Below are 72,089 nucleotides of genomic sequence, written 5' to 3'. Positions count from 1 at the left end.
TTCACTAACTGTGAGCGCCAGATCTGCAATGGTGGTGCTTCTTTCGCTCTCCAAAATTGTAATATGGATGTTATCCCAAAATATATTGCTATCTTTGCGAATGTCCTGAAGCCTTCTGGGGGGTCTGAAGTATAACTAAAGATATTAAATAAAATTTTGGGTTCCCAAACAAGAGTACAGTGCCACATTTGTGCTATCCCCCCTATAACTTGTCTCCAGAACCGACCAATATAGGGGCATCTCCAAAACATATGGCCAAGAGAGGCCGCACTCTGATTACATTTAGGGCATGCCCCTGTTGTGTCGAACCCCGCTTTTTGCGCCCGGTGAGGAGAGATATGTGTTCTAAGTAACCACCGATATAGCCGCTCCCTTTGTGGAATAGAGAGCCGCTGCCTATAGATAGATTTCAAATATGATCTATATGTTTCCTCAGTTATTGTACACCCCAAGTCCTTTGACCATTCTTGCGCTAGTCGTCTAAAGTCTATCTCTTCTGTGGTATCTTTGAGTTGTTGGTGGTGGAATTTTAGTGGTACCTTGAGCTGTGCTCCCAGGGTAAACTCTTCTGAAAGGACTTCCACCACGTCTTCCGTGAGGTCTGTCCACTCTAGTGAAGTTACATAGTGATGCAACTGGTAATATGCAAATTGGTGTGTGGAAGGAATTCCATATCGGGACTGGAGCTCCCGGTATGTGAGTATGTGCCCCTCTTCCGTAACAACATGCGCCAGATATATGATCCCCTGTCTTGCCCATTTGTTAAATATACTGGTCTCCTGACCTGGGGGAAACGCTGGGTTATCACATATTGACATCCAGGGGGTTGCTCGGGGGGAGAAACGGTGACGCCTACACACCCACCTCCAAGTTTCCCTAAGGGATTTCAGTAATGGGTGCCTCTGAAATGCTGCAGTAGGCAACGGAGTTCCAGAGTGGAGTAAATGACTAAAGTGAGTTCCTTTAAACATTGAGATCTCCACTGGGGTGACGGAGAAATCCGATGTACCCCGATACCAATCATTTATGTGTCTCATTGAACTCGCCACTGCCAAAAATTTTATATTTAAAAGTCCCATACCGCCCCCCTCTCTCGGGGTTGCTATTTGGTTATATGGTATTCTAGGTTTCTTCCCTTGCCACAAATATGTTTGTATTAAACGCTGCAATTGTTTTTCATCTCTATGTTTCAGGAAAAGAGGTAATTGCTGAAAAATATAAAGCCATCTGGGAGCTATCATCATATTGAACAATGCAATTCTACCCCAAACAGAGAGTGGCAGTTCTCTCCAAATCAACAGCTTACTCTTAGTCATCTCCATCAATGGGGCAATGTTCTCTCTATACAATGAGGTTCCTGTATTGGTAATATATACCCCCAATACTTCATTTTCTTTACCTCCCATCTAAGAGGAGTTTCCCCCTCCCATTGCAGATCGGCTTCAGTGCCCATAGACATCGCACAGGACTTAGAGAGATTGAGGCTAAACCCAGACAACATCCCATATTCCTTTATCAGTGTCAGGGCTGCTTGGAGGGACTCCAGTGGTTTAGTCAGCACAAGGAGGACGTCATCTGCATAAGCCAGAGCACGGATCTCCTGCTCTCCCAATTGCACTCCACTGATTCTGGGGTCATAATTTAAAAGACGTAACAATGGTTCTAGGGTGATATCGAACAGGAGTGGTGATAAGGGACAGCCCTGTCTTGTTCCCCTACCTATCTGGAATCTTGACGAGAGCCCCCCGTTAGCTGTAATATGTGCTTCCATACCTGTGTATAAAGCCCCTATTGCCTGCGTTACTCCAGTAGGGATCCCAATCCACTCTAACATTTGAAATAGAAAGTCCCACCCTACCCTATCGAAAGCCTTGGTAGCATCTAGACTTATCAATACTCCGGGGGTCTTCTCTGTTCGACATTTTGCCATTGCAAGCAAGACTCTCCGGATATGTAACACAGAGTGTCTATTGGGAAGAAATCCCACCTGCGCTGGCCCAATCACATTGGGTATGCACTTATTGAGTCGTGTGGCCAGTATCTTCGCTAGGAGCTTGATATCGACGTTAATTAATGATATAGGCCTGTAAGACTCTGGCTCTTCAGCAGCCTTTCCGGGTTTTAACAATAGTGATATGCAAGCAGTATTTTCATGCAATGGGAATCTCCCTTCTTGGATTACCGCTTGGTGATATTCAAAAAGTGGCCGTATCAATTGGGGTTGTAGTATTTTATAAAATTCCCCGGAATACCCATCCATCCCTGGTGCCGAATATGATTTTAACCCTTTTATGGCTACAGAGAGCTCTTTGGGCTGGATGGGGGCCTCTAAGCATGCTATATCGGAATCTCCAAGTTTTGGCATTTGGGCCTTTCTAAGAAAGTCTTTTATATGGGCTTCCCTTATTGACTGTTCAGCGGTGTATAGTTGTGCAAAATGCTTCTGAAATATTTGAAGGATCTTATCTGGGCTATTAGTGAGGTTACCTCTCTTGTCTTTCAGAACCGATATAGTTCTTCCTCCCCCCCTTTTCCGGACCACCCGAGCCAGCATGCTCCCCACTCTATTTCCAAATCTGTGGAACCTGTATTTTAGGAAAGTCCTATTTTTTTCCGCTCTTTCATGTAACAGTGAATTCACAGTTGTCTGAATGGACTGATATGCCTCCCTGTTTACTGTGTTTTGCCTCTCCATGTATCGACGTCTAGCCTTCTGTAGTTGCCTATTCAGGTGAAGGAGTCTTATTGCATTCTTTTTCCGTTTATTCGCTACATAAGCAATTAGATCCCCTCGGAGCACCGCCTTACCAGTACACCAGAACAATTGTGGGTTGGATTTATGTTCACTATTAAATAATTCATATTCTTCCCACTTTTTAACCAGGTATTTTTGGAAAGATTTATCTTTTATTAAATGATTGGGGAATCTCCATGTCTTGTGCAATTGAAAATTCTGTGGTGCCCCTAATTCCAGCCAGACAGGGCTATGGTCAGAGATCAATATCTCTTCTATCTTTGCATCTCGGACACACTGAAATAAAGCCGGTGAAATAAACATATAATCTAATCGGCCCCATGTCCCGTGTGCTCTAGACTGATGTGTATATTCTCTTGAATCAGGGTGCAAATTTCGCCATGCATCTATCACAGAGAGAGAGTTACTGAATTCCTTCAACATTCGTGTCCCTTTCCTGCACTCCACGCCCCTGTGTCCCTCCCCCGAGTGATCAATTGTAGGATCCATTAGCATATTCATATCACCTGCAACTATCAAGTGCTTATTTTCATATGGTAGCAGTCGCCTTGACAGTTCAGGGAAGAAGGCACTCTCAGGGGGAGTGGGCGCATATACATTTAACAAATATAATTCTCTCCCCTGTATCCACATTTTAACCAAAATAAATCTGCCATTGGGATCTTGTAAAACTGTCTCTACCGTGCAGGCGAGCCGCCGGTGAATGCAGATTGCCACTCCTCCCTTCCGCCCGTCTGGTGACGCATAGATTACCTGACCTACCCATCCCTGCTTGAGTTTTTCATGTTCTACATCTGTTAGTTTCGTTTCTTGCAAGCATGCAATGTCTACATTGAGACGCTTTAAATGTGCTAAGATCTTTTTCCTCTTAATAGGAGATGATATGCCCCCTACATTCCAGGTGACTAATTTACAATGTGTTATCTCTTAAGTATGCTAACTCTACAACAGCATACCAGAAAATTTCAGCCCCTGGGTCCCAGCCCCTGCCCAGTAGCTGTATATATTGTATCTTCTTTTTTGTATCATTATTTTGACTTAGACATCTTGCCCGTACTTTTTCCATTTGTGTGGCCTGTGAGAGAGTTCTGTTCTTTGTAATTCCCCAACCTTCCCTCCCTATGTATTGTATCCCATTAATATCCCAATTCCTCCCACCCATTATCCTTCTCATATTGAGAATCCCTTCCCTCTATCTTGAGTTCTCTGCTTCCTACGTTGTGAACCCGCTATGTCTCTCGTCCCCTCCAACCCTTCTACCCCTCCCATCTCAGCTAGGATTCCCCCCCCCCCTTGACGATGTAGTAGTATCTATCTTGTTGTTTCAACTGCGGAACCTCCTAAACAGCCAACAATACAATTGTAACTTTTAACATAACAACTCTTGTTCTACAACTTTTTTGTTAAAGATAACTTATCTTGCATGATTGCATCTTCGTCATAATGAGGAAGCTGCAAGCAAAGCACCGTCTTCTGCTCCATTCTACGTTCTTATGATTATTGGATCATGGTGGTGCTTCAATTGGTGCAGAGAGTTCGGAATCTACAAACTGCTGAGCCTCTGTGACAGAGTGAAATGAACGCCATCGATTTCCATGCTGGATCTTCAAAACAGCCGGATAGATCAGCATGAACCTTGCTTTTCTGCTGACCAATGATGTGCAGAGCGGGTGAAACCGGCGTCTTTGCTCTTGTACCCCAGCAGAAAAGTCTTGGAAAATTTTTATCGGGGCGTCTTCGTATCTCAAAGTTTCTCTTTTCAGTCTAAAGCCCCTCATGATTTCCTCCTTGTGTAGATAGTTGTGAATTTTAATTATCACCAGTCTGGGTCTTTGTTGCCCTTGTTGCCATCGACCGAGCCTGTGGGCCCGTTCTATACATAGTTCTCCATAGCTGTCTGACAGGGCTAACTCTTTTTTAAGCCAGTTTTCCAACAGGTGCCCAAGTGATTTTTCAGGGATTGTTTCAGGCAGTCCAACAATTCGCAGGTTGCACCTCCTTGCTCTGTTCTCCATGTCCTCAATCTTGTCTTGTTGTGCCTTGAGTTGTTCCATCAGGTGTGTGATATCTTGAACATTCTGCACTCTCATGTCTTCCACCGTCGAAATTCTATTTTCCGCCTCTCCCACTCTCTTCACCGTGTCGGCCATGGTGGCTTCAAGGCTGCTCATTTGGCGCTCCAACAAGTCAAACCTTGGATTCAGTGCTGCGCTGACCGCCATAGTAATCTGCGCCAGTTGTTTTTCGGAAAAATCCCCCAACTTTTCAAGTTTTCCTTCAGTCATCTTGGCCCCTGTGGATGGTGGGGAATTTTTCCCTTTATCGTATTTAATCCCGCTCCTAGTTGTTCCTGTTGGCTTGGGTTTCAGATATTGCTCCATGCAGAATATGCTTTAATCTATCACTGATCTCTGTTTGCTTGATTTCGTGGAGTTAACTGTTTTATCCAGTGGTGTTATAGTTGTATGCGCAGTCAGGCTTTAATACTCTTATGGAAATGATCATTTAAGATATAATAGATCGTTAAATCAGCTCCTCATGTAGCTCCTGTCCTCAAAACCAGCTCCATCTGGATATCTCCTTTAATTATTTGCTCAAGTTGTGTCCGTTATTTGATTTATCTTCAGTTCTCCTTGTTAATGTATAATAATTGTGTCAACTCTGGTTAGTGGCTGCCCTAAACCGGTTACACTTGGTCATGTTGAATTTCTGCTGTTATTTAGTGCCGGTATGTTGATTCTCTATGGGTCAGCGCCGCCACTTCCTAACAATCACGGATTGTAGAACAAACTTTATATTGAATGTCCGCGCTGCTGCAAGCATACTCTGAAGTAAGGATTAATGTTCTTGTCCTTTTATATTGTATTATTTTCGTATGGTCTCTCGGTGTTTCAATTGCCCGGTTCCGCGTCTATTCGCCAGAGGGGGAGTGGGGGCAGGGGAGATAAAAGCGGTAGCAAGTTCTCCCGTTTCCTTTTCGCTGATGTTCCTAATCTCCCCAATACCTTGCTTCCTCGTTCTTACACTGCTCGCTGATCTTCCATGCAGCTGTTTCTAAACTTTCTTTCAATCAGTACTCCGGTCGCCATTTTGTTTCGGACCGCGTGCCCCGCTTCCGGCGATTCCCTCGCTTTATGTAGTGCGTTGGGAGATCTGCGGTGTTGTCCTCCAGTTCTGGGGAGTTTCGGACATCGCCAGGATGCGGTTTGGAGAGACCAAAGAGTGGGGGAACAATGAGCCCGATAGCGGGTATTGCGGAGCTCCTCTAGACTGCGGCCATCTTGCCGCACGGCTCCGCCGGAAGTCCCCCCTGAACCTGCTTAAAACTAGCATCATTAGATACTCTCCCAATTGCTTTACAAATTGTGTCACAGTCTCACATCTGAAAATTTTCCTTTTGCTTAGAAATCAACAATAGTACATTCAATTTTAAAGAAATCAACCCTTGACCCAGCCAATTATTTGCCATTTCTTTCAAAACTTACCGAAAATATTTTATAACTAACTGTTTCTCATTCGGAATCCACTCATGCTCTCCACCCCTGGAAGTCAGGTTTCTGAAGTGGGCATCACTGAAACTATTTTAACCTCAATGCTACGTGAGATTCACAAACGTTTAGAAAGAGATCTTATTGCTTTTTTAATATTGCTAGATCTCTTAGTGCAAAAGGCTCCTTCTCAGGCACGCCTGTCCTGCTGAAGGTGTCTTCAGTTCACTACCAATTATTCAGTTTTTACTTTGGTTTTTACTGTCAGGCCTGCCTTGTCAGTTGTAAAGTCTCAATATTTTGAAATATAATAGGCACTTTACTTAGTCTGGTGATCAGACGCATTGCCCAGGGCACAGAGACTCCGCAACCCTGGGAGCTGTGTCTATGTTGGGGGTAGACACCAGAGGGGGGGCAGCAGCCTCAGGTTGCCGCTACTGCTTTCCTCTGAGCCCCTCGGAGCCTACCGTATCAGTTTTTTCCCCCTTACTAAGTTTGTGTGACATGAACCCCAATAGGAAGAGCCTGGTGTCCACCCTCAAACTTTCTCTAAATAATTTAAATATTTCCCTTTCCACATCCTGTGAGTATGAGCAACTTGAAAAGCTAAAGGTGGACAAAGCCATGGGACCGGATGGGATCCACCCCAGGATACTGAGGGAGCTCAGAGAGGTTCTGGCGGGTCCTCTTAAAGATTTGTTTAATAAATCCCTGCAGACGGGAGTGGTTCCGAGGGATTGGAGAACGGCGGATGTGGTCCCTCTTCACAAAAGTGGGTGATAGGGAAGAAGCTGGAAACTACAGGCCAGTAACCCTCACTTTGGTTATTGGAAAAGTAATGGAAGCGATGCTGAAGGAAAGGATAGTGAATTTCCTGGGAGCCAATAAGTTGCAATATCTGAGACAACATGGTTTTACCAAAGGGAAATCGTACCAAATGGATCTCATTGAATTCTTTGATTGGGTGACCGGAGAATTGAATCAGGGACGAGCTATAGACGTAATCTACTTAGATTTCAGCAAAGCTTTTGACACGGTTCCCCACAGGAGGCTCTTAAATAAACTGGACGGGCTGAAGATAGGACCCGAAGTGGTGAACTGGATTAGGAACTGGTTGACGGACAGACGCCAGAAGGTGGTGGTAAATGGAATTCGCTCGGAGGAGGGAAAGGTGAGTAGTGGAGTGCCTCGGGGATCGGTGCTGGGGCCGATTCTGTTCAATATATTTGTGAGTGACATTGCCGAAGGGTTAGAAGGTAAAGTTTGCCTGTTTGCGGGTGATACTAAGATCTGTAACAGAGTGGACACCCAGGAGGAAGTGAAAACATGAAAATGGATCTGAGGAAGCTAGAAGAATGGTCTAAGGTTTGGCAATTAAAATTCAATACGAAGAAATGCAAAGTGATGCACTTAGGGAGTAGAAATCCACGGGAGACGTATGTGTTAGGCGGTGAGAGTCAGATAGGTACAGACGGGGAGAGGGACCTTGGGGTGATAGTATCTGAGGATCTGAAGGCGACAAAACAGTGTGACAAGGCGGTGGCCATAGCTAGAAGGTTGCTAGGCTGTATAGAGAGAGGTGTGACCAGCAGAAGAAAAGGGGTGTTGATGCCCTTGTATAAGTCATTAGTGAGGCCCCATCTGGAGTATTGTGTTCAGTTTTGGAGGCCGTATCTTGCTAAGGATGTAAAAAAACTTGAAGCGGTGCAAAGAAAAGCTACGAGAATGTTATGGGATTTGCGTTACAAGACATATGAGGAGAGACTTGCTGACCTGAACATGTATACCCTGGAGGAAAGGAGACGTTCAAATATTTGAAAGGTATTAATCCGCAAACGAACCTTTTCTGGAGGTGGGAAGGCGGTAGAACTAGAGGACACGAAATAAGATTGAAGGGGGGCAGACTCAAGAAAAATGTCAGGAAGTATTTTTTCACGGAGAGAGTGGTGGATGCTTGGAATGCCCATCCGCGGGAGGTGATGGAGATGAAAACGGTAACGTAATTCGAACATGTATGGGATAAACATAAAGGAATCCTGTTCAGAAGGAATGGATCCTCAGGAGCTTAGCCAAGATTGGGTGGCAGAGCCGGAGGTGGGAGGCAGGGCTGGTGGTTGGGAGGTGGGGCTAGTGCTGGGCAGACTTCTACGGTCTGTGCCCTGAAAAAGACAGATACAAATCAAGGTAAGGTATACACAAAAAGTAGCACATGTGAGTTTATCTTGTTGAGCAGACTGGATGGACCGTACAGGTCTTTTTCTGCCGTCATCTACTATGTTACTATGTAAGTCCACCAACTTCCCATAGGTCCACTATCAGACTTATTTTCGAAAGAGAAGGGCGCCCATCTTTCGACACAAATCGGGAGATTGACATCCTTCTCCCAGGGTCGCCCAAATCAGCATAATCGAAAGCCGATTTTGGGTGTCCTCAATTGCTTCCCGTTGCAGGGACGACCAAAGTTTATGGGGTTGTGTCGGAAGCATAGCGAAGGCAGGACTGGGGCGTGCTTAACACATGGTTGTCCTCGGCCGATAATGGAATAAGGAAGGGCGTCCCTGACGAACGCTTGGCCGACATTACTTGATCTTTTTTTTTTAACAACCAAGCCACAAAAATGTGCCCTAAATGACCAGATGACCACCGGAGGGAATTGGGGATGACCTCCCCTTAGTCCCCCTGTGGTCACCAACCCCCTCCCACCCTAAAACGTTTTTTAAAATATTTTTTCCAGCCTCTATGCCAGACTCAAATATCATGCCCAGCTCCGTGACAGCAGTATGCAGGTCCCTGGAGCAGTTTTAGTGCGTACTGCAGTGCACTTCAGGCAGGCGGACCCAGGCCCTTACCCCCACTACTTGTTATACTTGTGATGGTAAATGTGAGCCCTCCAAAACCCACCAGAAACCCACTGTACCCACACCTAGGTGCCCCCCTTCATCCCTAAGGGCTATGGTAGTGGTGTACAGTTGTGGGGAGTGAGTTTTGGGGGTCTCAGCACACAAGGTAAGGGAGCTATGCACCTGGGAGCTTTTTCTGAAGTCCACTGCAGTGCCCCCTAGGGTGTCAAGTTGGTTTTCCTGGCATGTCAGGGGGACCAGTGCACTACGAATGCTGGTTCATCCCATGACCAAATGGCTTTGATTTAGTTGTTTCTGAGATGAGCGTTTTCGGTTTCCATTATCACTGAAAATCAGGGACGACCATCTCTAAGGTCAACGTAAATGTTGAGATTTGGACGTCCCCGACCGTATTATTGAAACAAAAGATGGCCGCCCATCTTGTTTCGATAATACGGGTTTCCCCACCCCTTCGCGGGGACGCCCTGCAAGGACGTCCTCAGGAAAACTTGGGCACCCCGTTCGATTATGCCCCTCTATATGTGTCAAAGGTTCCCTCTTGGCCACTCTGCCTCTAACAGGAGTTTAAAGCATTTGGAAATATCATTTTACTCTCATGGACGTGATGTACCATCTGTACAGGACTTTGTATGCATTCTCCTTTATTGCTGAACTAACAGACCATTGCCTGGCTGTAATAAAAATCCTTTTCCAACCCCCCCCCCCCCCCCTCAAAAAAAAAAATTTTTTTGATGCTCAGCTCACATTGCAGAAACAAATTGTGAATGTGATTCAATCATCCTTTCAGCATATGCATTTGTTGTATCAATTGAAGTCTATGTGGAGTTCAGTTGATTTTAGGAGTGTTGTCAAAAATGGATTATTGTAATTCTATCTGGGAGTGTCTAGCTGTGGGTTAAAGCCCTACAAATTGTGCAGAATGCTGCCACCTTCTAAATTTGCTCATATCACCCCTCTATTGAAACAGCTTCAGTGACTGACTGTAAAATGTAGGATACAATATAAAATCTTGTTTATTAATCATCAATCTGTTAAGATCTTTTCTGCTGGTAGGGCAGTGGTTCCCAAACCTGGTCCTAGAGGCACACCAGCCAGTCAGGTTTTCAGGATATCCTTAAGGAATATTCATGACAGGGGCATAGGCAGACAACAGATTTTGGGTGAGCCTAGGGAAGAAGTGGGTGGACACCAATTGTTCTCCCCCCCCCCCCCCCCCCTCCCCAACCACCACCCAAAAAATATCTCAGCTGCTGGGAAAACGCTTCTTTTCACCTTGGCAGTCTGCAGCAGGCATGTGCTGAAAACTGAACATACGCAGGTGCTGGTATCATGGAGAATAGCGTTTTTGTTACCATCTGGAGGAAGTCTTCAGCTGGCCAAGCTTGGGATCCCACAGCTACGACTAAACGTGTGCTACTGTTGGGTGGGCCTGAGCTCTAAGTGAGTGAGCCCCGGCCCACCCAAGCCCACCTGTGGCTACGCCACTGATTCATGAGAGGGATTTGCATATACTGCCTCAGGGGCATGTAAATCTCTCATAAATATTCATTGTGAATATCCTGAAAACCTGACTGGCTGGGTTACCTTCCAGGACCAGGTTTGAGAACCACTGTGGTAGGATTTACAATACAGTTAGCTCTGGATTTTGTAACAACTGCACATTATGCAAGGACAAGGGCTTCAGTATTTTCAATAGTCGGGCCCTTAATGTGGAATACCTTACCAGGCCAGTTACGTTTATGTTCAAATGTACTGAAGTTTAAGAAATTGTTAAAGACACAGCTTTTTGTTCAGGCAAACAGAAAATTAATGAAAGATGATTGTAGCAGCACATTTGTATTGTTTTTAATCTTGTTTGTAAATTTTATTATGTATATTTCTATGGTAGACACGTAGGTTCTAAGCTTGTTATAAGCTTTTAAAATAAATATTTCATCACCCAGGTCTGTTTGCCAAGCTGTCATAGATTCATATTTTTTAAATCTCTACCTTGAAAAAAGTCTTATTATAGGGTGGTTGCTCCTTTCATTTGGTGCATTGATTTCCAGAACCATTCAAACTTTTGTCTGTTCCTCCACTCCAATCTCTTTGACTTGCATATAATTTTGAACCTGATATACTGTGAAAAGGTTCCCTACTCCTGAACCTCTTGGAAAGACTTTAACCCATCTTTCTCTATTAGATGAATGAACATTGGTAACCCCTACAGCATCCATCTGTCAAAGTGTCCCCTAATATGTCTCCTCATTAAATCTTCATCTTTCCTGATTATGGCTAACTTGAACCCCATTTTCTTAATTCCTTTAATTTTAAAGAACGCTCACCACACTTTTAGTGTTGAATGTAGGGATTTTCCACTTCTTGCACCCATTTTCTCCCTCCTCACCAAAGTCCATGGGAAAATTTGGCCACTCCACCATTTCTAACTGAACCTCCAGTTTCCCTGCCCCAAAGACCAGTCTAAAATGTGTTTTAATTGAGCCACCAAATAGTAGTACCTAATGTTGGGTAGGGCCAAGCCTCCATATTTCTTCCTCCAAAATATTTCCTTTGCCACTCTTGGTTGTTTGTGCTCCCATATAAAAAAAAAAAAATCTTTCTATAATTTGAGCAGCACTCCTTCGGGAATTTCAATCAGTTGGGCCTCAGATACAGGAGACGTGGGATCACTTTCATTTTGATGGCACCAGTTCTTCGCCACCAAGATGGAGTCATAGCACACCAGTTACCTAAGTTCTTCTCCATCTCACCCAGTATTTTACCATAAATTATCGTATAGCCTTCCCCTATCCACCCCAATCTAAGTCCAACTCCTTTGCCCTTTTAAAGGGAAGTGTGGTCAGATATACACATTTCTCTATCAATGAAATGCTAGTACCTCTGTTTTATCTAAATTTATTTTGCAGCTTGCCACACCCTCAGTCGTGCAATTCGGACAGTATCACAGGTAGGGTCCATGAGGTATTCCTGGTTTGCTATGCGGATCCCTTCAACATTTGGATTCCCTCTTAGTCTTATCACCAAGGGTTCTAGTGAAATGAGAAAAGTAATTGGGACCATGGATACCTTTGCCAAGTCCCCTGCTCCAAGCACATGGTGTCTTGAGTATCCCCCCAAATGCACCTTTATCCATGCCTCTGATCTACCATGTAATTGCTGGACTCCCCTAGCTAAATTTCCCCTACAACTAATCTCTGCCATGACCTTCCACAGAAAGTCCCAATGAGCAATGCCTTTTCCTTCCTTTGATGCACTGCCCAGATATGCTGAAATGTCCTTTTGACATTATCCGCCTGACTCTCTAGGATAAATCTGGATTGGTCAACGTGTTAAAGATAGGATCTCTTTTGCCAACCATGTGACCAAAATCATTGCATAAAGCTTCACATTCAAGAGCCATATCAAGTATGAACCTTTCTCAAATAGTACATCACCTGATCTCAGTTACAATGTGGTGTGTGGAGGAGGGGCCTAGTGGTTAGCGCACTGGTCTTGACACCAAGAGGTGCCTGGTTCAACTCACACTGCTACTGCTTGTGATCTTAGGCAAGTCACTTAACCCTCCATTGCCTCTGGTACAAACTTAGATTGTGAACCCTCCTGGGACAGGGAAATAGCCAGTGTACCTGAATGTAACTCACCTTGAGCTACTACTGAAAAAGGTGTGACCAAAATTCAAATAAGAACTGCATAATTAAGGGTCAGTAGAACCATGCATTTTCTCTCCATGCCATCTGGCTGTCTACGTGACTGTCTCTCTTTAATTATCTGTCCCCCTTAGATACACGCTTCCACAGAGATCCAAATCTTTCTTGCTGCTGAGAGGGTTTCTCTGTCCCAGCCACTAAAAGTGGCCCTTCTATTCCTTACACTTCTTGAATCTTCTGTATTTCCAGAACCTTTGTCGCTCTTAGTGTGCCCTCCTACTGCAATCACTATCTCAAAGGATAATAACCACCTATATTGAGGAGGTGACATCACTCACCTGATGGTAGCATACAGAAGAATCTCCCGAACCCCAAGATTCAACGCTATGGATAATTAGCGAACCTATCTCATTTGTGGCCAAAAGGAGGAAAGCGCAGGCAATAACACAATGAGCTTGATGGAAATTAAAAAGTGGGCAAGTGGCCGTAAAACCTTCGTATACAGTGGCTTCAACTGCAGTGCCTACATGAGGCACTACGGCCAACGATGGCAAAGAATGGCAAAGAACGGGTGTCACCCGAATCAGAGGTGCTTCTGCTTGAAACAGGAGCAAGAGGGGATACATTTGGACCTCCTAGGTGACAGGAAATGAAACAGTGGCTAGATGAACTGAGACTACAATCCTCGGCATTAACGTGGACCTACACACAGACATGGAAGGTCTGAATTTAAAAGATTGAGGACATGGGTCAGAAACCCAACAAGTTAGAAGAGCGGGTCATAGATAAGAACTCTGAGGTATTAGACCTGCAAAAGAAAGTTAGAATTTGGGACTAAACATGGCCCTTAAATTGGAGGACTTTGAGAACTGGCCTTGCAGGAACAACTTGCAGGTCCAAGGATTTCCAGAAGCTTCACTGAAGCAAAGCAGAACTATCCTTATGCAGAAGATTTGCCATCAATTTTTGCTAACCTCCGTTTTGAAGCAGGAACTTCCTCAAATTGAGTTTGAAAGGGTACATCATGTGTTGGAGCAGATAAAGGTAACACACAAGGACAATATTCATTCAACTGGGCTCCACATTATATAAGATACTTAGGGATAAATATCGCTGCACACTGGGAACACTTAAATAAAGTTATTTATCCACCCCTGATTCTGCAACTTTGAGAAGATTTAGAGAGACGAGAAGTCTTAACAGTGTCATGGTGGGGAGAGGATAAACGTAATAAAAATGATAATTCTGCCTAACATGCTTATATTTATTTACTGCTCTACCAATCCCCCTAATGAAAAAATTCTTTAGAATTTTATATCTGGGAGGGCGGTGGGTTGGAAGGGAGCATGAGATAGGAGGTTGCATGGAGAATGTATGTTGTGCTAAAGTGTATAACGAATGGAGGGATGTTAGAGTGTATTTGGAAGGTGGGGATAAAAGTAAAACTCGACACGTAAGGCACCTCAGTTATGCAGTTAGTTATTGATAATTGGGTCAAAATTTGTATTAACAGTTGTAAGTTGTGATTGTTGCTGCAATATGCTTTATGCAAAAGCATTGGGTCACAGTTGGTACAAGTATTTGTAAGTTGTGATCATTGTTGTCATACCTTTTTGTAAATGCATTGTGTATTGAGAATATTAAAAAAAAAAAAAGAATTTTAAATCATAGAATGTTTAAATATGCTTGGCATCGTAGGCACCCCAGGGTAAGTAGGGAGGTGCTTTGTCTACTTCATGTTCAGGGAGGGATGGGGATTCCTGATTTCCAGCAATACTGTAAAGCCACACAGCTACGTCCCCTAGTGCTCTGGGTGCAGGTCTAAAGATGGCCACCTACAGCCTTGTGGGCTGTGCCCTAGCTAACTGTTCTGGAACTCCACAAGTTCTCTGTGGGAGACAACCCTTTAATCCAAGAGATGCTGGAGCTATGGAGGTGCACTAGATACAAATTACTTAGAGGTTTTTTGGTTTTTGTTTAAATCTACCCCTATAAGGTTTGCAAGTGGTTTCCAACTAGGAAAAGATAACCCAGTATTCAGGAGGTCAGAATCTGGAGACCTCTGTTCTCTAGGCCAGATGCTGGATGAAGGACAAGTAATGGAATTATGTAGAGTTAACAGAGGAATATGGATTATTGCAGCATGAGGACTTTATTTATCATAGGGCCCAATGGGAATTACAGTTAGAGGAAACTCAAATAGTAATTGCCCCAAGAGGGGGAGTGTGAAATAGGAGGCATCTCTTGCTTATATAAAGTTGTAATCTTCCAGGGTGTGCCGATCATGATATATGTACATAGCAATAATATGGGAGTATGATATAAAGCAAAGATATTAACAGAAAACCCGGAGTACATTTTTTTAGATATCTTCTAAGAGTTTCAATAGCAAGTAACATGGTAAAAATAGATATAAGATTCTGTAGAAGTGGTACTACACCCTGGTGCGCTTGGTATGTATGTATGGGATTGGAATGATCTGTGTTGGTGCAACAGTGGCCTTTTGTTATATTTGGTGGTCTTGTCCTCAGGCACAACTCTTTTGGACCCAAAGTTTTTCATTGATAACAAACAACAGGGGTAACACTGTAACAAAAGATAGACCATTGCTTGTTGAATGTAGGACCTCCAAGTCTGAGAGTTAAAACTTGTAAACTGATTGCCTATACAGTAAAGGCCAGTCACATGATTTTGACTGCACCTTGGAAATAGCCCATAGTGCCACGCTTACCTCAAGTGATACATAATCTTCAATAGGCATCTTCAAAGTCTAAATTGACGGCTCTAAGCCAAAAATCGAATGGGCGCCTTCGCTAACGTTTGAGAACTGTTCTGCTTTTGGAATGTAGTGATTGAATATCCAATGTTCATTTAGAAGCTTAAAACACCACTTGATCCAATGTATATAGCTTTTCTTGTTAGGGGGGGGAAGGGGGAATTGTATGCTAAGAGGTATTATAGCTGATATGCTAGCAAGATACTGAAAACTCACAGTACATCATATATGATGTTCCTTTTATTTTGCTGTGTCTGGTTAAAATAAGAAAAAAAAGAAAGGAGCTTCTAAAAGACAGTATCTCCTGATATTCCTATGCCTCTAAGCATTAATCAAGATCTTCAAGATCGCAAAAGTCAGTGTGTTCAATATACATACCACTTTAGTTGTACCACAGAAAGCAGGTATATCAAGATTCTAACAAACAAACAAACCAGGTATGGGAGAAGGCTTCACGACAGCCACCCACAAATGCCTCTGGCTTTTCAAACTGAGGTATTGGATCTGAGCTAACCAAGTTCATGATTCGCAAGCTGATTTCAAGGATGCCATTACAGATCTGAACTCTACCCTGAAGGACGAGATCAATCTGATGCTAAGATGACTGGGGAGCAGATCTGTAGTTTATAACAAAAAAAATTAAAATCTTCACACATGAGGGACTAGTGGAAATGTGGAAAAAGACTCGAACAGCACCCCAGAATCTATTGAGAGTGCATTGCTTGAAATAATTGAGAACTTTCCAAATACATCAGGCAGAGACAACTGCAAGCTGCAAGAACCGGGAAACCTACTTCTAGAGCTGTACCCCCCCCCCCCCCCCCCCCCAGGGTCCTACTGTTTGAGCATTTCTCCCATTCCAAAAAAGCTGCCATACAAGCTACAAGAGAAGTGGTTCTCATATGGTATACAGTACAAAAAAAAGACAAGGGAAATTTCCTCCCAGTTCTCAGGCCACTACAGTAACTACTCCTTCACTCCTGGTTGGTGGTTGTTCTTCTCACAACAAGAGAAATGATCCTAGCTTCTCACTGCACCCGAAGCAAAAAAAAAAAAAAAAAAATCAAGGAAGAGGCACAGTGACATTAGGAAACCCATATCTGGGCACAAGACAGAAATTCTGTCCACAACATCTACACTTTCTAACCTTCCTCCTATTAAGACAAAGTAGAAGATCCAAACTAACAATGCCAGCTGCACAAGAAACCACATTCTTTGAGAAAATTTCATGGATTTAGAGAGAAACCTTGAAAGAACACAAAGAATTACTCGATAAGTACAGAATCTGCTATAAATGCTGTTCTTTTAACCACTTTGCTGAAGACTGCAAAGCTACCATCAAGTGAACAGAGTTTGGCAGTAACCAACATGTCAGTGCCCTACACCCTGACAATGTGAAATCTAAGCCTCAGTCCTTGAGTCATGGAAAGGAGTATGATGAAATAAAGGCCCCAGCACCTGAGGTTATTCCAAAGTATATGAAAGTATGTGGAAGAAGCAACAACAGTAACTGAGGAGAAGCTGCACCAGATATCCAACAGGCTATAGTTAGGTCTTTATCTGCTGTCACCTACTATGTTACTATGGATTTACAATGACATGATGGTCAGAGAGCCAAATGGTGATCTACTTAAAGCAAAGTTGGATTGGTATCGGGGCTTAATTTGTGCTGGAACAGGGTGGAACGGCGTTCTGGCACTTTTTGGCTCAAGAAGTGACATCAACACCCATGGTTCCTCCCCCCTCACCTGTTCCCTCTAAGCCAGCAGGTTTGAAAGGTTTAGCATGGTCTCTCTCTTCCATTCCCTTCCCTACCGCTCGAGTCTGACTTTTCCCCTCAGCCCACCCTCAAATTTCCAGACCTCTTTCTTTTTCCCCCTCAGTCCTCTCCCTCCCACCGCATGTGCTGAACTTCTCTCTCATCCATCCCCCTCCTCCCTGTTCCAGTCCGACAAGCCTAATTTCTGTGCCAGCAGCAGCACCAAGTACACACTGCCCAAGCCAGCCACGAGCTTTTCATCTGACACTGCCACACCCCGCACTTCTGACGCAACATCCTATTTACACAAGAGTGGGGTGCAGCAGAGGTAAAGCACCAGGTCAGCTCGGGTGGCATGTGCTGGTTGCCACTGCTGGTAAATAAATGAGGTTTGTTGGACCGGGGCAGGCAGAGGATGAGGAAGTGCTGCATACGTACAGTGGGGGAAATAAGTATTTGATCCCTTGCTGATTTTGTAAGTTTGCCCACTGACAAAGACATGAGCAGCCCATAATTGAAGGGTAGGTTATTGGTAACAGTGAGAGATAGCACATCACAAATTAAATCCGGAAAATCACATTGTGGAAAGTATATGAATTTATTTGCATTCTGCAGAGGGAAATAAGTATTTGATCCCCCGCCAACCAGTAAGAGATCTGGCCCCTACAGACCAGGTAGATGCTCCAAATCAACTCGTTACCTGCATGACAGACAGCTGTCGGCAATGGTCACCTGTATGAAAGACACCTGTCCACAGACTCAGTGAATCAGTCAGACTCTAACCTCTACAAAATGGCCAAGAGCAAGGAGCTGTCTAAGGATGTCAGGGACAAGATCATACACCTGCACAAGGCTGGAATGGGCTACAAAACCATCAGTAAGACGCTGGGCGAGAAGGAGACAACTGTTGGTGCCATAGTAAGAAAATGGAAGAAGTACAAAATGACTGTCAATCGACAAAGATCTGGGGCTCCACGCAAAATCTCACCTCGTGGGGTATCCTTGATCATGAGGAAGGTTAGAAATCAGCCTACAACTACAAGGGGGGAACTTGTCAATGATCTCAAGGCAGCTGGGACCACTGTCACCACGAAAACCATTGGTAACACATTACGACATAACGGATTGCAATCCTGCAGTGCCCGCAAGGTCCCCCTGCTCCGGAAGGCACATGTGACGGCCCGTCTGAAGTTTGCCAGTGAACACCTGGATGATGCCGAGAGTGATTGGGAGAAGGTGCTGTGGTCAGATGAGACAAAAATTGAGCTCTTTGGCATGAACTCAACTCGCCGTGTTTGGAGGAAGAGAAATGCTGCCTATGACCCAAAGAACACCGTCCCCACTGTCAAGCATGGAGGTGGAAATGTTATGTTTTGGGGGTGTTTCTCTGCTAAGGGCACAGGACTACTTCACCGCATCAATGTGAGAATGGATGGGGCCATGTACCGTACAATTCTGAGTGACAACCTCCTTCCCTCCGCCAGGGCCTTAAAAATGGGTCGTGGCTGGGTCTTCCAGCACGACAATGACCCAAAACATACAGCCAAGGCAACAAAGGAGTGGCTCAGGAAGAAGCACATTAGGGTCATGGAGTGGCCTAGCCAGTCACCAGACCTTAATCCCATTGAAAACTTATGGAGGGAGCTGAAGCTGCGAGTTGCCAAGCGACAGCCCAGAACTCTTAATGATTTAGAGATGATCTGCAAAGAGGAGTGGACCAAAATTCCTCCTGACATGTGTGCAAACCTCATCATCAACTACAGAAGACGTCTGACCGCTGTGCTTGCCAACAAGGGTTTTGCCACCAAGTATTAGGTCTTGTTTGCCAGAGGGATTAAATACTTATTTCCCTCTGCAGAATGCAAATAAATTCATATACTTTCCACAATGTGATTTTCCGGATTTAATTTGTGATGTGCTATCTCTCACTGTTACCAATAACCTACCCTTCAATTATGGGCTGCTCATGTCTTTGTCAGTGGGCAAACTTACAAAATCAGCAAGGGATCAAATACTTATTTCCCCCACTGTAGGTAGGAGAGAAAAGAGCTGACAGGAGAAGAGCAAGAGGTATGAGAGAGGGCTGAGGGGAGAGGAGAAATAAATGCTGAACTCACAGAGGGGGGGATGGCTGGCTAAGGGAGGGGTGGCTGAGGGGAGAAGAGTAAGAGGTCTGAGGGGCTGGGGGTAAAGAGGAATAAATGCTGGACTCACTGGAGGTGATTGAGGGGAGCATAGCAGGAGGTCTGGGAGAAGAGGGAAGGTTCTGGACGTGGGGAGGCTGAGAGAAGAGGGAGAGGTCTGTGGGGAGCTGAGGGAAGAAGATGGAAGGTACTGGACTCATGGGGGGCTGAGAGGAAGAGGGAAAAGTGCTGGACCTGAAGGGGGAGAGGAAGAAGAGAGATGCTGGACCTATGGGGGGGGGGGTGTCAGACCATAGAGGGAGAGCAGGAGAGAAGTAGAGATGCCAGACTGTGGACAGAGATGGGGAGAGGGAGAACGAGTGTGAATAGAGAAAAAGATCCTGGACTGTGGGGGATGGAGAGAAGAGAGATGATGGACCCACAGGCGATGTGGCTACACAACCCCAATGCCACGCTTCTCAAGTTGTATAGGCAATAAACTGCACACAGCAGGCTTTCACTTCCGGTGCACGGTTTGCCATTTACACAACCAAGAAGCACAGCATCGAGATTTGTGTGCTGAATCTCCTCCTACAAGGCTGGATTTCCTGCGGTCACTCTCCCCTCCTAGCAGTGCCCTGCCTAGCATTGAAGCTGCACTTTTTTTTGAGGGGGGATGGGAAGGGAGTTGATGCACCATAGGATGGAAGGGAAATAGGCGAGACAGTAAATTGACAGACCACAGGTGCGGAAGGGAAAAGGGGAGGATAGAGTTGCTGCACCATAGGGTGGAGGGGAAGCAGGAGAGGACAGAAAATTGATAGACCATAGGCGTGGAGGGGAAGAGGGGACAGGGAGTTGCTGGATTAAGAGAGGAGATACTGGGTTACTAAGTTATGAGAGGGGGAGGGGAGACGATTGGCATGATGGGACTGTGAGGGAGAGACTATGGAGGTTCTCAAGGAGATGAGTGAGAGGAAGATGGTGAATACAGAGGGTAGAAGTGTGGTAATGGGGAATGGATGAGAGAACAGGAGGCCATAGACGGAGTGAGACGGGAGAACTATGGGGTGAGAGGAGGAGATTGAAAGTGGGTAGGTAAGTGAAATATAGGTGGAGAGGGTGAAATTTGAATGGCCTGTTTAGTATAGAGCTGTTTGGTTTTGCAGATCAGCCAGCTTTGTATATATAACTTATTCCCTTATCAATGATCTATAGCTAAAGCCTGTGTTTGCTTGGCCTTCTCAAGGACAAGTTAACAGACAGGTTTGCTTGGCCTAAAATAATGGGCCATAAACTTTAAAAGGAGTGGAGGAGTGGCCTAGTGGTTAGAGTGGTGGATTTTGGTCCTGGGAAACTGGGTTCGATTCCCACTGCAGGCACAGGCAGCTTCTTGTGACTCTGGGCAAGTCACTTAATCCTCCATTGCCCCAGGTACAAATAAGTACCTAAGCCGCATTGAGCCTGCCATGAGTGGGAAAGCACGGGGTACAAATTAAAAAAAAACAAAAAACCTCTGTTTCAAACAGACTCTGAATTAATACAGCGAAGGACTTTCAGTGAAGGAAATATGAGTGTTAAGATATTCAGGGAGATTTGGGTTTGCAAACGGCAAATGATTGATAATTGGGAAAAATACCAAAGAAGCAGAATTATGTGAAGGTGACTTTAGAGGTCAGAGTTGAAGAATACCAGATAAGTAAGAGAGAAAATATAAGGCATTAAGTGATTGGACAAAATTAAGCATCAGTAATCTGACAAGCACATCTTGTGGTAGTCAGATTTGTTAAGCTTCCAGGGAAATACACAGAAACACCAGAGAGAGATTTTATTTTCCTTATACTGAAATTTAGACATATAAATAAGAATTCAGTTTTCTGTAATACTGGGAAAAAATAAATTTTATTGTAATCATTTACTTTAATAAATATGTTAAAAAGCAGCGTTCCCAGCACAGACTCCTGGGGAACCCCACTAACTACCCTTCTCCATTGAGAGTATGAACATTGAACCCTACTCTCTCTTTTAACCAGTTTTTAATTCAGAATAGGATAAAGTTAAGTGATATATCAAATTTAATAAGTACTAATAATAAATAAATAATGCTGAATGTCTCCTTAATCATCATACAGTATTTATTTGTCCAATCTTGATATACCGCCAATCATGCAGTAGTACATCAAGGCAGTTTACAATAAAATTAAACCAAAAAGAGGGGTTGGGAAAGCAGAGTATGGGGAAGAGGAGGGGGAGGGGCTCATAAGTGAAGTATAGTAAACAAATGCTAGGTAAAAAGAGAACTAGAAAGAGAGAATTAGCGAAGAGTCAGTTGAAATAGACAAGTTTTAATAAGTTTTGTATTTTTAAAGGCCCAAAATGAATACAGCCCAAGATAGCTAAAGACTAAAATGCTAGTAACATCCAAATTAGTGAGAAGGGGGTGGAAGAGTAAGCAAAGATGATCAGATGATTGGGCAGGTAGTGGGCGCCAGATGATCAGCAAGATAGTACAGGGTATGTGTATGCATACCCTATGAGTTAATAAAAGAATTTAAATTTGATATGGGCAGAGGATGAGAGGCAGTGTAGAGCCGGCAACAAATGAGACATAATCATACTTTCATATTATGAAGCAGTTGAACTGCAACTGACTAGGGTCCCACTGGTGAATTTTCAGCTGAAGCCAGATGAGGCACCAGGATCCCACCAGAGGAATCTGTTTCCATTGGGTTTCTGCAATCCAGAAAAATGAAGTTGATGGGTAGGGTTTTGGCCAAGTCTGTGGTAAAGTAAATAAGATTTGGACATTGTCAGCTTAACAATAAGAGCTACAGCCCAGTGACTAAATGAGAAAAAGGAGTTGCACAAAAAAGATATTGAACAAAGTGGGTGCCAATATGGAGCTATGAAGGACATTGCAGACCAAAGAAAATGATGTGAAGTAAGAAGTCCCTGCAGTAATCTAATATGAGTGGTTGGTAAGGTAGGAAGTGAGCCAAGCATTCACTGTATCACCAGTGCCTAGGTTACTCAGCCGATGAAGCAGAAGGTCATGATCTACAAAATCAAATGCAAAGGCAAGGTCACGTGAAACAAGAATCAGAGTTGGAGTGATTGATAGCAGTTCTAATTTCTTTGTGTGTGATGGTTAGCAGAGTTTCTGTTCTGTGTCCCTGATGAAAATCTGGGGCAAGAATTTTTTTTCCAGATATGAGGAAACTTGATCCAGAACTATTTTCTCCGGCATCTTCATGAAGAAAGAAAGATTAGAGTTGGAGTGATTACGGGTAGGATCAGTAGGGTAAAGGTGTAGTTGCTTGAATTAGAGGGGCATTTTTGAAAGAAACGTCTAAGTTGGAATTTGGACGTTTTAGAAAGACGTCCAATTTCGGAGGTGGGGAGAAGGTCATTTTCGAAAAAAGATGGACGTCCATCTTTTTCAAAAATACCAAGGACGTCCTGTGATTTGGACGTCGTCGTGATTTGGATGTCCTTGTTTTTGGTCAACCACACTTTAAGATACCACTCAATCACCAGCACAATTACCATATAAGAATACCCTCAGTTTATATGAAGGGGGGTGTACAAAGGATATCCTTAGTTATGCATCTTCTGTTGACACGCTCCCTCCAGTATGTTGATGCCTCCACGTTGGCCCCATCTTCACCTTCTTGCTACAGTGTTGTCACTTTGGAGGGACAAGCAGTACAGGCTGGGAAAGCGCAAGCTTGGCATCCAGTGGCAAAAGACACAGAGCAAAAGTAGAATCAATATCTGCACGCCCCCTTTTCTGGCAACACTTTTTTTCACTGGAATTGCACCTCTCCATTTTATCGTCGTGCCATTGTGATGATATCTGAGGTAGGGGAGTGGTGGCAAGCACTGTCCAGACAGGGGAAGCACAAGTGAGGAGCAGCAGGCTGAAGAGTCAGAGCCAAAGTCCTGCTTCTTCTGGGGCTCATTCCTCTCTTCATTCCTACCTCTGCTCAGCACACTTTTCCCTTGCCAGAGCACTTGCTGGGTATCTGCAGCTCCCCAGTTTCTCTGCAGCTTCCAAGTAAGTCTCCACTCTTATCTCTCCCTATACCCTTCACTGGGAACTAGAGAACGACACTGGGACGGGGACCCACAGTAACCGTGGGGACGGGGTGGGGACAGATCCCACAGGGACAGGGAGAGATCTCACGGAGGTAGGGATGTGGTCAGAGCTCGTAAAGACAGAGACAAACTTTGTCCCCGTGTCACTTTCTACTTTGAAACATGTTAATGAACTGGACTGTTACTTATGTTTGTCAACAATATATATTTTTTTTTTTTTTGAAAAACAAGCAAACATGCTAGCCACAGCTAGCAAAATTTGCATTGTATGCCTGGAATAGACTTCTTAAATCGGTATGTTAAGTTCTGTCTCTGGCCGTATTCAGATGTAGGCTGAAAGTCCACATTTTTGTGGCTGCTTTTAACGTCTCTTCTTCACCTGTTCAGTACCCATGTTTGTTTTAATCATTTCCACAATAAACAATTCCCTAATCCCATATTTGTCCTGTTTGTCACTGTTAAGTAGATTGTAAACTCTGTTGAGCAGGGACTGTCTCATATGTGTTTAATGTACAGCACTGCATACATCTAGTAGTACTATAGAAATGCTAAGTAGTATCTCTAAGGTCAGCCCAGTGCCTCTTACAGAGTTCAGTCCCCCATCTCATGCAGAAGGCCTCAATTACACAGCAGAGGTACTTCTTCTTTCTTTTGACTAGAGCTGCCTCCCATTGCTCCTGCCCTCAGTGTTTTCCCATTGGCTGGATCCTACTTATAATTTCTGCTACTGCTAGTGAACCTGGAAGTACGGAGGTCAGGGGAAGGATTGGACAACTGCAGCTAGAGGTTTTAAACTCTGAAAAGTGTCCAGAGCATTATCCATCCTTCTAGCTTCCAGATATTAATGCATCAATTCCAGATTTTGATGCTGAAATATTTTAAATCCTGAAAAAAAGTTGGAAAGCTGTCAGTTCCAGCCTCCTGAGGACGTCTGACAGGTTTTCTTTACACATGCGCCTAGATTTGCCTAAATACAGTCCTGCCCAGCATAGCAGGTATCTAGTTTCAAGTTTATTCAAATTTGCTATCCCACCCTACAGAAAACCTTCAGGGTGGTTTACAATCTAATATAGTTGTCAGTACACTGTACATCCATTACAAAAACTATACAATTTTAACTATTAGGTTTCATAGTAGAATTTACAATAAAGAAAGTGAAAAACACATTTATCACTAAAAGCCAGTTCATCAGTGGTATGAGTGTGGCAGTATGGTAGGAGGAGAGAGAAGATCATGGTGGTAAAATTATATGGAGCATCCTCATTGAATTATTTCCAATGTATATGTGTTTTGGCAAATGTGGTTGCTAGAGGCTATTAGTAGAGACTGACACGGGGACCTGCAGTAACCACGGGGATGGGGACAGAGCCGACGGGGTGGGGGCAGGAATGGGGACAGAGCCCGTGAGGACAAACTATGTCCCCGTGTCACTTTCTACTTTGAAGCCTGTTAATGAACTGGACTGTTTATGTTTGTTTGATGCAGACAATATTTTTAATTTTTGGAAAAACAAGCAAACATGCTAGCCACAGATAGCAAAATTTGCATGGGGATCCTGTACATCCTGCTACTAGCACATCTTCTAAGAAGACACCTTCTGTTGCAGGAGGGACTGTGGAAGACAGGAGACCTAGACTGAGTCCTGAGATTGTTAATGACTTCTTATTCATCCACAGATTAAAAAATCATAACAGTGCTTCAGAGGGCATATTTCTCCCCTCTAGGGCATATAGAACGGGTTGTATTTTGTACACCCGGACATTTTAACAGGGTGGGTTAGGATTCCTTGGGGTAGTAGAAGTCAGCTTTTGTTGGGGTTGGAAGGGTAGAGGGTGGTGGTTGGAGGGTTTATAATAGCTGCTTATTGTTATTATTGTTTTTTATTTGTAATTTATACACAACAGTTGCACAGCGTATTGTTCATTATTTATTTATTTGTTACATTTGTACCCCGCGCTTTCCCATTCGAGGCAGGTTCAGTGTGGCTTACATAGTAATAGGGGTTACAAAGTATTACAGAGAGAGTACAAGCTGTGGTATAACAGAATAATGATGGAGATATGCAGATAGGTGGGATGGGCAAGTAAGAAGGGGGTAGAAGAGGCAGGAGGGGGAAGGTGGAAATGAACAAAGGATAAGGGGTGGGAGTGGCCAGAGGAGGGAAAAGTTTGAGGGATTACATAGGGGAGTTGATGGAAGATGTGGTCTAAGTCATAGTCGTTGTCGTTATACTTCAATAAAAAGATTTAAATATAAAATCATATGTGTTCGAGGCTTCTACAGATGAGAACAGAGCCCACGAGGATAGGGCAGGGATGGGGACAAAAACTGAACCCACAGGGATGGGGCGGGGATTGGAACAAATTTTATCCCCTTGTCATTCGCCAGCCATTAGCATCTGCAGAATGCTGAGAGCCAACCAGCACATGAAACAATGAAGTTGCCAGATCCCAGCACCACGATCATGCACATATATGCTAATCCGCTCACTCCCTTTTCCTCTCCAATGCTCAGTGGACAGAACACCAAATAAAGGTGCTGTTACCACTGAAAACCCTAGGTTAGCTTGGAGCTGGCAGGGTTGTCAGCGGCAGGGTCTGTCTGCTGGGGAAGAATAGGAGCAAATATATTCTTTTTTTAAAGCAATCTTAGCTCAATCGGGCCTAATGAGGCACTTTGCTGCCAGAGAATAACAATGCTTTACTGCACTTCTCCCTGGAGCTGCTGGTCTTCTATATGACCCTGCATTTCCCGTTTCAGCTCAAGAAGTAGAGATTGTTGCCCAAAACCTGCCACAAGAAACTTCTCCCAACAGCCTTCTCCTTTCCCTCCTAGAGCCAGCCAAAGTTTCTTCGGTAAACTGCAGTGACATTTTTGAGTCTGATGAGCATAGCTTACCAATGCAGGAAAGGCTTTGCATTTTTGTATAGCTATCATAACCTGGAACCTCTTCCTCCTCCTCCCCTCTGGCATTCTGGGCATGCACAGAAAAGCTGTGCTTAACACACAACTCTTCAGCGCATGTGCTAGACACTGTCCTCCCACCAAACTCCCAAATGCTCAGCACTAACAAGGTGCCTAAATTTGCATGTCATAGGCATTGAGTATTTAGGAGATCCTTCACTGCGCTGTTGTAGCAGTATTTTTCCAGTGCTGTTTAGCACAGTGCCAGAGTTTTCAGCATCTTAGACTGAGAGAGTAGAGCAGTTCAAAAGAAGTAGTTCCTTAACTGCTGGGTATGTATCAAAGTGTCTATACTGCAGAAGGTTGAACTTCTTCTCCCATAGAAACTCATTGTCGCCTTTTTTTTTTTAACAGGGGGAGTAGAGGGAGGTGTTATTTCTCTAGAACCCTCTAGTGTGATCTGGCTTTTTTTTTTTAACTTGTCTCTTCTCTGGGTTTTCTCCCATACCTGTTAATTTAAATTTTCAGAGTTATTTTGTCCCAGAGACAGACAAACCTTCACAGTCTCTCATATATCATTGTTTCTAACACATTTGTTTGGAAAGGATGAAAAGATTTAGCTTAGCTAAAGGTAAGAAAGAATTTTAGGCCTTAGGGTGGGGGAATTCTGTGAAAAAATATTGTGTGCAGAATTTTCAAAAATATTTGCACAGAATTCCCACTGGAGTAAAATCAACATGTTCTACTAATTAGATTTTTCACCAGAATTTTAAGAAATAGGTGAAATATCCAGTGTAAAATTGGACTTAAATAAATACTGTTTTTCTGTTGATTTTAAATCATGATTTATGTTAGTTCCCTCTGTCAAAATGCTTTGAATTTTGCGAAAAACTGAAGATGTTTCATATTGTAACCATCTAGGTCTAACTGCTCTGCGAAGTGATGAAGTAATTGATCTAATGATTAAAGAGTATCCAAACAAACATGCAGAGTATTCAGTTATACTGCAAGAAAAAGAGCGTCAACGACTAGCAGATCATTACAAAGAGTACTCCGTAAGTAATCGTTATGGCTTTATTAATATATGTGTCAAAGTAAGGAACTATGAACCCTTTGTAGGTCAGTTTGTATAAATACAGAAAGTTATTTCAATAAGGTTTGTTTGTTTTTCTAATTCAGGGGTCCTTTTACTGAGCTGTGCTAGTAAATGGGCTTAGTGCATCCTTGCTGCGGGCCTTTCCTGCACATTAGGCCCATTTCTGGTGCAAATATCAAAAAGGGCACTAATGTTAGCATTAGCATGTGGTCATTTAAAAAAAAAAAATGAAGATGAGAACACTCACTGCCCTCCTAATTACGAGGTACTATGGGCTCACGCTTTATTGCCACGTTAACTAGTTAGTACATCCATAATGTCAGCGCTGTGTTAGCACATCCACATCCATTGTCCATCCATGGCATGTCCCCTCCCATAAAATATTAGAATATGAATACCACACACACACAGAGATGACAAAACTAACGCAGAACACATTAGTGCCTAACATAGCTTAGTGTTCTATTCTGCTTAGCTGTATGTTTAGTACTGAGATTGTGACCACTTGTACAAACAATTTATACGCCAAGCAAAATTAGATCTTAATCTAAACCCAAATAAAGAGAAAGTTAACCCCACTGAATAAGTGGAAAAATATACAAACTCTTCATTCAGTAACTAAGGCCTCTAAGCAACAATACTTCAGCTTTGTTTAATAAAATAAAAGAGCCTTTTTGTCTAAGTTGGCTGATTAATATGATTATATTTTTTCATTTGTTAGGAACAATTCATGTTTTGGGTATACAGGGTGAGGCAAAAAAAAAAAAAAAGTAACCTACCAGAGTTTTTACACTTGGAATTACAACCTGAAATTTTACAGCTTTATTTGTTACTATGTATGTTTATGTGCTGAGTGGAATGAGATTATCTTTAAACACGGTGAAAGTTACAGACTTTTCACTGTAACCACCCAGCAATTTTCACGCATTCAAAAATGTTTGCACTGTAAAAAAATAAAATTATTTTTAAAATGGGGTACATAAGAATATAAGCATTGCCATACTGGGACAGACTGAAGGTCCATCAAGCCCATTATCCTGTTTCCAACAGTTACTCCTGCTGGAATTCTGTGCAAAAAATTTCAAAATTCTGCACACAAAATTTGCAAAATCTGCAAAATTCTGAGAGTTTGTAATAATTTAAACAATATTACAGCCCCCTCCCTGTACACAGATACCATCCGTATTTTTCCCAGCACCCATACATCTACCTATTTTCCATCCCCCCTGCACCCACACATAGCATCCATCTTTTTTCCAGCCCCCCCCCCCCCGTACCCACACATAGCATCTAATTTTTTTCCAACCCCCCCTCCCTGCACCCACACAGCATCCATAGTTTTTTTCCCCGCACCCACACACCATTCAGTTTTTTCATAGCCACCGCCCGCTGCACCCACACTTGGAATTGGGAGCCAGTGCAGTTTTTTTTGGAGGTGTTTGGCGCTTTCGAATCGCGTTTTTCCAAATATAAGCCTGGCTGCCATGTTTTGAGCGGTCTGAAGTTTCTTTATGATTTGCAGCCCGCATATATTCCATTGCCGTAGTCTACATGGCTTAGTACCATTGATTGTATCAAGTTGTGAAAGAATGGTTTCACACGTTTGAGTTTCCACATTGAGTGGAACATTTTCTTTGTTGTAGATTTCACTTGGTTCTCTAGGGTGAGGTTATGGTCGATTGTAATGCCGAGAATTTTCAGGCTGTCTGAGATAGGAAGGGTGTAGTCTGGGGTGTTTATGCTTGTGGGTTTGTTGGTGTTGTATTGGGATGAGAGGATAAGACTGTGTTTTTTCTGTGTTGAGTTTTAGTTGAAATGCATTTGCCCAAGAGGCCATGATGTTCAAGCTGAGCTTCATTTCGTTGGAGATTTCGGTTGGATCATGTTTATAAGGAATGTATATTATGACATCACCTACACTGACTACTTAGTTTGTTACCTTTAGATTGTAAGCTCTCTTGAGCAGGGACTGTCCTCCCCATGTTTAAACTTGTACAGCGCTGCGTAACCCTGGCAGCGCTATAGAAATGCTAAGTAGTAGTAGTAGTATGACATCATCTGCGTAGATGAAAGGGTTGAGGCCATGGTTGGATAAGGACTTGGCTAGTGGGTTCATCATTAGGTTGAAGAGGGTCGGTGATAGTGGTGATCCTTGAGGTACTCCACAGTATGCTTTCCACGGTGTGGATATGTTTGAGTTTGACTTCACTTAGTATGTTCTGGTGGTTAGGAAGCCCTTGATCCAACTAAGTATATTTCCGCCAATGCCAAAGTAATCTAGTAGTCAATAGTATTCTATGGTTTACCATGTCGAATGCACTAGACACGTCGAATTGGAGGAGGAGTATGCTTTTACCTATTGCTATTTCCTGCTTGAATTTGGCTAGGAGAGTGATTAGCACTGTTTCAGTGCTAGGGAGTGGCCGAAATCCTGATTGTGATTCATGTAACATTGTGAATTTATTCATATAATCAGAAATTGTTTGGTTACCATGCTTTCCATCAGTTTGACTGCCAGTGGGATAGAAGCTACCGGGCAGTAGTTAGAGATTTTGTTTGTTTTATGACCTGAGCCCTTACTGTCAGCCATTCACTTAGCAGTAAGGGCTCACATGCTACCTGTGTGGTAACCTTACAGCACGTGCTAACATGGCTGTGTTGCCGATAACTCATTGAGGTGCCCTTTTACAAAGCCACAGGAGGGTTAACGCACTACCCCGGCGGTAATTCCAAGTTTGGCGTGTGCTGAATCCTGCGGTAGAAAATATTTTTTTTCTACCATGGGGGGGGGGGGCCCATGGTAGAAAAAAAATATTTTCTACCGCAGGATTCAGCACACGCCAAACTTGGAATTACCGCCGGGGTAGTGCGTTAACCCTCCTGTGGCTTTGTAAAAGGGCACCTCAGTGAGTTACTTTGTCAAATGTCTTTTAAAAATCCAGATTCACAATATTGACCGGCTCACCTTTATCCACGTTTATTCACGCCTTCACAGAAATGTAGTAGATTGCTGAAGCAAGATTTCCCTTGACTAAATTCATGTTGGCTTTGTCTAAAATCTATATGCATTGTTATAGAATACACCCACTCTGCACCTAATTTAGGCGTTAGGATTTACACCAAATAAAACATGACGTAAATGACCACAACTAAATTTTGGTTGCATGGAGAGATGCTCGGCCTAATTCTATATACCACGCAGATATTTATTATTTATTTTATTTTATTTATTGCATTTGTATCCCACATTCTCCCACCTATTTGCAGGCTCAATGTGGCTTACATAGATTTGTTAACATTTAAGACTATTCTATTAAATTTATCATACTCTAGAGAATATGCCTAGTTGTATTTTTTTCCGTGCAGAATTTTCAGGACCATATATAGAATCTGGCCCTCAATGTGTGAAAAAAAACAAATATTCTTAATTATCTTGATTGAATAAGTCTTTGCTATATCTCTGGTTTCTAGAAATTGCAATAATTTTCCTTTGTGTCCTTCCAGTGATTTGGACAAATTTGATTGTGTTATTACCTTTGCCAGTTGGTCCAAATACCTTTAGCTCTGGCCTCAGGTCCTGTATTCCAGTAAGTGTTAGATCTAAGGTAGTTCCCTCTCCTATCTGTTCCAAGACCAACTGCTTCATGAAGCAGTCATTTTTGGCAACTAGAAACTTTATCTCTCTAGCATATCTGGTTGAGACATTTACCCAGTCATATTAAGGTAATTAAAATCCCTTATTATTTAGGGCTATACTGAATATTCGTATTTGATTTGATTCAGCCCTGGATAATGCCACAAAGACATTATTCGTATCCGGCTGTATAGTGATTTAAATCTGGGGCTGTATTGTGCTAAATCCTACTGAAATAAACACTTGGGGCCCTGTTTACTAAGACACGCTACCATTTTTGGCATGCACTAATGTTAGAGACACCCATATATTCCTATGGGTGTCTCTAGTGTTAGCTCTTGCTAAAAACGTTAGCACGCCTACAGCGTGGCTTAGTAAACAGAGCCCTTCATTTCTGATTTCACATTGCTTCTTTTAATATTATGTTAAAGTTCAATGCCCATTATTTGTCTCCAGCTGAATAATATTTCTCATTATTTGTATTCGGCCGAATAGTAAAATATACTATTATGTACAGCTCTACTTATTATGTTAACAAATTTGTTAGTGAAATATTAACATAATGAAAGAAGGCGGTGTGTTTTTCCTGTCTAGATGAACAGTAGCATATATCCTACTGCTATATTCTTCCTCATCACACCTGAAATTTTTATCCATAAAGATTCCACGTTGGGGTTTTTTTTTTTTTTTTTGCAGGACTTCTACACTGTTTGTCATCATTAAGATATAAATGCCATCCCTCTACCAATTTATATTCAAATGATAGGTTGAATCATTTTCCAGTCTGTTACTCGTATCCCTGTTATGCACTTAAACCTCCCAGAGGTCAGCCCCTTCATAGGACGTGAGCTCAGGCCATTTCTTGTCTCTTGTACTACTCCTGGTCTCAGCTTTATAATGCATTGTTACTTCATTAGTACTTTTGAATATTTTGTGGGCTGATTGGGCCCTGTAGAAGTCATCCTCCAACTGGCTTCCTGTACTCATAGAATCCTGGAATTCTGAACCCTCTCTGCCCTCAAATAGGTCTCCTGTGGGAGCTCAGAATGCCTTGTTCTCTACTGACTTTTGCTTGTTCTCTGACTATGAACCTATCGTGCCTCCCCTGACTTCTGCTTGTTCTGGATCTGTCTCTGCCTGTAGTTTAGATTTGGTTCTACACCCAGTTTTTCTCCTGTTGCCTCCTCTGCCTGATATTTTTCTACTCTTTGCTGGAACACCCATGCTTCAAGTCCTGGCAGTTTCCTAAAGGAAAGGGAGCTGTTATTGGCGAAGGTGCAATTAAAAAGACCCCAGTGTTTCTCTAGAGTGGACCTGGCTATCACGATTCCATTGATATCTTCCTGGTCTCTGAGATTATTATGTTTACTGATCCATTTGATGCCATAGGCTTTTGGTATTTACATTCAGACAAGTGGCATGGCAGGCTCAATGCGGCTTACATATTATATATAGGTACGTATTTGTACCTGGGGCAATGGAGGGTTAAGTGACTTGCCCAGAGTCACAAGGAGCTGCCTGTGCCTGAAGTGGGAATCGAACTCAGTTCCTCAGGACCAAAGTCCACCACCCTAACCACTAGGCCAAAGTTGCCTAGCAGTTGATGGGATAATTAGATTTTTTTGTCTGTCTGTTAACAATTGAAATGAACCTAAGCTACTTCAGCCTTTCAAACAAAAATAGAGGTAATAGTGACAATTTTATATATAAAGTAAATACAAGTTTAAATATTTTCACAACCTTCTGTATTCCATGCTTAATTATGTTTTGCGATATGGAGAGGAGTATCAAATTTAAAATCCACATATTAATACCTATAATCATTTACCCCTTAGTAAATACTTAAAGTTCACTCAACTGAATTCCAACGTGTTTAAAGTCAAACTTCATCAACATTTTAGCAAATGCTATGCCAGTGTCAAGTGGACTTGTAGTTGTAATAAGTTGTTTTCCAGAAAGTGTTCTTCCAAAAAGTTAAAATTTTCATTCTTCAAGTATTTGGGAATATACAGAGAAAATGTTCTTATACCTCCCCCAACCCCCAAAGCATCAAGCAATAAAGGAGATTAAATCCTCAAACTGCAACCCACCCACCCTTACCTCAACCCAGAACCCGTTAGTGGTTGTTATACCAAACCTTTTGAATAGCATTGTGGCATCCATCAAGGGTGTGCAGTGTCACCTTTATTGTTTGCAATATCCATAGACCCCTTGGTTTAGGTAGTGCAGGATTTGCTGGGTATTTGGGGATTGTCTGGGGACAATAGTGAACATAAAATTATGCTGTTCGCAGACGATATCCTTTAGACTTTGACAGAGGCAGAGGAATCCCTGTCCCAAGTTATTCAAGTGTTAGCTCAATATGGACGGGTATCTGGTTTAAAGTCAATATGAATAAGTAAGAAATTTTAAATCTTAATTTGGTTGGTCCTGAGGTGGCTCGTCTGGGCCAGCAGTTTCCCTTTCAGTGGGTTCAGAAACATCTTAAATACTTGGGGGTGTATATTACAGCTAATTTAGCTGGGCTATAATAGGAAGAGGGAGTGCCATAAATAAATAGAGAAGTCTGGGCAAAAGCATCATTTTAACTGCCTGGATCCTTCCTATACAGGATACGATACGACTCTCCCAACTATCTAATTCAGCCAATAATTCCTTAAGCTTGTGGGGTGGGGGGGGGGGGGGGAATTAACCTGGACCATTTGCTCAATGTTTAGGTAAATACTAGAGAGCTGGGCTGGCACAGTTCAATTTTGAGTTTTCTATCTCCACCTGCTGGTTGATGGACATAACTACCCACATGTCCTGGAATAGCGTGAAGAACTAATAGAAAGAAAATTATCAGGTAAGTCCTAATTTCTCCTTACTTCCGTGGCATTTCCAGATGAAACATTTACCCAGTCAATATGTGGGTAATTGAAATCTCAGTGTCACTATCAAAACCTTACAAAGTAGCAGAACAAAACACTTAACCAAAAGCAATTTTTGTCTGCTAAATCTGACCATCAATCGTATACCAAAGTGATTCTAATAAATAAAAAAAAAAAAAAAGAAGAGCAAGAGACCTCAGGGTGTCACAATGGGGCTTAAGATGGAACAATACAATTATTGGTCCTACAAGCTCAAAAGACTCAACAAATTACATGGGCTAAAGAACTCCACTTAAAATCTTAAATACAGTCTTAAAAATTCACCCCACCCAAGTTTCTAATCTTGATAAGTGATTTCTATGTGTTTTTGTATCATGGATGAGCTGTGCTTTGTCAGTTTTTGACTTTCAGCTGAGTACCATTTTGGCCCATATGACTGTGAAATATTTGGACAGAAATATTTGGGGTAGCAACAGGAGGGAGGCGCTAAGCTAGTTATGGAGGGGGACAAGCCAAGATGACATTTCTGAATATCATGCCCACCACCACATAACACACCCCTTCCCACCTGCACTTTTAAATTAGCAATTTAAGACACCAGGGCCTTCTATGCATAAAGAAACCTCCCCCTCGGGCTAATTTCAGCTACCAAGTAGAATTGCCATTATAATTGATAGCATCATTCAACAAATTCTTCTGTGTGGGAGTGGATTCTCTACAGGATTGGACAAAATCTCAATGTAAACACTGCATCTTCAGTTCTGTATCAAAGACTCTATATGCCCCAGCAGTGGAGATATCCCCCTTATAACTTGCCATACAAAAAAAAAAATGTGATTATTACCTCAGGAACACCACACACTCCTTCCACTGCCGGGCACTGTGTTTAAAGCTGACAAGATTTTGTTTGTGTGGTGACCACAGGGTGTGGAGACCACTAGTCTTGAGCATTTTTATTTTGGGTGCCAAGGGCCTGCTTTCAAATAGGGCTAGACAGTTTGCAAAATATCACAAAGCCATGGAAAAAGACATTAAAAACCTTTATAGCAAACTTACCAAACCATAGCAGCCCTAACCCACCTATGAAAAGGTATTGCTATAAATCTTACACTGAGCCCCAGAGCACCAATGTAACTTGTTAGTGGGAAACGGGAATGAACTGAACTGTTAGATGGCATCGCATACTAGCAGAATCCTTCTTCTTAGTCACACATGCAGAACATGGACAGACCCTTGTCTGATGTAAAATAGGGGACCACAAAAGCATACAGACAAAAATTGAAATGGAGGACTTCCCCCCCCCCCCCAAAGAAAGCCAGACTCTATAAGTAGTGCAAAAATAGAAAAAATGTACATTTCCCAGAGCAGACACAAGGAAAGTGGAGAAGTTCAAGTGTCTTTTTTTTTTTTTTCTTTCCTTGTGTCAGTCTTCCCCTAAATTATTATCCAATTTTGCCTTTTCTATTCTCCTCTCGTCATCTTCTTTTTATTTATTTATTTGTTGCATTTGTATCTCACATTTTCCCACCAATTTGCAGGCTCAATGTGGCTTACATTATGCTGTAATGGCGATCGCCATTTCCGGATAGAGAATTACAAGAGGTATTGCATTAAGCGTATAAATGGTAAAGTAGAATACAAGGTGGTAATGCATTGAAGTTCCTGAATGATAGAGTGAATTACAAAATAAGTTAGATAATCAATTATAGAAAGTTCATTTCTGGCATGAGAAATATAGTGGTAGTGCATATTGCGTAACTTTTGTTAGTAGCAACGAAGGTTATCAGTCTAGTGTAAAGAGTTCGGTTTTGTCTAGTTCGAGTAGAGTCAAGTTGTATAGTATTTAGGATGGATCATTACGGTATGCCTTCTTGAACAGGTTGGTTTTCAGTAGTTTTCTGAAGATTGTTAGATTGTGCATTGTTTTTATTGCCTTTGGTAGTTCCATAGGTGCGTGCTTACTTTTTGCTGGCAGTGATCTTTTTTATGTTTTTTCCCCCCCACTTCTCTGCTTTTATATCTGCCTATTTGATTTTACTCTTTCTTCTCTTCTCTCACCCTCTAGCCCTTAGTCTCCTTATTTTCACTTATCTACCTGTTGTCATGAAAGATTATAGTCTTTTAAACACCAGAAGCCCAATATTCTACTGACAACGATCAAAGTTTGCTGACCACCACCGGCCTTATACCTGGAAATTCAATGTTAGGCAATGTCCGGTCTCTGGCATTGAACGTCCAGCTATACGGAGCTGGTGAAAACATAGCTGGTTAAATGCGATATTGGGCACTTAACCAGTTAAGAAGAACCACATAAAGATAGGACTGTGTTTTATGTGGTCCTGTTTATGCAGCTATCTTAGCTGGTTAAGTGATGACTCCACCTCTGGAATGCCCCCAAAATAGCCAGTTTTGGAAGTAACTGTCATATATACTCACATATAAAATTTGACTGATTTTTAAAGTAAAAAATTGGGGGGGGGGGGTACCTATACATGAGTGTGCTATCAGCTCTTGCACCTAACTAATCACCCATGCCGGTTCCAGCATCTCCCTCTCTGCCTGGGATCCAGCACCTCATATCCTGTGATCTGCCCCCGTCCCATGGGCAGCAGCTGGCAGCATATTCTTCCCCTTCCCTTCATCTAGGGCTGTTTTCCTCCATACCTCTTCCAGCGCTGTTTCTGTGCAGGCGGAGCCTTCCTGTACAGGCCCACATTTATACATGCTGCCACAATCTGCTTCCTGTCGTGCATGAGCATGTACAGGAACACCCCATTCCAGCACAGAAACAGCATTGGAGAGATAGGAAGAGATATGGAGGAAGGGGGGCAATAGACTTCCAACTGCTGCCTGAAAAACCAGGGGAGATCGCGGGAGATGAAGCAGTAGACCATGTGATTTATATATTAGTATAAGATGGGAGTGAAAGTTAGGATGCAGCTTGTACACAAAACCGACCTATATGCGAGTATCTAACAGTAAGCCAGAGGGGGTTTATGAGACCATCGCAGGAGTCTGGCAGAAGAAGACTGCAGAATTGCACTGGCTGTCATTCCCTTGTTTCTCTTTCCCCCCATTGATGGCTTGCTAAGAGCCAAAGTGAAGCTTGAAACATACTATTATATGTTTCAAGCCTCATTTTGGAGAATCACTATCTAAAGCAAGGCTTAAAATATAATATTGTGAGATGGGCCAATAGAAGGGAGTACTGGTTATAAATTAAGTAGAGAGGTGTGGTAGCCGTGTTAGTCCACTCTTAAAGGTTATCAATAGAAATCAAACAAAATAAAACATGGAAAAGAAAATAAGATGATACCTTTTTTATTGGACATAACTTAATACATTTCTTGATTAGCTTTCGAAGGTTGCCCTTCGTCAGATCGGAAATAAGCAAATGTGTTAGTTGACAGTGTATATAAGTGAAGCTTCAAAGCATTTCAATGACAGTCTAGCAAGGTGGGGGTTGGGTACATCAAAGCATTTTATTTCATTGCTAGTCTAACAGGATGGGTGTGGGTAGTTGAGAGGAGAGTGATAAACAAAGAAATACAACTTATAAATTGGTTATAAATTGAAATTAAATACCAATAGGACAGAGATTCAGTGTTTTTCTCTCCCTTCGATAGAACCAGCTATTATACCTCTGTCAATCATGGGTTCTCATTTTGTACTGGGATCTTCTTTGAGGGTATTAGGGATTATTTTAGATAATCAACTGACTATGAAGAATCAAATAAACAACTTGCAAAAAGGGGTTTTGTCAGGCTGAGACACTTACAACGTATAAAAAAGGTAATTGCTCAGGAATGTTTTCAAGTTGTGGTTCATACACTGGTGTGTCTCAGCTTGACTACTGTAACTCCTTATATTTCTGCTGTTCTAAATCATCAATGGGACGACTTCCCTATGAAGAAAGACTAAGGAGTCTAGGGCTTTTCAGCTTGGAGAAGAGACGGCTGAGGGGAGACATGATAGAGGTATATAAAATAATGAGTGGAGTGGAACAGGTGGATGTGAAGCGTCTGTTCACGCTTTCCAAAAATACTAGGACTAGGGGGCATGCGATGAAACTACAGTGTAGTAAATTTAAAACAAATCGGAGAAAATATTTCTTCACCCAACGCATAATTAAACTCTGGAATTCGTTGTCGGAGAATGTGGTGAAAGCGGTTGGCTTAGCAGAGTTTAAAAAGGGGTTAGACGGTTTCCTAAAGGACAAGTCCATAAACCACTACTAAATGGACTTGGGAAAAATCCACAATTCCAGGAGTAACATGTATAGAATGTTTGTACGTTTGGGAAGCTTGCCAGGTGCCCTTGGCCTAGATTGGCTGCTGTCGTGGACAGGATGCTGGGTTCGATGGGCCCTTGGTCTTTTCTATGTACTTAGAAATGTTAAGTAGTAGTAGTAGTAGTACTTATAATGTGGCATTTTCAGATCATAGGACAGGGAAATACCCAGTATACCTGAATTTAACTCACCTTGAGCTACTACTAAAAAAGGTGTGAGCAAAGTCAAAATAATAAAAAAAATTAAAAAATATGTAGCGGAATATAAATTTTCTAATGTATTGTATTGGAGAAAGTAGCAACAGTGTCAGCACCACACAACCTAATGCTAGAGTGGAGGAGGCAGTGTTGTAAAATCAAAGAAGAAAAAGATTAGGAATCTGTGGCATTGTAGCAATCCTGAGACCAAAGAACAGAAGCAGAAGGTTTAGTGAGCTGTCAGTTTGTCAGAGACTGAGAGAGCCTAACTGAAGGGAAATGGGAGTGATTTCAGAGTGGGGTGGGTATTGACTGGTGGCAGAGTGAGCTTTTGACAACAGAGCGGGACTGCTAGGGACAGAATGGGAAATTACAGGGTGTTGGAACACAGAAATTATTGCTTAGGACAGGGTGGGCAGTTAGGGAGAGAGGCTACTGGATTCATGGTGGGGAAGGGCGGCATTGAGGGAGAGGGATCGAACTACATACATTCTCTCTCTCTCTCTCTCTCTCTCTCTCTCTCTCTCAACCTGCACTTTGTCCCCAGCAGTTTCTCTCTTTTTTTTCTCAGCCTGCCCCCCCCTCCCGGTTTTCAATTCAGTGGTCTCTCTTTCAATCGCTACCCTGTCCTGACCAGCACTCACTTAATGCTCCTCTTCCTCATCAGTCTTTTGTCTACCCACACCATGGCTCCATTAGTCCCTCTTTTTTCACTTCTCACCCTTGTCATATGTGCCATATAAGTGAATGGGAAAATGAGGGAAGCATGTGGGGGTCCATGACATTTCTGAAGGTTTATAAGGGATCCTCACTGTGAAGAAAGGAACCCTGAGATTAAATCATTCTTTTAACATCACCCCTCTTTTGTTTCAGCAATTGCAGCAACAAAACACTCAGAAAGTAGAACCTAGCAAAGTTCCAGAATATATTAAAAAAGCTGCCAAGAAAGCTGCAGAGTTTAACAGCAATTTGAATCGGGAGCGAATGGAAGAAAGACGAGCCTACTTTGATTTACAAACACATGTAAGATTTCTTAAATATGTTAACTTGGATGTTGTTAGTTGTAACAAATTCAACATTAATGTTCGATTCCCGGCACAGGCAGCTCCTTGTGACTCTGGGCAAGTCACTTAACCCTCCATTGCCTGCCGCATCGAGCCTGCCATGAGTGGGAAAGCGTGGGGTACAAATGTAACAAAAATAAATAAATAATACAAGAACAAACTAAAGGCTTGTGGCTTCTTTTACAAAGTCATGCTAGTGATTCCCACGTGGCAAATGAGAGGAAGCCCATAGGAACTGAATGGGCTTCCTCTCATTTGCTGCGCTGGGAATCACTAGCCCGGTTTAGTAAAAGAAGCCCTAAATAATTTTTCTCATGGAGATGCCCTTCCACAAGGGTCATCTTTTGTAGGCACTGATCCTTGGTTTTTTTTTTTTTTCTTTTGTACAAAATGTGGCCGCAAAGCGCTTTCTTAAATGAATAAAATTAAATTAAGTGTTTAAAAAACATTAATTAAATAATGTAATGCTTAGTTGGTACTGGTATTTTAAATTCAATAAAACATTAATTTTGTTTTTAAAAACTAACAAACATCCATTTTAAAGTTAGTCCTGAGTGTCACTTTGGGAGGGCAGTGTTTGAAATTAAAGCATTTAAACTTAATTAGCTGTCAGAAAATTGCTACTCCACTTTTCAATGGAACTAGAAATCCAGACTCCTAGCAGCATTTACAGGAGGGATAAGTTTGGGGGATAGAGTGAGGAAGAGGAAAATAACCACTCGGTGATTTTTAAAAGTTTGAGTGTACTTTGTTTGATTTAGGGGCCTTTTTACTAAAGTGTGCAGAAGGATGAATTCTCTATATGATGCTGAAAAAAGCGCTATTCTATAAGCTGCACTTAAAGTTAGGTTCAGTTTATAGAATAGCGCTTACGTCCGGGAATCGCACTTAACTTTGGGTGCAGCCATTTGCACCAGCTGAAACGTGGTGCAAATGTGCACACCTAAATTAGGTACGTATCCCCCCTTATTCTATAACATGAATAAATGCTAGGAACACCCCCCTTTCGCCCATGACCCTCCCATTTCCGCGCTCCTTGTTTTACTTGTGCGTAAAATTTAGGCACATAAATTTCAATTAAATCTAACTAGTACCAATAATTGATAAAAAGCTAATTATTGGTGCTCATTAGCTCGTTTAATTTGCATGCACAAATTGGGCACGCCCAAATTTGTGCATGCAATTTTTGATGACTTTTATAGATTTAGGGGAAAAATATGCAGTTACCATGGCTTAACGGGGGATTTTACCTGGTAGTAGCTGCAAATTTTATGGTATCTTTTGAGGGTATTCCTACTACTTTTATTGTCGGTTGTGCGTTAATGATCCCATTAACGCACTGTACCTGCTAAGAATTAACATGAGAGTTTCGGGTGGAGTTATCCTGATGGAAGGGGTTGTGGCTTTCCTTGTGGGGGCGCATGGCAGTGGTGAAGATGAATGTGCTGCCTAGATTGTTATTTCTGTTTCAGTCACTGCCAGTGGCGGTTCCGAGACGGACACAAACAACTGCAGGGTTTTCTGTCACAGTTTATTTGGGAGGGCAGACATCCCCGTTTGGCAGGACGTATATTGTGGGGGGGACTCCTGAGAGGGGGGGTAGAGCGGTGCCCAGTATTGAGTGGTATTATTTTGCTGCCCAACTGCGGATGATTATAGACTGGGAGAGGGGGAAAACAAAGCCAGCTAGTCAGGTGGAGCAGTCGTATAGCCCTCATAGGCCAATGAGTTCCTACTTGTGGACTACTGAAGGAGTGGGAGTGATTTTGGCTGGGATACAAAATCCGTTTGTGAGGCATGTGGTGGAACTGTGGGGAGAAGTGTGGAGGAAATGGGGCCAGACTGATAGGGTGTCTACACTTGCGTCTTTGAGATGGGAGCCAAAATTTGGAGCTGGGAGAGAAAATGCCATATTTGTGCGGTGGGAACAAATGGGTATATTGAATTTTCGAGCTGTACTGCAGGGGGGTAGGATGAAGAGTTTTGATACACTGTGCTCCATGTATGGCCTGCCTGGTAGAGTTGGGGAGTGGCCTAGTGGTTAGAGCACCAGTCTGGCCGGTTCAAATCCCACTGCTGCTCCTTGTGATCTTTGCCAAGTCACTTAACCCTCCATTGCCTCAGGTACAAAATTAGATTGTGAGCCCTCCTGGGACAGAGAAATATCCAGTGTACCTGAATGTAACTCATCTTGAGCTACTACTGAAAAAGGTATGAGCAAAATCTAAATAAATAAAATAATTTTTTTCCTATTTACAGATTCAACACTTTGTGGGGACGCTGGGTTGGAGGGAGGAGAACCCTCAAGAGCTGGAAAGTCTGGAAAACCTGTAGCTTTTGTTGAGGAGGGTGCCCTGACCAATATCAGTGATATATAAATTTTTTTAGGGGATGTGATCCCAGACCATTTGGTTTTCAGGGGGCCTAGGAGGAAGATTTAAATTGCCGTTTTTCTGATCAGGAGTGGGAAGTTATTTGCGGGGAGGTTCAGAAAGCTTCGGTATGTGTTTTGGTGCAGGAAAATGCTTATAAAGTCTTATCCAGATGGTATTACACACATGAGATTGAAGCGGACGTACCCTGGTACATCAGACATATGCTGGAGGTGTAAATCCCAGCTGGGTTCTTTTCTACATATATGGTGGACCTGCCCAAGAGTGGTTCCCTTCTGGCAGGCTGTTATGAAAGCGTTAGTAATATTGATAGAATCATCATTGGTGTCTAGTCCTGTGGTATGCCTCTTGCGTTTGTATAACGAGCGGGATTCTTGGGAGGAGAGCAAATGGCTGCGATGGGGATTGGCAGCAGCCAAGTGCCTTATAGCACAGCATTGGAAGAAGGTAGACCCCCCGACATTGGGTGATTGGAAATGCAAATTGGGTCAGTTAATACATATGGAGCGCCTTACGGCTTATCGCAGGGAGGGGGTTCTGCGACATAAGGGTGGGTGAGCTCGATTCCAACAGCGATTACTATGCATTTAGGATGATGGAGAATTAGAGGATGTTGATGGGCTTGGAGGGGGTGAGAGAGCTTGCCTCAAAGAACCAAGGGGCATTCTCAAGTTATGAAGGGGCTGGAAGAGGTTGGATGGTTGGGAGGGGGGGTGGCGCATATTATTGGTGCACAGTTTATTTGGGGTGTGGAAGTTGTTTAAGGGACTAATTATATAACAAACAATGTAGAGGAGTTCAACTAGCTGATAACCTTGAGTGTGTTGTATTAGTCTAGAAATTGTTAGCTCCGGTGTGGGCCCAAATGAGCAGGATGTGCGCTTTCTGAAAGTTGACTGTTAAAAAAAAAAAAAAAAAAAAAAAGAATTCACATGAGACCAGTTACTGTTAACACTTCCATGGTCACTTTCTGCCCATGCTATGTCCCTGAGGGAAAAAAAATCTGAAAAATGCAGTTATGTGCAATTTAATACATGGAAACAATCAACTACTGTAAAACCCCGTAATGCAGTTGCACAGTAGCCTGTTTCAACTTGTTAACTGCACGATATGGGCTTAACACTCTTTAGTAAAAAGGCCCCCCTAGAGAGGCTGTTTTCTCACGAGTACATTAGCATGATTTTCTATTTGGATTTTTAAAAATTTGTAATTATGAATTTAATTTTTATTGTATAATATAGATTATCCAGGTGCCTCAAGGAAACTACAAAGTTTTACCTTCAGAAAGAACAAAAGTTGGTCCTTATCCTGTCTCTCTCATACCAGGGCAGTTCCAGGAGTACTACAAAAGGTACTTTTAACTTGTAAGAAATAGTTTACAAAATTGTTTACTTGCCTTGAAGCATGGTAAGTAAGAAAAAGTGACTATTAAGATATTAATGCTTTGAAATAATTCTACTGGGTAGCAATGAAAAAAAAAATCACTGAAGCCTAATGAGTTTAAACCATCCTAAATTGTTCTAGTTTAAAAAAAAATGTTTTTATTTACTTTGCAGAAAAAAAATTACTGTTTGGCTTTCTTGGGTCATATTACTTAAGAACAGAAAAATTGCCCTATGGTTTATTTATTTAAGAACAGAAAAATTGCCCTATGGTTTATTTATTTATTGCATTTGTATCCCACATTTCCCCACCTATTTGCAGGCTCAATGTGGCTTACAGAGTTTGTTATGACATAGTCATTCCATGATATCAGATACACTTAGTATTGTATAGAGATTAAGTAAGGGAGGAGAGAAGGAAGGTGTTAGGCAGATAGTATGGAAGGTGGACTTTAATAATTGGAAGTATTGGTGAGGTAGTTTTGTGAGGCTCTCTTTGTAGGCCTTGTTGAAGAGATGTGTCTTCAAAGATTTGCGGAAGTTGGTTATTTCGTCACTAGCTTTCAGGGCTGTAGGTAATGCATTCCACAGCTGCGTGCTCATGTAAGAGAAGGTGGTGGCGTGATTCAGCTTGTATTTTAGTCCTTTACAGCTGGGGAAGTGCAGATTGAGCAATTTGCGGGATGATCTTATGGCATTCCTGGGAGGCAAGTCCACGAGGTTTAGCATGTAGATTGGGGCGTCTGCGTGAATGATTTTGTGTACAATCATGCAGATCTTGAACGCAATGCGTTTCTTGAGTGGGAGCCAGTGAAGTTTCTCTCTTAGGGGTTTTGCACTTTCGTATTTGGTTTTTCCAAATATGAGTCTGGCGGCGGTATTCTGGGCTGTTTGGATTTTTTTTTTATAGTCTGTTCTTTGCAGCCAGCGTACAGTGCATTGCAGTAGTCCAGATGACTTATTACCATTGACTGTACTAGGGTACGGAATATGTATCTCTGGAAGAAAGGTTTTACTCTTTTGAGTTTCCACATGGAGTGGAACATCTTTTTCGTTGTGTTCTTCACGTGAGCATCGAGTGTGAGGTTTCGGTCAATGGTAACTCCAAGAAGTTTCAGATTTTCTGCAACGGGGAGAGAGCAGTATGGTGTGGTTATGGTGGAGTAGTTGTTTTTGTTGTGTTGTGAGGTGAGTACAAGACATTGTGTTTTTTCTGCGTTGAGTTTTAGCTGGAATGCATCCGCCCAGGAGTGCATGATTTGGAGGCTTTGGTTGATCTCGTTGGTGATTTCATTTAGATCGTGTTTGAATGGGATGTAAATCGTGACATCGTCTGCGTATATGTAGGGATTAAGGTTTTGATTGGCTAGAAGTTTGGCTAAAGGTATCATCATTAGGTTGAAGAGAGTTGGTGATAGGGGGGATCCTTGGGGAACTCCACATTCAGGTATCCATGGGCATGATATGTCTGCGTTCATTGTTACTGTGTATGATCTTGTGGTCAGGAATCCTTTGAACCATTTGAGAACTGTGCCTCCTACTCCGAAGTATTCTAGTATATGTATTAGTATTATCATGATTAACCATGTCGAAGGCGCTGGACATGTCGAATTGTAGGAGGAGTATGTTGCTACTGCTTGTTTGAATGAATTCGTTGCGGATACTAGTACAGTTTTGGTGCTGTGATTTGACCGAAATCCTGATTGAGATTCATGTAGAATTAGATCAAGATGTCGTCCGTGTGAGGCAGTGCTGCTTTGAGGTCTTGGAACGCCAAGCTCTGCTCACTAGCGTCTTTCTTTCTTTCACCCTGAATAATGGTGAAAAGAAAGGGGAAGATCGGGGCTAAAGCCACTGCAAGCCCCGGCGGAAACCTGACGCTGTGACAGCCGACCTTGGAAGCGTTCGGCCTTCAGGCATCTGGAGCCCTAACCCCAGCCCAGGTTGGGTCCCCGGAACAACTTGGGGACCTTAGCGTGGAGGCGGTATCTTTAAGCCCGCCATCCCTGACTGCCCCGCTGAGACCGTGCGGAGAAGCGGGAACGACGGAAGAACCTCAAGCGGAAGTAGTTGAGGTTAGCGGCGGCCCTGTTGGGTACTCGACCCCGGAAAGATTAACAGCGGGAGTTAGGGCGGGAGATCCTGTTAGAATATCAATGATATGCTTTGATGTCCCCATGCATACTTCCTACCCACCCCCCCTCCTCCCACCCTGTCAGACTGTCATAGTAATGCTTGAATGTTTTCACTTATATACACTGTCAGCTAGCACATTTGCTTATTTCCGATCTGAGGAAGAAGGGCAACCTTCGAAAGCTAATCAAGAAATGTATTAAGTTATGTCCAATAAAAAAGGTATCATCTTATTTTCTTTTCCATGTTTTATTTTGTTTGATTTCTATTGACAACCTTAAGAGTGGACTAACATGGCTACCACACTCCTCTACTTTTGAAATTCACTATTTCGTTTTTTAGTACAATCCTTAGTTTTCAAGTTTGATTATTGTAATGCTGTTTACTTAGGTTTGAAAATCCGTTTTATCAAAAAAAACTTCACAGCTCAGAACACTGTGGCCCGTCTTGTATGCAAAGCCTTTCAGTTTACCAAATCAGCCCCTCTTTAATCAAGTTGCATTAGCTTCCTAAAAATGCAAGAGTCACCTTTAAACTGTGCACCCTTGTTTATCAAATTTTGTTTAGTCTTCTACCTGATTATATGCAACACTTGCTGCAATTACCATCACGCAATACCCATTCTGTGTTGAGAGACTGTGTACTGTAAACTAAACTCTGGAATTCGTTGCCAGAGAATGTAGTAAAGGTGGTTAGCTTAGCGGAGTTTTAAAAAGGTTTGGACGGCTTCCCAAAGGAAAAGTCCATAGACCGTTATTAAATGGACTTGGGGAAAATCCACTATTTCTGGGATAAGCAGTATAAAATGTTTTGTACTTTTTGGGATCTTGCCAGGTATTTGTGATCTGGATTGGCCACTGTTGGAAACAGGATGCTGGGCTTGATGGACCTTTGGTCTTTCCCAGTATGGCAATACTTATGTGCTTATGTACTTCTCCATTTTGCGAATTGGAAGAATATCTCCATTACAAATCAATTCATGATGCCAGTTTCTCATACCAAGCTAGTTCGATCACATAATATGTATTTCCACTTATATGTGGATGATATCATGTTGTATTCTCCCTTTTTAATGTCAGAGGGTGTGCAGTCTTTGGCCATAGCCATTTGCTTTAATGGTGTGGTTGGCTTGCTATGGATTGGCAATAAATTATTTAAAAACAAAACAGAAGTTCTCTTCATTTCATGAGACCCCTTTTTCTCCTGCCTGTATCACTTAAAGTAAATGACCAAGAAGTCTGCTATCTTGGGGTGATTTTAGACCAATCCCTGCCCTTACACCCTCATATCAATAAGATAACCAGAACTGCATCCCTTCATCCGTTCTTTTTATCTAATAGGATGTCACTACCAGTGATACAATGATCTCGAGTTCTTGGGGTTGTTTTGGATTCGGCTCTATCCTTTGAGCCCCAGATAAATAGTTTAATGATGAACGTATTTTTTTAAGCTTAAACAATTAAGACTTATTTGTTCTTTATTTTATGAAGAGCATTTTGCTCTGCTGGTTCAAGCTGTGATACTTTTATTAATTCAATCTATATAAGTCTACCTCGAATGTCATTGATTAAATTACAATTAATTCAGAATACAGCAGCAAGAATTATTTGTAGATGTGCTAAATATGAAATAGCACCTCTTTTGTTAAGGAATCTTCATTGGCTTCCAATACAAGTCCAATACAAGCAAGAATTGTATGTAAGGTTCTTTGTTTTGTTTACAAGGCTTTGTATGATTTGACTCCTGATTTTCTGATTAATTTACTGAAATCCTCTCCTAATTATGAATATCGTTCAAAAAATCGTTTTCTACTCTTTTTCCCTTTACCCACTGGTCTCCAATATAGTAGATATTGAAAGGCCTCTCTTTCATATTTTTTTAGTCTCCATTTGGAATGATTTGCCTTTAGGATGGATGTTTCTTCTTCTTTTAGGAAAAAGTTGAAAACTTATCTTTTTGATAAATTTCTGGCAGTTTAGATTTATGACTTTACTAGTATATACTAGCTTTATATATAATTACTTTATTGTATTTTGAGTTCATTTTGTGCTTTTATGGACTTAATATTTTTTGTAAACCGCCCAGGATCAGTAGGATTGAGCGGTCAAGAAATTCCTAGATTAGATTATAAAGTGACAACTGGATTTGTACATTTAAGAACTGGAAAAAAAAATGCACTTTGAGATACACTACCAATTGTGAATCAGTAGGGGTGATCTACCTGATATGGTGCCCATGTGACTTTTGCATATTGGACAAACCTGGAGGAGTTTAAAAATAAAGTTGATGGAGCACCGGTCTTGTATGAAATTAAGTAAATGAGAAGTCCCCCTGGTGGCACACTGTGAGCAATATGGTCACTGATTGGATGAGCTATAATGTATTACATTAGAACAATTGTAGTGTTCTGCTCATAGGGGAGATTTTGGGTGTCTGTTACGTCAATCTGAGCAACCCTGGATTTTTTTCTTTAATTCTGTTGAGCTCCATGGACTGAACATAAGAGTTGAATGGTCTGTGGGGGTTTTTTAATTAGATCTGCAAACGTATTGTCTATCCTTGGATCAAGGAGGTAGAGCTCTAGGGTTTAAATAGTACTGGTGTTTTTGTCAGCTAAAGCCTGCTGAATCTTAGTGAACAGTGGTCATGACACAGGACAACTACCCCTGACGCAGCTTTAGTGAAACGGGGATTCCCTGTCGGGTATTGGGGACTCACTGGTAGCAGATATGAAGACATGCAGTTTGAAGACAACGTCAGATAAGTTGATTGCAAATATTCACCTGTTTGGGATTACAGTGATTGTGATTTGTTTTTTCTAACCTGTGGATGCGCATGTGATTTTCGGTCATTGCCATGCTCTGAATCTGGAGGTCATCCAATACATTTTGTGAGGGTTCAAATTTCATCCCTCCTAAATCCTTTCTGGATATGGAGGAGTAGTCTGTGGGAAATTTATTCTGATCCATTCTCCCCTCCAGCTCAGAATGTATCTCTAAGAAGACATCTTATACCCCAGATTTCGTTCAATGCACGATGAGATGTACCTTTCCAACTACAGTAGGAAGCAAAACCACATCTGTATGCCTTTAGGCTTTAAAAGTTCAGAGGCCCCCCCCCCCCCACCAAGCTATTGTTTCTATACCAGTTCATGGCTTTATACAAGAACAACAGTTTCACATAATAGCATACTACACTTGTAATTCAGTCTGTCTCCAACAGGATGGATAAGTACATAAGTAATGCCACACTGGGAAAAGACCAAGGGTCCATCGAGCCCAGCATCCTGTCCATGACAGCGGCCAATCCAGGCCAAGGGCACCTGGCAAGCTTCCCAAATGTACAAACATTCTATACATGTTATTCCTGCAATTGTGGCTTTTTCCCAAGTCCATTTAGTAGTGGTTTATGGACTTGTCCTTTAGGAAACTGTCTAACCCCTTTTTAAACTCACCGCCTTCACCACGTTCTCCGGCAATGAATTCCAGAGTTTAATTATGCGTTGGGTGAAGAAACATTTTCTACAATTTGTTTTAAATTTACTACACTGTAGTTTCATTTGGATGTGAAATATAAGTTTCAGCCAGCTCCAGATTTCAGTAAACTCCAGCTTTTCCACTCCTCTGTCATAGTGGAGGAGGCCTTGAAGAGAAGAAAATTCAGAGTTCTCAAAAACATCTCCTGGCAATGATCCTAGGCTCTTGAACCATTTGGGCAAGAAGGCATTCCAAGAGGTAATGCCATCTGCCTGCATTGCAGCTTATTAGTTTTATATGAGACAACATAAACATTTTCCAAAAGATGCAGTCCTCCTTTCCCAGCCCACAGGCCCAGATTCCATCTGTCCAGCATCTGCTAAAATAGTTTTCTTATACATTCAGTGTATGATGTCTCAAGGAATTTGGTCTCTGCCATTACCACCAAGTATCTTGAATGGTTATGGACTTCTAACCTATATGAGGATGTCCACAAGAGGCTGGCAGAGGTACCAGAAACTGATTACTCCTTATTTGGAGATAATGTGAAACACTTGATACTCAAAAGAATATTAAAAACCTGTTCCCTTCACAGGTGTGTGCAACAGGAATAAAAATCTCTTGGAATGCAGTTACAATCTTCATGCATCCCTGTCCCTGTCAGGGCCCCCACAGTCTCAGTGTGTACTAGTCTTTTGTCTTCAGGATTAACTAAAGTCAAGCCTAGCCTTCAGGAATAGGATTTCACAAGGTTCCAAGGTAAAACTTGGCCTACCTGCATTAAGCTTCTGCTGGTTATATGCTGGAGGACTGTTCTTGTCTTCACTGGGTCTCTCAGAGTTTTTATCTGGTTGCCTGAACCATGCCCTTCTACTCTGCTGTGACTGAGCCATGCTCTTTCTGCTCTGTACTGCAGGATTTAAAGTGGCTCTGTGAGGGAGTGTTCGTTGTTAAGGGTAACCTGTAGCTTTTTGTACACTCCAGCACAGGAAATATGATGATATTGAAAGGAGGGTTTGCTGTTACGGAAAATGAAGATGATTAGAGGATGAAAATTCATATCTTTCATTTAAGTGGAACAGATTATCTGGTATTTTCACGTGGTCGTGACACAATTTGGTGTCATTAGAGTACCAAAGTCTATTATCTATACCATTTCTTTCAGCATAGGCTGCAGATATCCTCCATTGAAATATATCTCAGTGTAGTCTCAGCTTATCATGTCCCCAATGGCAGACTTCTAGTCATTCTCAGTTCATGAAGAGGCTGCTTCATTTCAAGCCAGAGAAACCTGTATCATGGGGAACTCAATGTTGTTCTTACCTCACTTACGAAGCTACCCTTTGAGCCATTGGTATCTGCTTCTCTCAAGTTTATTACCTAGAACATGCTCTTTTTTTTTTTTTTAGTAGCTGTTATTTTGACTAGAAGAGTAGGTGAACTTCAGTCCTTGGACACATAGGAGTCATGTACCCAATTTAATCACAATAAAGAAGTTCTACATATTCATCTTAAGTTCATTTTGTAGGTGGTCACCCTACATTTTGTTCTAAACCTCATTAAATCTATACAAGAAGTTCCTTTTCACTCTGGACTGCAAAAAGGATAACACTTATTACCTTATGAGAACCTAAACAGAAAAGCTACACAGTGTTTGTCCCCCTTTAAACCCCAAAAGAATCAAAATTCCTGTAGTGGAATTAACGTAAACAAATTGGGCCATGTGCGGGCATCGGCACAGAATATCCGGAACTTCAGTGGCACCTGGAAATTGTGCAGATATGGCCTGCATAGCTAACCAGGAAACTTTAGAAATAACTTATTTGCAGTTGTACATGCCTTGTTAGCTGTGCAGGTACCAGTACTGAATATTGACGGTACCCACAAAACTTTCAGCTCTTCCTGATTCCACTCCTGGAATGCCCTGTGCTAACCATTGAGTGCCATGATGGGCGCTTGATGGTTAAGTACCGCTGAAAATCTGGGGATGGCCCACTTGCCACAATTTAACCAGTCTCTCTTGCCTGGTTAAATCATTCTGAATATCAACCCTTAAGAATTTTATACATGTCAGTCTCCCATCATTCCTTATTTCAATTTTATAGCCAACCATCAGGGACCTTTACATTAATCTGTGTACTTGGGGAAGGATTTTGAGGACATTGTGCATCTTTTGCAACACATGCAACTGAATTGTTGTGTATCCACCTCTGGGTTCACCCTCCAGTCTCAAACCTTTCAGAGAGACTACAAAATGTTTAAAGGAGCCAAACATTTTTAATGTGTGATTTTGTTCACTTATACTAAATTTACACTTGTTAATTCAATTGACTTGTATTTAAAACTGTGGCTTGCAACTAATTTTATTTTTTAGGTATTCTCCTGATGAACTTCGTTATTTGCCATTAAACACAGCACTCTATGAGCCCCCACTAGACCCAGAATTACTTACACTAGACAGTGATGGAGATTCAGAAGATGCAGAGGATGATCGATGTGATGAAAAACGGAAAAACAAAGGATCCTCAGTAAGATTTAATTAGTTTTAATTAATAAAATGTTCTTAAAGTATGATTTTAATGTGTACTCTTCTGTCTCACAGAGATGCTTAATACAATGTTTGACAGAGAGCGAAACAAGTATATTTTAACATCAGCATGAAGAGACTGAATTCTCTAGTTCTAATTGTTCTTTAATGTAAATAATCCAAAAAGAAAGTAAGCGCAGTTGAGATGCTATTGGAATAGAGTCACTGCCCCTGCAGGTATACGTCTTTTCTTAACCCAGTACCCTTAGACTGCAGGGGCTAGGGAGTTCAGCCGCACAGGCTGGCTGGTGATAGTTGTAATAATACTTTGTGAAAAGCACAATGTACCTTCAGGGATTTGGAGATGGCTCAGCAGAAGAATCCAAACAAGCTACACAAACAAAAATTCTTTTACCTCGGATGCACGATGGGAGGGGGGTTGATTATCTAGCAAGCTTGATGCCAGAGCAGAGCTAATAAGAAAAGTCTATGAGACAATAGGAGCAGGGAACATGTGCTTAAAGGGGGCTAATAGCAGTAGGACTACAACTTACAGGAAATACAGTAATCGTGTAGTTCACAGGAGAACTGGCTTACAGATATATAAAATCATAACATGCTCATATTTATGTAAAATCATTTTTATTGAAAAGTTTGCATAGACAGACCAATAAACAAATGCCAAAATATTGAAGTACAACTTTTCATATATGAGAAACAGAAGGAACAATATTCTGTAAGTTATTTCCCCAAACAATTTATCAGTTTTCTCCCCCATCCCAACCTCCCCACCCCCTCCTGCCCCTAACCAACCAGAACAAGCAGTCTCATACTTATATTACTCTCATAACCAACATAATTGTGCTATCTTTGGTGTAGGAAGTTGGACTCGTATACTCCTCCACTCTTAACTGACCTGCCTGTCCTTTATGCTGAAATCAACCCCCCCCCCCCCCCCAGTCTTACATGCTTATAGTTAAATGGGAGCAGAACATATACTGTTAATTTCTTTGTTGAGCAGAATGAGTCACATAAGTCTGATGATATCTGATGGTGTTGATGTGACAAAGCACTGAAAAGCCACTAGGCATATCTAAGCATGCACAGATATTTCCACATGTAGTTCCTTAGTCGCTTTCTTTTGGTGTAAGATGTCAGATGCAAGAATTAACTTAAACTTTTCTTTCACCGTTAATCTCTTCAGGCTTCTTCTGTTGCCCAGTATTTTTTGTTAGGCCTGCTTGGAATTTTTGAATATTTTTCTTTATTTCCTGCATATTACTGCTGTGGACCCACCCGCTTTTGATATCATAAGACTTTAACAACTATGTTCTGATCTTCCCTTCTGCAACCCCCAATTATTTTGTTGGATTTCTCTTTGGCAATTTTCTTCTTCATGGCACTGAAACAGATCAACAGCTTTAAAAGGTGCCCCAGATATAATGGTCAGTATTCTCAATGGAGAAGGGTAGTTAGTGGGGTTCCCCAGGGCTCTGTGCTGGGACCGCTGCCTTTTAACATATTTATAAATGACCTAGAGATGGGAGTAACTAGTGAAGTAATTAAATTTGCTGATGACACAAAGTTATTCAAAGTCGTAAAATTGCGGGAGGATTGTAAAAAATTACAAGCGGACCTTACGAGACTGGGAGACTGGGTGTCTAAATAGCAGATGACGTTTAATGTGAGCAAGTGCAAAGTGATGCATGTGGGAAAGAGGAACCCGAATTATAGCTATGTCATGCAAGGTTGCACATTAGGAGTCACAGACCAAGAAAGGGATCTAGGTGTCGTTGTTGATGATACGTTGAAACCTTCTGCTCAGTGTGCTGCTGCGGCTAAGAAAGCAAATAGAATGTTAGGTATTATTAGGAAAGGAATGGAAAACAAAAATGAGGATGTTATAATGCCTTTGTATTGCTCCATGGTGCGACCGCACCTCGAATACTGTGTTCAGTTCTGGTCGCCGCTTCTCAAAAAAGATATAGTGGAATTAGAAAAGGTGTAGAGAAGGGCGACGAAAATGATAAAGGGGATGGGACGACTTCCCTATGAAGAAAGGCTGAAGCGGCTAGGGCTCTTCAGCTTGGAGAAAAGGCGACTGAGAGGAGCTCTTTGTAAGCTCTTTGAGCGGGGACTGTCTTTCTTCTATGTTTGTGCAGCGCTGCGTACGCCTTGTAGCGCTATAGAAATACTAAATAGTAGTAGTAGTAGATATGATAGAGGTCTATAAAATAATGAGTGGAGTTGAATGGGTAGATGTGTAGCGTCGGTTCACGCTTTCCAAAAATACTAGGACTAGGGGGCTGCGATGAAGCTACAATGTAGTAAATTTAAAACGAATCGTAGAAACATTTTCTTCACTCAACGTGTAATTAAACTCTGGAATCCGTTGCCAAAGAATGTGGTAAAGGCGGTTAGCTTGGTGGAGTTTAGAAAAGGTTTGGACGGCTTCCTAAAGGAAAAGTCCATAGACCATTATTAAATGGATTTGGGGGAAATCCACTATTTCTGGGATAAGCAGTATAAAATGTTTTGTACATTTTTGGGATCTTGCCGGGTATTTCTGACCTGGATTGGCCACTGTTGGAAACAGGATGCTGGGCTCGATGGACCTTTGGTCTTTCCCAGTATGGCAATACTTATGTACTTAAGTTATTTATTGTGGACTTCCATAAACATTTCCTGGCCAATATTCAGTGCAGTCTTCAACGATTAAAAAAGCTTTTATTCTTGCCACTTTAAAACACAACCTTGTGGAAAGGGAGCAAGCTGGACCTTTTGAAATTTTATTCATGGATTAATCGGTGCGATCTGAATTTGAAGTTTAAGATTAGTTATGTTAAGAGAGAAATCCCCTTTCTGGATATTTTGATTAGAAATGTCAATGGGAAGATAGACTGATATTTACTAAGGAGCCTAGTTTTTTGTCTGACAGTGGTCGTCAATTCAATATCTGGATGCCAGAAATCCTGACCCTTTGAAACAGAGAAATGTGGGCCACCCGAGAATCCGGACTCTTTGAAACCTAAACCTTTTCCGGTAAACGCGGCTGTAGTGATGCAGGTGCGGGACCATTTTTGTGCACATATCACTCCTGATCTGCTGAGCCCACTTCCTCAAATGCAGAAAGGTTATGTCGTATGGGGTGGGACCGGCAAACCTAGCAGCAACGCACACAGGGAAATGGTCCCGCACCTGCATTTATGAAGCCAGTTGAGGACAGCAGCAAGAGGGTAAGCGGAAGGGAGAGGAAATACTTTAGAGAGAACATTTGAAATTGGGATGCAGAAGAGTACTCTGAATCTGTGCTATTAAGGCTGGGAACGCTTGGAATCTTGAGTGGAGGTTGAACAAATAAACTCTAGAGGAGGGGGCAAGCAGTTTTGTTAAGGTCAGCAAAGCGTTGTGGTAATCAGTATAAGTCACACATCTTTGAACAGGAAAAAATGAACATTCAAAAACAAATTTTACACCACAATTAGTTTTTTCTTGAAGATAGAGGGCATAGGCGGTCGGTGGCCCAACTGTTTGGGGAGGCTAAAGGGGGCAGGGTTAGGGGTGGGGCCAGGGGCGGGGCTTACATCCATAATTTTCTGACAACATAGAAAAAAAATAAGTAAAAAATAAGTCACAAAACCTTTTATTAAATTTAGATATTAAATATGTATCATATGTCAAAGAATAAAGTGGTTGCTCAAAGCATGTACTAACCACAATTGCTCAACTGCAAAACAGTATGCACAAATTTGTGCAAAAACACACTCATAAACCTTACTGTACCATAACACTGGGCAGACCCTAATAAACCAATATACCACCCATACGGAAAATGCAGACAGTCAACAATATGAAACAAGGGATCATAATATCACAATTCTCATGTAGAGCCACAAAACACCCTTTTAGGGTGGAAAGTATTCACAATGAGCTCCTTTTATGTAGATCCTTCAAGAGGTAGTGTGTCATGATTTAGGCTCTAAAACCCTTTCTGATGATTTGGTGCCACTTCAGGAAGGCCAATTCACAATCTCTCCACTGCAAAACACTATACACAAACTTGTGCAAAAACACACTCATAACCTTACCAAACCATAACAGTACTAATTCCAAAGACAGGACAAGCTACAACCTTATGCATGGAAAGGCAGCACTGTAATTACACCGGGCTCTAAAACACCAGTGCACCACCTAGTGAAACAAAAAAAACACCAAAAAGGGCTGAAAATACTACACGCTAGCAGAATACTGCACCTTGATCACATGAAAAACACATGACACAACAAATATGAAGGCAAAATACTGAACTGGAAAGTTACCTCAAGAAGTCAGACTCAGCATGCAGCAATACTAGAAAAATTGAAACCTACATGCAAAACATCACAGATGCACATTTCCAAAAGCTGACATATTCCAGTTAATAAATTCTGAATAAAATACTTTTTTCTACCTTTGTTGTCTGATCATTTAGTTTTTCTATTCGCTTTGGTCCCAGTGTCTTCTGTTTTATGCAGGGTCTTCTTTCTATTTGATATTTTTTCTCTCACCACGTCCACCATCCTCCTGTGTCCTTATGCGTCCTGTCTACCATCTGTAGCCCTGTCCCTATCTTTCAGTATCCCGATCCAGCTCTTAAATTCAACAGTCCCTCCATCTATATCCAGCATTTCTCCTCACTCCCCTCCATCCATGTGCATATACTTCCCGTCCCTCCATCCATGTCCAGCACCTTCCTTCTTTCTCTCCTACTCTTCCATCCAGTGTCATCCCTCTTTCTCTCTCCATTCTTCCACCCATTACCCTCTCCCAATCCTTCCGTCCATTGTCTCCCTCTATCTCCCCTTCCTTCTAGACAGTTCTCTCTCTTGACCCTTTTCCATTCAGCATGTCCTCTCTCACCCCATCCTTCCAGTGTCTTTCCTCTGTCCCTCCCTACCAGTGTCTTCCCTCATTCTGCCCTCTCCTTCCAGCATTTTTCCTCTTTCTCCCTCCTTTCATCCAGCCAGCATTTCTCAGTCTGACAGCTAGGGTCTCCCCCAGTTTCTCCCCAACAGCTTCTCTCTCTCTCTCCTGCCCATGTCCCCTCTTTCTCTCCCCATCTTTTTCTGGCTCTCCCCTGCTTTTTTCCATGTCCCTGGCTCTCCTCTGGTCTTTTCCATGGCCCCTCTTTCTCTCCCCATCTCTTTCTGGCTCTCCCCTGCTTTTTTTCCATGTCTCTGGCTCTCCCCTGCTCTTTTCCATGGCACCTCTTTCCCTCCCATATCTTTCTGGCTCTCCCCTGCTTTTTTCCATGTCCCTGGCTCTCCCCTGCTCTTTTCCATGGCACCTCTTTCTCTCCCCATATCTTTCTGGCTCTCCCCTGCTTTTTTCCATGTCCCCTGCTCTTTTCCACGGCCCCTCTTTCTCTCCCTATCGCTCTCTGGCTCTCCACTGCTCTTGTCCATGTCCCCTGGCTCTCCCTCTCTCTCCTCCTACCGTTTCCAGCCAGTGGCCACATTCTCTTCTCTCCCTCCGGCCCGGGCCTCTTAACAGCAGCGCTTACAGAAGAAAAAAAGAAGCGCGGGGCCGGGGCCGCAGTAGCCTTCAGACATACGCTGTCGGCTCTGCCGGTCCTCTGACCCCGGAACGGGAAATTGACGTCACGGGGCAGAGACCGGCAGAGCCGACAGCGCATGTCTGAAGGCTGCTGCGGCCCCGCGCTTCTTTTTTTCTTATGTTATGCTGGCTGTGGGTGGAGAGTAGTGATGGCAGGTCTCATTCCTGGCTGCCGCTGCGCTACTCAACTGAAGATTTCGTCGAGTCTTGTAGGCGTGGCCGAGGGGAATTTCACAGCTGGGCTGGGGAGGCTTAGCCTCCCCAAGCCTCTTATACGGGGCGCCTATGATAGAGGGGTTACCAATCCAGAAATTGTGGGTCCTTCATTAACGTGAAATGGACTGTATAAATAAGTGAATAGGCTATCCTGCTGTTTACTCCCCCCCACCCCCTTTTACAATATCATCTTCCTTTTGGTTTTTGAATCTTAGTGCCCCCTCTCCTAATGCGGTCTAATTCAATGAGACATAATTAAGTTTCTTTGTATGTTTTTTCCTGTAAATTTACCCATTTTAGTAAATGAAGCATTCTATATTTGTTAATGAATAAATCAACAAAGTTTGCCTGTTCTTCTCTTCTTTATTCTTCCAACAGTGGCTAATTCAGGTCACAAGTACCTAATAGAATCCCAAATAGTAGCAAGATTTATGCTACTGATCCCAGGGACAAGCAGTAACTCTCCCCATGTCTATTTCAATAGCAGACCATGGACTTTTCCTCCAGGAACTTGTCCAGACCTTTTTTAAATCCAGATACACTAACCACTGATACTACATCCTCTGACAAGTTCCAGAGTTTAACTTTTTTTTAATGTGCATGAAGTCTTTATTGTCAATTAAACAAACAGTACAAAATACAATGTGAAATCAGTAGATACTTATACACAAGCCAGGGTGTCAGAAAGTATGCCACTTAGTACTATTCCAATTCGTAAAAGTTTAACTATTTTTTGAGTGAAAAAAATATTTCCTCCTGTACATTTTAAAAGTAGTACCATGTACTTCCTTCAAGTGTTCCCTATTCTTTGTACTTTTTGAAAGAGTAAAAAATCGATTTACGTTTACCCATTGAACACTACTCCATATTTTGTAGACCTCTATCATATCCCCCCTCAGCTGTCTCTTTTCCAAGCTGAAGAGTCCTAACTTTTTTTTAACCTTTTCTTGTATGAAAGTCGTTCCATCCCCTTAATCATTTTGATCGTCCTTTTGAACCTTTTCTATTCTGCTATGGTGACCAGAATTGCACATAATACTCATGATGTGGTTGCACCATGGAGCAATACAGAGGCATTGTAATAATCCTTGTCTTATTTTCTACCCCTTTCCTAATAATTCCTAGCATTCTGTTAGCTTTTTCGGCCGCCGCAACACACTGGGCAGAAAATTTCAGCGTATTGTTCATGATGACATCTAGATCTTTTTCTTGGGTGCTGATTCCTAGGGTGGAACCTAGCATCAGATAACTATGATTTGGATTATTCTTATCCAATGTCGATAAGTGCATCACTTTGCACTTATCCACATTAAATCTCATCTGCCATTTGGATGCCTAGTCTTTCGGCTTCCTAAGGTCTTTCTGCAATTTTTCACAATCCGCATGCATTTTGACAACTTTGAATAGTTTGTGTCATCTGCAAATGTAATCACCTCACTCGTCATTCCCATTTCCAGATCATTAATAAATATGTTAAATAGTACCGGTCCCAGTACAGATCCCTGGGGCACGCCACTATTCACCCTCTTCCATAGAGAATTGGCCATTTAACCCTACCCTCTGTTTTATATCCCATCAACCAATTCCTAATCCACAACAGAACATTGCCTCCTCTCCTATGGGTTTTTAATTTTCTTAGGAGCCTCAGGAACTTTGTCAAAAACTTTCAGAAAATCTACATACACTAAATCAACCGGCTCACTGTTATCCACATATTTATTCATATACTCAATGAAATGAAGCAAATTGGTGAGGCAAGACTTTCCTTGGCTAAATCTGTTGACTCTGTCCCATTAAACAGCTAGTATGCTTTCATACCCTGAGGTTATGATAATTAAAATCATGCAGTGTATTCCTCTTTACATACTATTGTTTTATTGTCTACCTGCAATAACTTGCAGGCTATGAGGTAGAGTTCTTCAATAAATTACTGATACAGTTATTCAGTTTCTGTATTGTTCTAGGTGAACCTTGAATTATCCAAGAGTTTAATTTTTTTCGTTGTTTTGTGGTCTTGGATTGTATCAATATGTTAATATTGCAATGAACTGTGCAGGACATATTTTGTATTTAGTCATTTCTTCATTTTCTTCAGGTTTCTCACTGTCTAAAATTAGAGCATCACCTGCTTCTTGGTTAGATCATTATGCTCTTCATTTTCCCCAGTTTTTGTAAGTCTTTCTTTTGTCAGAAGCAAGGAGGATATGTCACATGACATATTCATCAATTAAATCCTTATTCCACCATTATTTTCTCTGTTTCCAGAGGATTTTAATACTCGCTTTGTGATCAGGTCTAATGCTGGGACTCGACACTAGGAGAGGTGTTAGATGCCATAGCTCCTTCAGAAATTTCCTGTTGTACATCCTCTTGCCATCAACCATGGTATCACAATGGCCTTTGATTTTTAAAGTGCCAGGTTTGCAATGCTGACTATCATCTAGTTTGCTTCAACTCTGTAAATCCTGATGGCGATCTTCAGACTTTCATGTGAAATTGCTCAAATAAAATTACTATGCCAATCTTATTGAAACATCAATTAATCCTACAAAAAAATAAAAACATTTTTTGATTTTTTTTCTAACATGACATCTAGACCTGTTTAAAATTTCACTCAGGTCCCACCACCTACTGATGTTTTGGCTCCTTCTTTTTGTGTCTAGGATTGATTCTTTAAGAAGACCTTTTGGGGTGTTTCAACCATGCTTACTGAATTGTCTTATTCTAGTCCACAGTTCTCAAGCTGATATAGCACAGCCTGTAGGTATTTTTTCAGGGTCTAAATTTCAGCTTCCTACATTACATTTGTTATCCAAATCTCTGTCCGTCATGAATATCATATATTTTCTTGATTCAGTTCCATACAACTAGCTGAAAGCTGCCAAGCATGGTCTATTGCCTTTGCTGTTGGAGATGATAACTCATATTCTTTCTTTCCCTTGGAATTGTGCCGTTATCTTGGAAGGCGGTCTTTTGTCCATCCCGTTCTTAAGAAACTTAATCTGGATCCTGCAATCCCAGCACCTTATCGCCCTGTCTCTCATTTATGTTCTTTGTCAAAAGTAACAGAAAAGGTAGTTTCTACACAACCATACTGAGCAGGTATCAGTTCTCCATCCTCGACAATTGGACTTTAGAACATCAGTGGTAACTGCAATTCTGAGCAAAATTCATTTCATGTTGGATAAAGGGTTTGTCACATTAGCAGTTTCTTTGTATCTTTCTGTAGCCTTCGATTTCTTTGATCATCATCTTCTGATAGCTAGACTGGCAGAAATTGAGATTACAGATCAAGTTTTGAGATGGTTTACCTCATTCCTGAGATCAGCAAGAAATCCTTGTTGATTTAAATAAATCTCTATGCATTAGAGAGCTGTTTATTTAAATCAACAAGGATTTCTTGCTGTTATCATTGAAAAGTGTGTATATTGTTGTTGTCTTTTCTGCTCTTGATTTTTTTTTTGTTACCTCATTCCTAATACCTCATTCATTTACTGTACAAATGGCATGTTCACTATCTTCTCATTCGCTTTCATTTGGGTGCCTCAGGGCTCTATTTTGTTGATCACTTGACTCTGTTAATGCTAAACTGTGGAATCGACTATAGGGAGATCATTTTCAACATAAAAATAAAGTGGTAGTGCGTATTGTGTAGCTTTCATTAATAGCAATGAGGTTAAACAGTTAAGTGACAAGAGTTCGGTTTTGTCTAGTTCATGTAAAGTCTATTTATTTTTTATGTGGGATGGATCGTTATGGTAAGCCTTCTTGAACAGGTCAGTTTTCAGTAGTCTACGGAAGATTGCTAGGTCATGTATTGTTTTTATGGCCTTCGGTAATGCGTTCCATAGTTGCATGCTTATGTAGGAGAAGCTGGATGCGTATGTGGATTTATATTTTAGTTCTTTACAGCTGGGGTAGTGGAGATTGAGGAATGTGCGTGCTGATCTTTTTGCGTTCCTATTAGGCAGGTCTATGAGGTCTGATATATAAGTTGGAGCTTCCCCGTGAACGATTTTGTGGACTAGGGTGCAAACTTTGAACGCAATTCGTTCTTTTAAAGGGAGCCAGTGTAGTTTTTCTTTTAGGGGTTTGGTGCTTTCGTATTTCGTTTTCCCAAATATGAGTCTGGCTGCTGTGTTTTGAGCAGCCTGAAGCTTCTTAATGATTTGTTCTTTGCATCCGGCATAAATGCCATTGCAGTAATCTAGATGGCTTAGCACCATCGATTGTACCAGGCTACGGAATATTTCCCTTGGGAAGAAAGGTTTGATCCTTTTAAGTTTCCACATTGAGTAGAACATTTTCTTTTCAGTATTTTTCACATGGTCTTCGAGTGTGAGATTTCGGTCAATTGTGACTCCTACCATGTTTCCCTGAAAATAGGACATCCTCCGAAAGTAAGACCTAGTAGAGGTCTTGCTGCAATTTGAAAATATAAGGCCTCCCCCGAAAATAAGGCCTAGCAGAGGAGGCCTTATTTTCGGGGAACGTAACGTCAGGCGAGGGTGGGACACAGAAGGAAGGAGTGGCCAGCCCTGCTGCTTGCAGCGAGTGCGAAGATGAATGGTGAAAGGAAGCGTTTAAGAGGTTAGTTCCGGGAGCGACTGAGGGCAGGGGGAGCCGCCGATCGAGGGGGGGAGCCGGCGATATCGGGTGAGGTGGGTGACCTCGATGTTTCCCCGAAAAATAAGGCCTCCCCTGAAAATAAGACCTAGCAGGTCTTGGGGAGCAAAATTTAATATAAGACAGTGTCTTATTTTCGTGGAAACACGGTAGAATTTTCAGACTGTCTGAGACCGGAAGGGTGTTGTCTGGGTTGTTTATGGTGCTGGGTTTGTTTGTGTTATATTGTGAGGGCAGAATAAGACACTGTGTCTTTTCTGCGTTTAGCTTTAGTTGGAATGCATCCGCCCATGAATTCATTATTTGGAGGCTGTGTTTGATTTCATTTGTGATTTCGGTTAGATCGTGTTTGAACAGGATGTATATCGTGACATCGTCTGTATAGATGTACGGGTTGAGTCCTTGGTTGGATAACGACTTGGCTAATGGTGTCATCATTAAGTTTAAAAGGGTTGGTGAGAGCGGTGATCCTTGTGGTACTCCGCATTCAGGTTTCCATGGTGTTGACGTTTTTGAGTTTGATATCACTTGATAGGTTCTTGCTGTTAAGAAGCCTTTGAACCATCTAAGTACGTTTCCTCCAATCCCGAAGTAGTCTAGGATGTTCGAGAGTATTTAGTGGCTGACCATGTCGAACGCGCTGGACATGTCAAATTGTAGGAGAAGCACATTGTTTCCAGTTGCAATTAATTGTTTAAATTTGTTTATGAGAGTGGTTATAACTGTTTCAGTGCTATGGTTGGATCGGAATCCTGACTGTGATTCATGTAGTATAGTGAATTTGTTTAGGTAGTTGGTAAGTTGTTTGGTTACCATACTTTCCATTAGTTTGACTACCAGGGGGATTGATGCTACTGGTCTATAGTTGGTTGTGTCGTTTAATTTTTTCTTTAAGTCTTTGGGTATAGGGGTAAGAAGTATATTTCCTTTTTCCTTGGGGAACAGTCCATGTTGTAACATGTAGTTCATGTGTGACGTAAGGTCTGTTTTGAAGCATTGGGGGGCGAGTCTTATTAGGTTGCTGGGACAGATATCCAGTTTGATACAGATCTGCATCGTGCCAGTATTCTCTGCCTCCAGCAGATGGTGCAGCAGGATTGATTTGAGACATGGCTCCCAAGAATTTAGGCTACAATCTGAGTCCTCCCAGAGGCCGTGGTGTAGTTCTTAGGGGGCCAGTCTAAGCATCTGCCCCTGGTAGAGCTAGGGAGCTGCCCAGGTGCCAGGAGTTGAACCAAAGACTGCTCCTGAGGTGGATGGAGTGTCTGGACCCCATGGGGCCACTGCTCAAAGGGAGGGAATCTGTGTCATGAGTAATGTCTGGTGCAAGACTGAGTCACTCATCCACACACACCCACACCTTTTTTCACTGTCTTTGATCAACAACTCTCTCACTCCCTTCCTTCTGCCTCCACCTCCACCAGCATCTCCTGTGGCCTATACCTCACTGGGAGAGTCTACTACGGAGGTATTAGCAGTCTTGGGACTGGGGTGGACATCCCTTTCCAGTAAGCAAGCTGCTGTTGGGCCTGTGGAAGTAGGATGGAGTCCACATTTACTGCAGTATATTGTGAGCTGTTTCCAGAAGGCTCTTGTCTCCTGGCCCCTGTCAGGGCAGCCTGAGGAATTACTGCCAGGAAAGCTGGTGATTTTGGGGCCCTGTGGGGTCTGCGCAGAAGGGACCAAGAGGAAAAAGCATCCATGCATGGTATCCCAGGAATCTGGGACTCCCCCCCCCCCCCCCCCCCCCCAGGTTTCTCTGAGGACTTATCTTCAGAGACAACTGGGGTTGAAGAAGATGATGAGATGGTCTGTCCAGGGACAATTTATCAATAGAAATGGGGATAATCTTGCTCTTGGAGGAAGATAAATTCCCTGTCATCCACCTGTTTATGTGGGAAGAATTAATGACACTCAGTGCCCAAGTGGTGTCCTCCCTCTGCATCTTAGAGGTTCCAGAGCAGCAAATGTTGGATGGAGACCCTGTTTTGTAGGGGCTCAAGAAGCCAACTAAATTCTTTTCCTTCCACAGACTTAGGGTGACTCTACCCGCTGCCCTAGGAAGACATAGAGCAGTTGTTTAGCTTTCCCCTTGTGGATGTTCTTGTGATGGTGGTTACAAAGAAGGCCTCTATCCCAGTAAAGGATAGTCTTGCCTTGACGGAGACTCGTGACTGGAAAGTGGAAATCTTACTCAAGCTAGGGTTTATGTCATCCGCACTAGAAGTTTAAGCAGTGATATATGGGGGTTATATGGCCCAAGCCCTCCTGCATTGCATCCAGTAGCTCCTGATGTTGGAGGAGTTGACAGTGTTTGGAATCAGTAGTGGTATTTGTGGCTAGTACACTCTGATTTGGTGCAGATGGAGACCAGATCTTGCCCTCTGTCATGCTGGTGCATAGGCTCTGGCTTTGCCATTGGACAGTGGATGTGACCTTTAAGGTGCATCTTTGTAAACTTCCTTTTTGAGGGAAACTACTGTTTGGAGAGGACTTTGAAAAGCTGGTGAAAGATCTAGGTGTGGTGAAGCCCCCAGGCTTCCCTGAGGATTGGGTTTGAGAGCCTGGGTAAAGTCAAGATCCATATCGCATTCCAAGCATTGGGAATGTTTTTACGCAGCTTGTTCATTCTTGTATTCCTTTGCCTATGTCTGGTTGTTTCAAGAAGGGCAAGCCCTTTTGGGGAGTCCGTAACACCCAAATTGGCAACCCTGTCCAGTTTTCAGTAGGCATGACTACCTAATGAGGCGCTGTGGACTCATTCCACAGATAGGGTGTTGCCTCTGTCTCTTCTCAGAGTGGGTCCTCTTTACCTTGGACCAGACCTGTAGGGCCTTGAAGTGATTCAGCATATCCTTTAGCTTAGTACCATTGGAAGAGTGAGGTTGAGGCTGCTATTTGAATTATTTTGTAGCCCTCGATTGGGGAGGAGGTCATTTCATCCAATACTAAAAATGGCCATACTGAATCAGGCTAATGGTCCTTCTAGCTTAGTATCCTGCTCCCGACAGTGGTCAATCCAGGACACAAGAACCTGGCAGAATCCCAAAGAGTAGCAAGATTCCATGCTATCAACCCCAGGGATAAGCAGTAGCTTTTCTCATGTCCTCCTTCATAGCAGATTATGGACTTTTCCTTCAGGTTAGACTCCAAGCTGCTCTAGGTCCTAATAATTATAGGGTAGAAGGCAAGCATTCACTTTAAGAACATAAAAACATATCAAATCACTGCAGGTCCAGGATAGACTCCAAGCTGCTCTAGGTCCTAACTGGAAGCTTGTGTTAAATTCAAAGATAAATCTTACTCTGGAACTGTTAAACATGGGCCGGTAAAAATGCAGACTCCTTTTTGCTTGTAGCTTGGCCCTTGAGAGATGGTGTTTAATGTGCAAGGATTAATCTGCACTACTGGTATCAGTGCTGTTAAGGGCAGAGAAAGCTTCAACTTTGCTGGCCTTTGTGCGGGTCTGGTTTATGCATGAGTCTTGGTATATGGCTGAGGGCAACTTTCTGCTGTGGAATTCAGATATTCTTCATTTTAGGGTTTTCATAAGAAGGTCTGGAGCTCAATTCCATTAAGGTCCAGGTAGCAGCACTGGCCTGTTTTTGAGGCTGGTTAGGTTGTTTCCCTGGTGGCACACCCAGACACTGTACGGTTCTGAGGAAAGTTAAGCAAAATTCATCCTCTGTCTTATCTGGTGGTACATGAGTAGGATTTGCCTGGGTTCTGAAAGCCTTGTCTCACCTGCTGTTTGAGCCCCTCAAGGGCTCCATACTTAGATTTTTCCATGAAAGTGGCCTTTTTGGTGGGCATCTGTTCAGACAGAAAAGTCTCAGAATTGAAGGTGTTTTTCTGTAGAGATATCTACCTCATATTCATAGAGGGTGCAGAGACATTGCGCATGGTACCTTCCTTTTTTCTGAAGATTGTGTCTTCCTTTTATCTCAACCATACAGTTGAGATGAAAGGCCTTTTGCAGAAAGGATAGACGTAACCCAGAGGTTCTACACATTCTGGATGTTGCTCCATTATTTGAAAGTGACAAATTCTTTTCATAAGCCAGACCACCTTTTCATGTTGCACCGAGATCCCCACAAAGGGGAAGTGGCCTCTAAGACTTGTTGTTCTGATGAATAAATAAGGCTATTGGAACAACTTAACTCCTGAAGAAGACGGTGCCTCCTATTTTGCAGGCTCACTTCACAAGGACACAAACCACCTTATGGACCGAAGCTAGGGCCCTTGGCCTGGAAGATATTTGTAAGGCATCAACACGGTCATTGTTGCTTTCCTTTATTAAGCATTATAGATTGAATGTCCAAGCTTGGGTGGCAGAGTGGTCTCCGAAGAGGCCATGTCTTTCTGCCCAGTTCAATGAAGCTTGAGTGCATCCGACTTTTCTGGATTGGTCTAGCAGGAAAATGAGGAAGTTAAAATTTGATCTTACCTACTAATTTGCTTTCCTTTAGTCCTTCTAGACCAGTCCAGTTCCTTCCTATAAAAACTGTGGGCTTTGTGTCTATCACTCCTAAGTACTCAATGACATTTTGATGGATGCTGGGCTTTCTGCTTCCATGTATCTACATAGCTGCTCCATATAGGAGCATCAGTTTGTTGGTCGAGTGTTGATTTCTTTTGTTGTTCAGGGGTTCATTGTTTAGCTCTGCTTTGTTAAAAGTATACTGGCAAGATCAAGACTATACCAGCCCTTATAGAGGTGATGTCTCCAAGAGTCAGTGTTCAGGCTCCATCTGCTGGTTGGGAAGCACAGCCTACTTGTCTGTACTAGTCTAGCTGGATGAAAGAAAGGAAATTAGCAGGTAAGACCAATGGAGGTGCAAAGGGCAGCTTCTAAAATGCTTTGTCATAAAGCATATTGGGACAGATCTAAAGATCTCGATATGTATAGTTGTACAGGAAGCAAGTATTTCAGTTGAAAGGAAGCTCTAGAGTGAGGGAGAATAGGATGAAATTGAAAGGGATAGGTTCAAGAGTAATCTAAGGAAATACTCCTTTATGGAAAGGGTGGCAGATATGTGGAACAGCCTCCCGTTGGAAGTGCTGTTGACAAAGATTTATGTGAATTCAAGAAAGCATGGGACAAACAGGATCTCTATGGGAGAGGAAGAGATTGTACATAGTATGGATAGGCTATATAGTCTTTATCTGCTGTCTGTGTTACAATGTTTAAGACCAAATTTCACCTTAGTCGCTTGCTTCTGAAGGATTTCTGTCATTTTGTTGACCATTTTCAAACAATAATGGGTTTAATTATATTTTAACACCTTCAGGCTTATTATATGTTCATATTAACAGGCAATATTGTTTTTGTATTGGTTGGTATATAACATGCTCGTCAAAGAATAATCTCTTGTATTATAGGACAGTTCTTCTGGCAATGTATCTGAAGGTGAAAATCCTATTGAAATCCAGGAGGATTCTTTTCAAGGAAGACAAAAAGGAAAAGACAAACCTACTACTCCAAAAAAAGAGGGTTCCAAACTATCTGCATTGTCCAAATCAGTTCCAGGGTACAAGGTAGAAGAAAAAAGCCCCTGACTCATCTTCCTTAATAAACAGCCTTTCTCCTTGAAAATTTTACTTTTTTTCAAATATTGAATTTTGTTATTTCACTAGCTTTTCTTGTGTTTCTCATCTGTTTTCTTTCCTTTTATGTTATTTCACTTGGACTTTTTTATGTTACTCTCTTTATGCAGTGGCATGTATTTCTTATTCTGTATGGGATTTACTCAAAACAAATTGTAAATGTTATAGTAGTAACCTACAGCATTTTAGGTAGAACTTGTTCATCAGACTTGCTTCAAATGACAGGTTTTCTCTAACTGTAAAACTGGCACTTGAGATTTGTTGTTAACAAGAAATTAACCTGTACAGTTCAATGTGGATTTTTTGCTACAAAGAACATCTGAGTACAGTAAAATGCCTATACCTCCTTTTAGACTACTTAGTCTTCCCAGAAAGTGTTAGCTATACCACAGCTAACCCCTGATGTCTTGAGGTATGTCTGAAAGATGTTCTTTATGGTCTTGGTTTGCTTCATATCATTAGCTGACCCCAGTTCAGATCACTGTTGGGGTGTTGCTCTGATGTACCATGCTCTGTGCTCTCTTGAATAGCAGCTACTGGGGCTTTTATTGTGGGGTATTATCGATGGAACTCATACAGCTTTGCATGGAATATTGTTGTTTGCTGTCAGTTTCCAAGAATTTTAATTTGGGGCCATGACCTTCCTAGTCTACTAGACACACAAGCATATTTCAAGTTTTTTGGGAGTCCAAAATAGCTTTCACTACATATTCCTTGTGCCTGTAGACCTGGACTGGGGGAGGAGGTATCTGGGGTCCAGCCTGGGAAAATAAATTGTCTCAATAACTTCAGCAGAGTTATATGGAACAACACGTGTATCTGGAGGAACCAAAGAAGCTTTCATTCAAAGGTGTCTGAGCATCTTGTGTGTTATATGATATAATCCCATATACTGGTGGTCTAGTTTTCAAGATGAGAGCATGGATTTCACATGTTGTTGCTAATCATACTTCTGGCTCAGTGTGTATGGAAAACCCTTTTACCATTAGGATTAGCTTGAGCTTAAGCTGCCTTAGTTTCTGGCTGCTTTTCTGGCTTTTCCTGCATCTGCTGAAGCATCTAAACAAGAGGCGTAACCATGGATATATGTGGGGGGGGGGGGCGGGAGAGGCCCCTCCACTTTTGCATTAGGCCTCTCCAAAAATTTAGGTAGTTTTACTTATGCAACTGTTGCAGTAAATAACATGGTGCCCAGACTCCTAGGTCAGTCCTCACTCAAGTCACCAATGAGAAGGAGGCAACTGTCTGGTCAGTCAGGTGACTGATTTTTCTTTTATGTGGCTAGCAGAGCAACAGAATAGATAGATGAGCCATGTACAGGTTAGGAGTTGTTGCAGCACAGAGATGTGCTATGAAATGCTGCTTATGAGCCTGTCACTAGCTCTTCCAGACTGAAATGCTCTCTTCATACCTCAAACTGGTTTCCTGTTGTGATTGTTTTTATTATACTGCAGTGCAGGCTCATTAAGCAGAGATGTCACTGGTGGCCCTCCACCACTACTGCTGCAGCCATTTAAAGCTATGTAGCGAGCCCTACCATATTCTCCACCTCAATTTGGGCTCCTGCTGCTGTGTCTCTGAAGGGCACACTCTGCTGCATCTATAGTTGGGTAAGGAATTAAGGGGCTCATTAGTACTAGGCATTCTAGTAACCTGGATTTCAGTCCCCAGTCACAGAAGGTGCAGTGATTATTTTGTACTAGGCTCCTTCTGCAGACCTCTGGCATCTCCAGGCCCCTTCCTATTCAAACAGGTGATTTTAGCTATGGGAGTGATCTGCTCTAGCAGCATCTTTTATGGCTGGTCTTCAAGCTTCTTTCAGCAACATTCATCTTTGTGTTTCCTATGAAAGAATATAGCTGAGTGGCTCCCTAACCCCATCCCTTATCATGACATAGAAACACAGAAAATGATAGCAGGTAAAGACCATATGCCCTAAAGAGTCTGCCCATCAATACCAAATACTAAGCTCTACAATCTCCTCCTGTTTTCCTAGCGATCCTCTGTGCTTATCCCATGTTTTTTTGAATTCAGGTATAATTCTTGTCTCTGCCACCTTTCATCCCATGCATCCGCTACCCTTTCCATAAAGAAATATCTCCGTAGGTTACTCCTGAGTCTGTTCCCTTTCACCTTCATTTTATGCAGCCTTGTTCCAGAGCTTCCTTTCAATTGAAAGAAGGCTGATTCTTGGGCATTTATGCCACAAAGGTATTTAAATGTCTCTATTATGTGTCCCCTATCCCGCCTTTGTTCCAAAGTGTACGTATTGGAATCTTTAAGCCTATCCCTATGTACTTTGTGACAGAGAGCTCTGACTATTTTAGTACTCACCCTTTGTGATCTCTAGAATTCTACACAGTATTTCAAATGTGGTCTGATCAGAGACTTATACAGAGCAGGGGCGTAGCCAGACCTTGAGGTGGGAGGGGGCCAGAGCCCAAGGTGGGGGGGCACATTTTGGTCATCATCCCGCCGCTGCTCTCCCTCTGCCGCCGCTGTAATATCTTCCCCGCCAGCTGAAGCACTGCCGCCGCAAAAGGCAGGGAAGCGTGCCTGATGTGAGGGGAAGAGAGAGCAGGGCAGGCAATGTGGCGGCGGCACTGCAGACCAGCACTGGACGAAATCTTCAGCTGGTGGGGGTTGGGGACTCCCACCAGCCAACAAGAGTCCCAGAGCAAATTGGGGGGGGGGGGGGGGGGGGGGGGGCAGGCAGGCCCCTGTGTGCCTCACCACTGATACAGAGGCAATGTCTTCTTTTTTTCCTGCTGGCTATTCCTCCCCCTATGCACTCAAGCATTCTTCTTACTCTTGCCATTACCTTTTCTACCTGTTTGATTTGATCACCCCTAAGTCTCACTCTTCTGTTGTACATAGAAGGGGTTCCCACCAATATTTGTGCTGCGTCACCAGCATCGGATGATAATAGACTTGATGAGTCTTGGCAAACTCTTTATAGGATCTTGGCATCAGGCAGGCAGGACACCTCCCAGGGCGTTATGCCTGATTGGCAGAAGGATGCCTCTGAAATGGTCAGGCGGGCGTCACTAACCATTAGTTGTATTCACTTCCTTGTGGTCAAAGATCTTGCAACTTTGCGGTTTTGAGCTCTGATTTCCACCTGTTCTTAGGAGGTTCTCACTGCTTCCATTTCCAGAGCCTCATACGAGTTCTTCATTTCAAGGGGAAGTGGATTTGAGGTATTGATTCTGCAGGCTCTGGTGATGCGAGTGTAATGCTTTCAGTTTAGTGCCTTCTTCACATCTCAAGAAACATTTCATCTTTGTATTTTTCATTGTCAGGGATGCTTCTCAGCCTTGCCACTTACTCCCTCAGTTCCTCTATTTGGTTTGTGAGGAATTCAGTCTGCAGGCATATTGCACATGGAACCAGTCCCCAGGGCCAGCCCAAGGATATCTGATTCCCTAAGGGAACCTTCAGCTGTGCCCTTTCCCCCACCCCAAAGGCATGTGGCATCTCCCCATCCCTACTCCCTGCTCCAAAGGCATCCGGCATATCCCCTTCCCTTCCTTGTATTCCCCCTACCAGACCTACCTCACCCTTCTTTCCACTCATAGTTGATTCTGTTGCTTTGTTGCTACCAATTCCGACTGGACCTGTGGCTTTAAAGAAGAATCTGATTGGAGACCCAAGCTGTAATGGAGCAACAGTATTGGCAACACAGTGTTTCTCAACCATAACTTAGTTGTATGAGCTGTGATACCTGTTGAAAGAAAAGAGAAAAAGACCTGTCAAAGTACCTGCCTTTTCCTCTGCTGTGTGGTAAGTCAAAAGCATCTAACCTGTTCCATGTTAGATCTAACAGCTCTGTTCTGATTTCTTGTATGTGGTCTTGCTTGTTTTCTCACTTGTTATTGGAGTATACTGTAGTTTATTTTATCCCTTCAGACTTCAAAAATATGTTTTATGTATAATATATAAGATGTGAAATCTAGGGTGGTCCCTTTGTAGACTTACCTCAAAGATTTAATAAGATATTACTAGTCAAAGCCCACAGAAATATAATTGTTCTCTTTTAACAGAACCAGAATTTGACCTTTCCTTATCATCCAGCTAGACCAGTCCAAATCTATGGGTTATATCCACTTACTAGCAGATGAAGGCAGAGCTTTGAAAATTCCAGTGCATCACCAATATAAAGAGTGGTACAGTCAAGAACATTCCAGAATTTCTCTGCTTTCAGCAGATATGTCCATGTGGATTAGTGTGGCAAAATTATTTTTGTTGTTTTTGTCTGCATTTCATTCAGATTCTCTATCAAGGAAGAAAAAGGAACAGCCCTCACAGCAGAAAACCATTTTCTTTTTTCAGAGCTATGGGAGGGAGGGATCTTAATCCTGCTGCTTTGTTCCATAGACCCTGACACAACTCTGCATATGGAGTGAAGGCCAATAGGCCAAGGCTCTGGGTGTGATGAGGAGGAGCTACAAATCCTCCTTTACTTAACTAGTTATTTAGCCTGGCTCAGATTCTGGGAGGGAGTTCCCTGGTGAGACCAGAGATGCCAAGTTACCCAGTTCCAGGCTGGAGATTTTGGGCTAGTCCTGGTT

The 72,089-nt window shown here is 42.3% G+C and overlaps 1 protein-coding gene across 1 annotated transcript; it reads left to right on the top strand.

Moving 5' to 3' along the window:
• The first annotated feature begins 13,591 nt into the window (after positions 1–13,591).
• Positions 13,592–67,809, top strand: LOC115459055 (PHD finger protein 10-like). Its single transcript, XM_030188918.1, has 7 exons — positions 13,592–13,795; positions 23,400–23,466; positions 27,333–27,466; positions 39,373–39,522; positions 43,198–43,307; positions 51,322–51,475; positions 67,294–67,809. Exons 1-7 carry the CDS (start codon positions 13,592–13,594, stop codon positions 67,468–67,470), a joined length of 996 nt encoding a protein of 331 aa, XP_030044778.1. The 3' UTR covers positions 67,471–67,809.
• The last annotated feature ends 4,280 nt before the right edge of the window (positions 67,810–72,089 follow it).

This window comes from Microcaecilia unicolor, unplaced genomic scaffold (genome assembly GCF_901765095.1).
Source record: "Microcaecilia unicolor unplaced genomic scaffold, aMicUni1.1, whole genome shotgun sequence".
Lineage (NCBI taxonomy): Eukaryota > Metazoa > Chordata > Amphibia > Gymnophiona > Siphonopidae > Microcaecilia > Microcaecilia unicolor.
This window is presented reverse-complemented; position numbering and strand designations above follow the sequence as displayed.

What these genes read in the sequence shown, in the direction of transcription:
- LOC115459055 (XM_030188918.1), top strand. Translation starts at nt 13,592, where the DNA reads ATGGCCCTTAAATTGGAGGACTTTGAGAACTGGCCTTGCAGGAACAAC. An exon ending in AGTTTCTCTGCAGCTTCCAA is followed by an intron (nt 23,467 to 27,332) that starts GTAAGTCTCCAC and finishes GTAACCATCTAG; the next exon opens with GTCTAACTGCTCTGCGAAGT. An exon ending in ACTTTGATTTACAAACACAT is followed by an intron (nt 39,523 to 43,197) that starts GTAAGATTTCTT and finishes TGTATAATATAG; the next exon opens with ATTATCCAGGTGCCTCAAGG.